Here is a 51841-nt window from a genome sequence, read left to right on the forward strand (position 1 = left end):
ATCAGGTTTTCTTCCAGAATGGTCCTGTATTTGGCTCCATCCATCTTCCCATCAATTTTAACCATCTTCCCTGTCCATGTTGAAGAAAAGCAGGCCCAAACCATGATTCCACCAATGGTGGAACACACTCCCTCACGACGCCAGGACAGCGGAGTCAATCACCACCTTCTGGAGACACCTGAAACCCCACCTCTTTAAGGAATACCTAGGATAGGATAAAGTAATCCTTCTCACCCCCCCCCCCTTAAAAGATTTAGATGCACTATTGTAAAGTGGCTGTTCCACTGGATGTCATAAGGTGAATGCACCAATTTGTAAGTCGCTCTGGATAAGAGCGTCTGCTAAATGACTTAAATGTAATGTAAATGTAAATGCTGCCACCACCATGTTTGACAGTGGGGATGGTGTGTTCAGGGTGATGAGCTGTGTTGCTTTTACGCCAAACATAACGTTTTGCATTGTTGCCAAAAAGTTCAATTTTGGTTTCATCTGACCAGAGCACCTTCTTCCACATGTTTGGTGTGTCTCCCAGGTGGCTTGTGGCAAACTTTAAATGACACTTTTTATGGATATCTTTAAGAAATGGCTTTCTTCTTGCCACTCTTCCATAAAGGCCAGATTTGTGCAATATACGACTGATTGTTGTCCTATGGACAGAGTGTCCCACCTCAGCTGTAGATCTCTGCAGTTCATCCAGAGTGATCATGGGCCTCTTGGCTGCATCTCTGATCAGTCTTCTCCTTGTATGAGCTGAAAGTTTAGAGGGACGGCCAGGTCTTGGTAGATTTGCAGTGGTCTGCTATTCGTTCCATTTCAATATTATCGCTTGCACAGTGCTCCTTGGGATGTTTAACGCTTGGGAAATCTTTTTGTATCCAAATCCGGCTTTAAACTTCGTCACAACAGTATCTCGGACCTGCCTGGTGTGTTCCTTGTTCTTCATGATGCTCTCTGCGCTTTTAACGGACCTCTGAGACTATCACAGTGCAGGTGCATTTATACGGAGACTTGATTACACACAGGTGGATTGTATTTATCATCATTAGTCATTTAGGTCAACATTGGATCATTCAGAGATCCTCACTGAATTTCTGGAGAGAGTTTGCTGCACTGAAAGTAAAGGGGTTGAATAATTTTGCACGCCTAATTTTTCAGTTTTTGATTTGTTAAAAAACTTTGAAATATCCAATAAATGTCGTTCCACTTCATGATTGTGTCCCACTTGTTGTTGATTCTTCACAAACAAATACAGTTTTATATCTTTATATTTGAAGCCTGAAATGTGGCAAAAGGTCGCAAAGTTCAAGGGGGCCGAATACTTTCACAAGGCACTGTACATGAAATGAGTCATGCAAGACATGTAAACATTCTTAAAGTGGAATTATTAAAGTGACTAGTGTTCCATTTATTAAAGTGGCCAATGCTGTTTCCTGAAGTCCATGATCATCTCTTTTTTGTTTTGCTGACATTGAGTGAGAGGCTATTTACCTGACACCACACTCCAAGGGCCCTCCCTCACCTCCTCCCTGTAGGCTGTCTCATTGTTGATAATCATGCCTACTAAGCTGTATGGAATTGTATTTAGGTCATACCAATGATACTATTGCTGTTTTAATTCTAAGACAGCTTGAAGTATCCCCCAACAATATTTAATAAGTATTTGATGAACATTGTATTTGGACATACTGCTATTAGCCCATACAAACACATTGAATAACATATTCACTACATGGAACAGATAAAGTTTTTCTGAAGTGTATGTCCTATATCTGGGCGATATAAGAAAGATCAGAACGTTATTTGTTTTATGTATTTAACCCTTTATTTTTGGCACTATAAATAATTGGTGTTCACATTATTCTTACAGAATTTTACGAGAGGGCAAGTATATTGAAAATATAATCAAATGCCTATGACAACTTGTTTTTAACCAAGACAGAATAATTTATAACTGACTTTTTCCTACATAACATATAGTGCCAGTCAAGTTTGGACACACCTACTCATTCAAGGTTTTTATTTATTTAAATTTGTTACTATTTTCTACATTTTAGAATAATAGTGAAGACATCAAAACTATGAAATAACACATATGGAAGGAATCATGTAGTAACCAAAAAAGTGCTAAACAAAAATATATTTTATATTCTTCAAAGTAGCCACCCTTTGCCTTGGCAGCTTTGCACACTCTTGGCCTACTCTCAACCAGCATCAAGAAGGCATTTCATTTAACAGGTGTGCCTAGTTAAAAGTTACTTTATTTCCTTCTTCATGCATTTCAGCCGATCAGTTGTGTTACAAGGTAGGGGTGGTATACAGAAGATAGCCCTATTTGGTCAAATATAAAGTCCATATTATGGCAAGAACAGCTCAAATAAGCAAAGAGAAACAATGGTCCATCATTACCTAAAGACATGAAGGTCAGTCTATACGGGAACTTTGAAAGTTTCTTCAAGTGCAGTCGCAAAAAACATCAAGCGCTATGATGAAACTGGCTCTCCTGAGGACCGCCACAGGAAAGGAAGACCCAGAGTTACCTCTTCTGCAGAAGAGTTAACTGCACCCAAATAAATGCTTCAGACTTCAAGTAACAGACACATCTCAACGTGACAATGATCCCTAACACACCGCCCGGGCAACAGAGGAGTGGCTTCGTAAGAAGCATTTCAATGTCCTGGAGTGGCCTAGCCAGTCTCTAGATCTCAACCCCATAGAAAATCTTTGGACGGGGTTGAAAGTCCGTGTTGCCCAGCAACAGCCCCAAAACATCACTGCTCTAGAGGAGATCTGCATGGAGGAATGGGCCAAAATACCAGCAAGAGTGTGTGAAAACCTTGTGAAGACTTACAGAAAACGTTTGACGTCTGTCATTGCCAACAAAGGGTATATAACAAAGTATTGAGATAAACTTTTGTTATTGACCAAATACTTATTTTCCACCATAATTTGCAAAAAAATTCATTAAAAATCCTACAATGTGATTTTCTGGATTTTTTTTCTCATTTTTATCTGTCATATTTGAAGCGTACCTATGATGAAAATTACTGGCCTCTCTCATCTTTTTATGTGGGAGAACTTGCACAATTGGTGGCTGACTAAATACTTTTTTGCCGCACTGTATGTGACGCTGGTTGAGTGAATGCCAAGAGTGTGTACAGCTGTCAAGGTAAAGGGTGGCTACTTTGAAGAATTTCAAATATATTTTGATTTGTTTAACATTTTTTTTCCGGTTATTACATGATTCCATATGTGTTATTTCGTAGTTTTGATCTCTTCACTATTCTACAATGTAGAAAATATGAAAAACCCTTGAATGAGTAGGTGTCCCAACTTTTGACTGGTACTGCTGTTTTTACAGATTGTAAATTAAAGCTAAAACATTTAGCATAGTCTCCTCTGAACAGTTGATGTGTCTGTTACTTGAACTTTGAAGCATTTATCTGTGCTGCAATTTCTGAGGCTGGTAACTCTAATGAACTGAGTTGTTGACAAGCTGAAGGTATACCCATGCATACCCCACAAGACATGGGGGGTCTCTTCACAGTCCAAGTCCAGAACAGACTATGGGAGGTGCACAGACTATGGGAGGTACTACATAGTCATGACTACATGGAACTCTATTCCATATCAGGTAACTGATGCAAGCAGTAGAATCAGATTTAAAAAGCAGCTAAAAATACATCTTATGGAACAGCGAGGACTGTGAAGTAACACAAACAGGCACAAAACATGCATACGCACTATACACACACATACACATTTTGTGTTGTTGATATGTGGTAGTGGAGTATGGGCCTGAGAGCACACACTTAGTGTGTTGTGAATTCTGTAATGAATGTATTGTAATGTTTTTAAAATTGTATAACTGCCTAAATTTTGCTGGACCCCAGGAAGAGTAGTTGCTGCCTTGGCTCCATAATAAATACAAAACTTTTCCTCTGCAGCAGAGGTAACTCTGGGTCTTGATGGTTTTTGCAACTGCACTTGAAGAAACTGACCAATCAACATTATAGTTACTCCACAATACTATTCTAAATGAAAGGAAGCCTGCACAGAATGAAACACATTCCAAAACATACATCCTGTTTTCAATAAGGCACTAAAGTGATGTGGCAAAGAAATATAAACTCAGCAAAAAATAAATGTTCCTTTTTCAGGACCCTGTCTTTCAAAGATGATTCGTAAAAATCCAAATATCTTCATTGTAAAAGGGTTTAAGCACTGTTTCCCATGCTTGTTTAATGAACCATAAACGATTAATGAACATACACCTGTGGAACGGTCGTTAAGACACTAACAGCTAACAGATGGCAGGCAGTTAAGGTAATAATATAATATATGCCATTTAGCAGACGCTTTTATCCAAAGCGACTTACAGTCATGTGTGCATACATTCTACGTATGGGTGGTCCCGGGGATCGAAACCACTACCCTGGCGTTACAAGCGCCATGCTCTACCAACTGAGCTACAGAAGGTCACAGTGATAAACTTAGGACACTAAAGAGGCCTTTACTGACACCGGAAAACACCAAAAGAAAAATGACCAGGGTCCCTGCTCATCTCTGCGTGAACGTGCTTTAGGCATGTTGCAAGGAGGCATGAGGACTGCAGACGTGGCCAGGGCAAGAAATTGCAATGTCCGTTAGGGCTGGGCAATAAATCAATATCAATAATTATTGAGGTAATTATTCCCTCTAACGATATAAAAATGTTGAGATTCATTTTTGATAATGTCGATATAGAATAATTAGGTACAGCAGTCCATTTCACCTCTGACGCAGCAAGAAGTGACGATATGCACGTGGAGAGGTATACGCCCACTTAGCACCTCGAGTGATGGAGTAGCCACTATTTAACCACGAAAAATTAGTGATATAGGCGAAAACAGTGGCAGTGATAGCCATGGAGAAGGAGCAGCTTCCAACAAATATATTATTGATAAAGGGTTAAACTGTTTCAGTGGTTTGGCTTTTGAAGTCCGACAAAGAGCAGACCAATGTTCGGTGCAAATTGTGCCGTAGAAAGGTGGCTACGAAGTCTGGTAATACGACAAATCTCTTTCAACATCTGAAGCAAAATCCCTCTTTGGAACATGCAGGAAGTGTGAGTTTGCTCCACGGTATTGATAAACGCCCCTCAAGCACCAGCCAACCTAGGGATGTTTGCCCGAAGCAGTCAACACTGACAGTGTTTATGTCCTACAAGCAAACATCAAAGACAGACATCACAAATGCTATTATGCATTGCATTGCTAAGGACATGCTACCAATTAGCACAGTGGAAAAGGAAGGTTTCAAGAGGCTCATCAATTTAATTGACCCCAGGTACGTGTTCCATGTTCGCTGCCAGGGAGCAATTTTCCTTAAAGTATAATTTTATGTGTAGCTCAAAAAATAAAAAATGTAACCTTTCTTTAACTAGGCACGTCAGTTAAGAACAACTTCTTATTTACAATGATGGCTTATCGGGGAACAGTGGGTTAACTGCCTCGTTCAGGGGTAGAACGACAGATTTTTACATTGAATCCCCGAGCTGACAATCTTGCAACCTTTCGGTTACTGGCCCAACGCTGTAACCACTAGGCTACTTGCCTAGTGGTTTGTTCAGGCATGAGGCATTCTTGAGGCTGAAGCAGATACGCACCTTTTTAAATATTATTCGATTCATATCGTGATAAATATCGTTATCGAATGAAAAAAAAAATACATATATCGTGATAATTGATTTGCCATATCGCCTAGCCCTAATGTCAGTAATGTGAGACGTCTAAGACAGCGCAACGGGGAGACAGGACGGACAGCTGATCATCCTCGCAGTGGCAGGCCACGTGTATCAACACCTGCACAGGATCAGTACATCCAAACATCACACCTGCGGAACAGGTACAGGATGGCAACAACAACTGCACGAGTTACACAAGGAACACACAATCCCTCCATCAGTGCTCCGACTGTCCGCAATAGCCTGAGAGAGGCTGGACTGAGGGCTTGCAGGTCCTCACCAGACATCACCGGCAACAATGTCGCCTATAGGCACAAACCCACTGTCACTGGACCAGACAGGACTGGCAAAAAGTACTCTTCACTGGCAAGTCTCGGTTTTGTCTCACCAAGGGGGATGGTCGGATTCACGTTTATCGTCAAAGGAATGAGCGTTACTCCGATGTCTGTACTCTGGAGGGGGATCGATTTGGAGGTGGAAGGTCCGTCATGGTCTGGGGCGGTGTCACAGCATCATCGGATTGAGCTTGTTGTCATTGCCGGCAAACTCAACGCTGTGCTTTACAGGGAAGACATCCTCCTCCCTCATGTGGTACCCTTCCTGCAGGCTCATCTTGACAAGACCCTCCAGCATGACAATGCCACCAGCATACTGCTTGTTCTGTGCATGATTTCCTGCAAGACAGGAATGTCAGTGTTCTGCCATGGCCAGCGAAGAGCCCGGATCTCAATCTCATTGATCACGTCTGGGACCCGTTGGATCAGAGGGTGAGGGCTATGGCCATTCCCCACAGAAATGTCCAGTAACATGCAGGTGCCTTGGCAAATATGGTGCAGTCCATGAGGAGGAGATGCACAGCAGTACTTCATGCAGCTGGTGGCCACACCAGATACTGACTGTTACTTTTGATTTTGAACCCCCCCTTTGTTCAGGGACACATTATTCCATTTCTGTTAGTCACATGTCTGTGGAACTTGTTCAGTTTTTCTGTTGAATCTTGTTATGTTCATATAAATATTTACACACGTTAAGTTTGCTGAAAATAAACGCAGTTGATAGTGAGAGGACTTTTCTTTTTTTTACTGAGTTTACTTTGTCCTGAGTACAAAACGTTTGGGGCAAAGTGCCTGGATTAGGACATGCTCCATTTCCTGTGTGAGGTAGGGTCATACTCTACATATGTTGTAGAGCATGAACCTGCAGGAGCGAGTCACTGCTTTGATGTTTGCAGAGAACGATGTTGTTGTCCAGGGTCATGCCAAGGTTCTTTGCACACAGAGAGGGTGACACTGTTGATGTCAACTGTGATGGAGAGGTTTTTGAGAGGGCAGGCCTTCCCTGGGAGGATGAGAAGCTCCGTCTTGGTTGAGATGGTGGGCCGACATCCAAGCAGAGTTATCTGCCAGGCATACAGAGAAATCCCACAAAGTCAATGGCCGGGACAGAGAATAAACACTTTTCTCCATTGAGAGTGACATAGTGTTTTGGCAGTGCAGTCAACACGCTGTGTAGGTGCTCATCATGGACCATGGTGGTGGGCCAATGAACAATTCCTGGGATTCCCTCTCATGCATTTGGATTAAGCTCTGCCCCCAGTTGCTGCCAAAAGAACATGACACCTGTAGCGGAAAACCCCTAAGTTGGTTGCAGCTGCTGGGGTGTAGCGGCACCTGTAGGTTTCACTGATGTAGTCCAGCTTGGTGAACACAGTGAAGCCGTAGAACAGGTCAGTGGGCTCTTTTGCAGGGGGTATTTGTCTGGGATGATGGCCTTGTTTGTCTACACAGGTACGCAGGCCCACTGATGATACATTTTTCTTTACCACATCCAGGTTTGAGATCCAGGGGGATGCATCGATATGCTCGATGATGTCTTCCTCTATATGGCGCCAGAGCTCGGCATCAACGTCTGCGCGAAGGGCCAGTGGGATGTGGCGTACAGGTTGTATGACGGGGGTCTAGTGTGCAAAGGAGGTGAGGCAGTCCAAGCCATCGAACAGTTTAGGGTGCTGCCGTGGGGTGGTGATAGTGAGGATCTCTGAACCACTGGTGTCCAAGAGGGAGAAGCCTAGGCTGCTTAACAGGTTGAGGCCCAGGAGGTTGGCACCATGGCAAGACATGTGGAACTGAACAGCATGCAAAGCTTTATTACTGTATTTAACAGGAAGCTGGAGGGACCCCACAATGTCAATGTTGGAGTTGCCCTAACCACATAGGGAAGTTGAGCGGGTGCCCAGTGGTTGATGGGAGAATAAGTTTGAGGAGGAGGGGCAGGATGACCTCATCAATCATCAGAGTGCATGTTTTAAATGCATCTTGTCCAGAGCTGACATTGTGAATGATGGTGGTTGGAACATACCGTTGTTGAGTGTCAGCTGGTGTAGACCTGCAGACTTTAGCAAAGTGGTTGAATTTGCCACAATTCCAGCATGATTGGCCGCGTGTGGGACAGTTTTGATCTCTGGAATTGTGGGCAGAGGAGCTGCAGTTTCCACGGGGATGACGTGGTTTTGAAGCGAGTAACACGTTCTCATAGCTTTTGAATCACTTTCTCTCTCGTTGGGGTGAAGCGCTTGTGTGTATTAGTGTCTGAGCTGAGCTGTCCGTGTCAGTGAAAGCAAGTGACTGGAGAGAGGGCATTCTATTGCTGACTCCACTTGAAAAGCCAGCTGGAGTGCCTTTGCCAATGACAAATAATCAGGTTTAAGTAACGGTCTTTCATGCACATGCCAGTGGTCAGGGATGAGTTGAGGGAAGTGAGGAATTTAAATGTTTAAAAAAAATATATTTTTAAATTTTACCTTTATTTTACTAGGCAAGTCAGTTAAGAACAAATTCTTATTTTCAATGACAGCCTAGGAACAGCGGGTTAACTGCCTGTTCAGGGGCAGAACGACAGATTTGTACCTTGTCAGCTCCGGGATTTGAACTTGCAACCTTCCGGTTACTAGTCCAACGCTCTAACCACTAGGCTACCCTGCTACCCCAGGAATGGGAGACGGTAGGAGGGGATGGGGTTGAGTGGGCAGATTGTCGGGTGCCCAGACATCACTCGTCACAGGATTCTGTCTGGAGAGAGAGGTGAGAAAGAGGTCAGGGAGTAAGGTAGTTCCGTATGAGTGGGACCAGTGGACTTAATAGGCTGACTGAATGAGGAGAAAATGTCATCAACCTTCTTTTCAAAGTGGTTGACAAAGTTGTCGGCGGAGTGGGAGTGAGTGGAGGATTAAGGAGGGAGAAGGTGGAGGAAAATAATTTCCTAGGGTGAGAGGCAGAAGCTTGACATTTAGAGTGATAGAAAGTGGCTTAAGCATCAGATGCAGTGAAAAGGTAGAGAGGACGTAGTGAAAGGATGATAGGTCCCCTGGAAGTTTATATTTTCAAAAAAATTCTCGGCTGCCCGCAGCCCTGTTGTGGAAATTTGCAATGAGTCCCTCAGCCACGGAGCAGGAGGGGAGGCCCGACGGGGACGAAAGGGGACCATGTGAGTCATAGGATGAGGAAAGAGAGGAGAGTAGGGTCAAATAAGCAGAATCAGGAGACCGGAGGGAGAAGAATTTAGCAGAAGAGAAAGATGATAGAAGAGGATAGAGTAGTAGAAGCGAGAAGGTTAAGATTGCGATGGCACATGACTATCTGGGTAGGGCATGAGTGGATAGGGTTGGAGGAAAGGGAGACAGAAAAGGAAACAAAGTAGTGATCAGAGACCTGGAGGGGGGATGCTATTAGAATAGTAGGCGAACAGCCTCTAGTAAAGATGAGGTCAATGTATTGCCTTCCTTGTGAGTGGGAGGGGATTGAGAAAAGGTGAGGTCAAAAGAGCCAAGGAGGGGAAAGAGAGAGTTGGAAAGTAATTAACTGAAGGCAGACGTCAAGAGGTTGAAGTTGCCAAGTATGAAGAGCGGTGAGCCATCGTCAGGAAATAAGCTTATTAAGGTGTCAAGCTCATTGAGGAACTCTCCAAGGGTGCATGGTGGGCAATAGATGACGACAATGTTAAGCTTGAGTGGACATCTGACAGAATGGAATTCAAATGAGCAGATGGACAGGTGAGAGAGGTAGAAAAGAGAGCATCTCCAGTTAGGAGAAATGAGTAGCCCTGTGTCACAACCGCAACGACCAGATGCTCTTGGACTATGAGAGAAAACATAGTCAGATGAAGAGAGAAGCTTGAGTAGAAGTTCTCTGAGGTGATCTGCTCCAGTTTCAACTGTTCTGTCTTACTATTATTCGACCATGCTGGTCATTTATGAACATTTGAACATCTTGGCCATGTTCTGTTATAATCTCCACCCGGCACAGCCAGAAGAAGACGGGCCACCCCACATATGCTCTCTCTAATTCTCTCTTTCTTTCTTTCTTTCTTTCTTTCTTTCTTTCTTTCTTTCTTTCTTTCTCTCTCTCGGAGGAGCTGAGCCCTAGGACCGTGCCCCAGGACTACCTGACATGATGACTCCTTGCTGTCCCCGGTCCACTTGACTGTGCTGCTGCTCCAGTTTCAACTGTTCTGCCTTGTTATTATTCGACCATGCTGGTCATTTATGAACATTTGAACATCTTGGCCATGTTCTGTTATAATCTCCACCCGGCACAGCCAGAAGAGGACTGGCCACCCCACATAGCCTGGTTCCTCTCTAGGTTTCTTCCTAGGTTTTGGCCTTTCTAGGGAGTTTTTCCTAGCCACCGTGCTTCTACACCTGCATTGCTTGCTGTTTGGGGTTTTAGGCTGGGTTTCTGTACAGCACTTTGAGATATCAGCTGATGTACGAAGGGCTATATAAATAAATTTGATTTGATTTGATTTGATCAATGTATCCATCAGGGCTAAAAAGTCAAGGGCAGCATGGGCTGAGATGAACTTACCGTTCTTGACCGAGGATCGGCAATTCCAAACACTGCCAGAGACCCGGCATTCCACATGGGTTGAACACGCAGGGTACACTAAATTGGAAGTGGAGAGTGTCTGTAAAGCCTTCAAGGAGAGGAGTGAACAGGTATGCATGGTGAAGCCTCAAAATTGCCCTCGCTAGAAGCCTATGTTTCAGACACAAGGAAGCGGATGGCTGCAAACTTTCTACTTTTAAACAAGGAACAAAACAGAGGTGCTTGTTCTAGGTCCCAAGAAACAAAGAGATCTTCTTTTGAATCTGACAATTAATCTTGATGGTTGTACAGTCGTCTCAAATAAAACTGTGAAGGAGCTCGGCGTTACTCTGGACCCTGATCTCTCTTTTGACAAACATATCAAGACTGTTTCAAGGACAGTTTTTTTCCATCTACGTAACATTGCAAAAATCATAAACTTTATGTCCAAAAATGATGCAGAAAAATGTATCCATGCTTTTGTTACTTCTAGGTTAGACTACTGCAATGCTCTACTTTCCGGCTACCCGGATAAAGCACTAAATAAACTTCAGTTAGTGCTAAATACGGCTGCTAGAATCCTGACTAGAACCCAAAAATGTGATCATATTACTCCAGTGCTAGCCTCCCTACATTGGCTTCCTGTTAAGGCAAGGGCTGATTTCAAGGTTTTACTGCTAACCTACAAAGCATTACATGGGCTTGCTCTTACCTATCTTTCCGATTTGGTCCTGCCGTACATACCTACACGTACGCTACGGTCACAAGACGCAGGCCTCCTAATTGTCCCTAGAATTTCTAAGCAAATAGCTGGAGGCAGGGCTTTCTCCTATAGAGCTCAATTTTTATGGAATGGTCTGCCTACCCATGTGAAAGACGCAGACTCGGTCTCAACCTTTAAGTATTTACTGAAGACTCATCTCTTCAGTAGGTCATATGATTGAGTGTAGTCTGGCCCAGGAGTGTGAAGGTGAACGGAAAGGCTCTGGAGCAATGAACCGCTCTTGCTGTCTCTGCCTGACCGGTTCCCCTCTCTCCACTGGGATTCTCTGCCTCTAACCCTATTACAGGGGCAGAGTCACTGGCTTAATGACTCAGGGGTGTGAATACCTATGTAAATAGGATCTGTATTTAATTTGGAATACATTCTATAAATACCTGTTTTCACTTTGTCATCATGGGATATTGTGTGTAGATTGGTGAGAAAAAAAATTGAATTCAATATTTGGAATTCAGGCTGTAACACAACATTTGGAATAGGTCAAGGGGTATGAATACTTTGAAGGCACAGTGAGTAAACAACAGCATATAAACAGAATATGAGGTGACCAGCGTTCATGGGACAGTAGTCTCAAGGTTTGGGGCTGATGGCCAGGCGATAGAAGCTGTTTCTCAGTCTCTCGGTCTCGGCTCTGATGCTTCATAGCTAGAGGAGTCCAGGAGTGATAAGTACAGTATAATTTCTGTCTATATCTGTTGTTGTCTGGTACTGTCTTTTTGCTAGAGTCAATACTTTGTAGAAGCACCTTTGGCGGTGATTACAGCTGTGAGTCTTTCTGGGTAAGTCCAAGTGCTTTCCACGCCTCAATTGTGCAACATTTCCCCATTATTCTTTTTAAATTCTTCAAGTTCTGTCAAATTGGTTGTTGATCATTGCTTGAAAACCATTTTCAGGTCTTGCCATAGATTTTCAAGTAGATTTACTTCAAAACTATAACTCGGCCACTCAGGAACATTCACTGTATTATTGGTAAGCAACTCCAGTATAGATTTGGCCTTGTGTTTTAGGTTATTGTCCTGCTGAAAGGTGAATGACTCTCCCAGTGTCTTATGGAATGCAGACTGAACCAGGTTTTCATCTAGGATTTTGCCTGTGCTTAGCTCCATTCTGTTTATTTTTTATCCTGAAAAACTCCCCAGTCCTTAATGATTACAAGCATACCCATAAAACCTCTTAAGGATCGGCCCCTTTTTTAAATTTGGCTAATTACAAATGTAATTAGAATATTACAAATAAATGTTGTCATACCCGGGGTATATGTTCTCATATACTACGGCTTTCAGCGCATCAGCATTCAGAGCTCGAATAACCCAGTTTAGAGTGTTAAAGTCTTGAATCCTGTCATATACACTACATTCCAACATCACACTCTAAAGCCTAGTTCACACTACAGACCTTAATGCTCAGTTTTGTTTTTCACATCCGTTTTGGAATACTGACTGTCCAAACAGCAAGTTACAAGTGACCAAATTGGATTTGTGTGTGTTCAGACAGCAGTCATTTGCTGACATGGCTAGTTTTCATAGTAACGACAGGTGTGTTCACAGTGGTGTAGGCTGATTGATGGTGCTCGTGCTTCCAATCACACAGAAGTTATGTAGCAAGCTAAGGTGACAACAAGATGGCAGACGTTTTATGTGCCCCCAACCGATTGTGTTTTTTGTATGTTTTTCTGCGTTTTTAACTTATTTTTGAAAACGTATTTTGTACATATTTTTGCCGATACCGTCACTTATGACCGAAAATAACTTCTAGACATCAGGACTGCGATTACTCACCACAGACTAGCAGAATCATTTTTCTTCTTTCACGACTTTGACGAGCCTGAGGCGAAGGATATACGTCTCCCTCGGGAACAGGACCCGACCCCCGTAATCTGCGTGAAGAGGAGGCGGAGAAACAGGGGCCAAAGAGCGGGCTGCCTTCTGTGAATTCTAAGGCGATCGAATAACCCACTTCCTTTAATTACGCTGGTGCACTATATCTAAGGAAGTCTCGAGCTATTGCTCGCCTGAGGTAATATCATGATAAGCTGTGGACCACACTACCTACCGAGAGAGTTCTCATCTGTGTTCTTCATAGCTGTTTACATACCACCTCAGTCAGAGGTTGGCAGTAAGATTGCATTGAATGTGTTATATTCTGCCATAAGCAAACAAGAAAATGCTCACCAAGAGACAGCGCTCCTTGTAGCCGGGGACTTTAATGCAGGGAAACTTAAAAATGTCTTGCCAAATTTCCATCAGGATTTTAAATCTGCAACCAGAGGAAAAATAACTCTGGACCACCTATACTCAACACACTGAGATGCATACAAAGCTCTCCCTCGCCAGCCATTTGGCAAATCTGACCATAATTCTATCCTCCTGATTCCTGCTTAAAAGCAAAAATTAAAGCAGGTAGGACCAGTGACTAGATCAATAAAAAAGTGGTCAGATGAAGTAGATGCTAAGCTACAGGACTGTTTTTGCTAGCACAGACTGGAATAAGTTCCGGGATTCCTCCGATGGCATTGAGGAGTACACCACATCAGTCATTGGCCTCATCAATGAGTGCATCGATGACGTCGTCCCCATAGTGACCATACGTACAGTACATACTCCAACCAGAAGCCATGGGTTACAGGCAGCATCTGCACTGAGCTAAAGGCTAGAGCTGCAGCTTTTAAGGGGCGGGACTCTAACCCGGAAGCTTATAAGAAATCCTGCTATGCCGTCCGACGAACCATCAAACAGTCAAAGCGTCAATACGAAAATTGAGTTGACCTACACTGGCTCTGACGCTCGTTGGATGTGGCAGGGCTTGTCAACCATTACAGACTACAAAGGGAAGCACAGCCGAGAGCTGCCCAGTGACACAAGCCTACCAGATGAGCTAAACTACTTCTATGCTCGATTCGAGGTAAATAACACTGAAACATGCATTAGAGCACCAGCTGTACCGGTAGATTGTGATCACGCTCTCCACAGCCGATGTGAGTAAGACCTTTAGACAAGTTAGCATTCACAAGGCCGCAGGGCCAGACGGATTACCAGGACGTGTACTGCAAGCATGCGCTGACCAACTAGCAAGTGTCTTCACTGACATTTTCAACCTCTCCCTGTCCGAGTCTAATACCAACATGTTTTAAGCAGACCACCATAGTGCCTGTGCCGAAGAACACTAAGGTAACCTGCCTAAATGACTGCCGACCCGTAGCACTCACGTCTGTAGCCATGAAGTGCTTTGAAAGGCTGGTCATGGCTCACATCAGCACCATCATCCCAGAAACCCTAGCCCCACTCCAATTTGCATACTGCCACAACAAATCCACAGATGATGCAATCTCTATTGCACTCCACACTGCCCTTTCCCACCTGGACTAAAGGAACACCTATGTGAGAATGCTATTCATTGACTACAGCTCAGTGTTCAACACCATAGTGCCCTCAAAGTTCATCAATAAGCTAAGGAACCTGGGACTAAACACCTCCCTTTGCAACTGGATCATGGACTTCCTGACAGGCCACACCTAGGTGGTAACGATAGGTAACAACCCATCCACCACGCTGATCCTCAATACAGGGTCCCCTCGGGGGTGCGTGCTCAGCCGCCACCTGTACTTCCTGTTCACTCATGACTGCACGGCCAGGCACGACTCCACAATCGAGAGCATCCTGACTGGCTGCATCACTGCCTGGTATGGCAAATGCTCGTCCTCCGACCGGAAGGCACTACAGACTGTAATGCAAACGGCCCAGTACATCACTGGGGCCAAGCTTCCTGCCATCCAGGACCTCTATACCAGGCGGTGTCAGAGGAAGGCCCTAAAACACCCTAGTCATAGAGTGTTCTCTCTGCTACCGCACGGCAAGCGGTACCAGAGAGCCAAGTCTGGGTCCAAGGGGCTTCTAAACCGCTTCTACCCCCAAGAAATGAACATCAATTCAAATGACTACCCAGAATATTTGCGTTGCTCCCCCCTCCTCCACACCACTGCCACTCTCTGTCATCTATGCATAGTCACTTTAATAACTGTACCTACATGTACATACTACCTCAACTAACTGGTGCCCCCACACATTGACTCTGTACAGGCACCCCCCCTGTGTATGTTATCTTTTTATGTTGCTCTTTAATTACTTGCTACTTATCTCTAATTCTTATCTGTATTTTTTAAAACTGCGCTGTTGGTTAGGGGCTCATAAGTAAGCATTTCACTAAGGTCTACTACACCTGTTGTATTCGGCGCATGTGACTAATACAATTTGATTTGATTTGTCTGCCATGGACGTTTCCCAGTTGCTTTGAATGTTCAAAATCACATTGCAAGAACACTTTTAAGGCCTCAAGGGATAAGATGAACCAACTTTCAAAACAAGACCTTTTTGACTAGCCAATGCATTCAACTAGCTAGCTGGGTTGTTTCACTAATTTGACACATTTGTTTAACAAGCCAATTAGAAATATCATTTTCTTGTCAAACTTTTAACAGAATAGCTAGCAAGCAACAAGATAACAAGTAAAATAAAAAATGTAAAAATGTAACAGTCTAAAATTCCCTTGAGGGTAGATTTGTCCATTCAGACACAAATCACATGGCTAGGAATCAGATTTGTAGCTGACTTCAAACCAAATACGAAGGTGGTTTAAAATGTAGCTTGAAATATCCGATTCCATGTAGTTTTTGGTTGTTCAGACCGCAGGAAAAAGAAGATTCAAATCAGAAATGCAAAAAAATAGGATTTGACTCTTCAAACTGCCAGTGTGAACACGGCTTAACACAGTGTTTCCCAACTCCAGTCTTCAAGTACCGCCAACAGTACAATTTGTTGCCCTGGACACCTGATTCAACTTGTCAACTATTCATCAAGCGCTAAATGAGCTGAATCAGGTGAGTACAACAATAATGTGGACTGTTGGGGGTACTCAAGGACTGGAGTCTGGAAACAGTATGTTAGAATGTTATGTTGGAATGCAGTGTACAGTTGAAGTCGGAAGTAACTTAATGACTTATGTTAGTCATTAATACTCGTTTTTCAACCATTTCACAAATTCCTTGTTAACAAACTATAGTTTTGGCAAGTCAGTTAGGACATCTACTTTGTGCATGACACAAGTACTTTTTCCAAAAATTGTTTACAGACAGATTATTTCACTTATATTTCACTGTATCAAAATTCCAGTGGGTCAGAAGTTTACATACACTAAGTTGACGGTGCCTTTAAACAGCTTGGTAAATTTGAGTCAATTGGAGGTGTACATGTGGATGTATTTCAAGGCCTACCTTCAAACTCAGTTCCTCATTGCTTGACATCATGGGAAAATCAAAAGAAATCAGCCAAGATGCAAGTGGGTCAGAAGTTTACATTCACTCAATTGGTATTTGGTAGCATTACCTATAAATTGTTTAACTTGGATCAAACGAGCTGGTGTAACTGAGTCAGGTTTGTAGGCCTCCTTGCAAGCACACACCTTTTCAGTTCTGCCCACAAATGTTCTATAGGATCGAGGTCAGGGCTTTGTGATGGCCACTCCAATACCTTGACTTTGGAAGTATGCTTGGGGTTATTGTCCATTTGGAAGACCCATTTGCGACCAAGCTTTAACTTCCTGACTGATGTCTTGATGTTGCTTCAATCTATCCATGTAATTTTCTCCTCATGATGCCATCTATTTTGTGAAGTGCAAAGCACCCCCACAACATGATGCTGACACTCCAGTGCTTCACAGTCGGGATGGTATTCTTCGGCTTGCAAGCCTCCCCCTTTTTCCTCCGAACATAATGGTTGTTATTATGGCCAAACAGTTCTGTTTTTGTTTCATCAAACCAGAGGACATTTCTCCAAAAAGTACGATCTTTGTCCCCGTTTGCATTTGCAAACTGTAGTCTGGCTTTTTTGTGGCGGTTTTAGAGCAGTGTTTTCCTTGCTGAGCGGCCTTTAAGGTTATGTTGATCTAGGACTTGTTTTACTGTGGATATAGATACGTTTGTACCTGTTTCTTCCAGCATCTTCACAAGGTCCTTTGCTGTTGTTCTAGGATTGATTTGCCATTTTCACACCAAAGTACGTTCATCTCTAGGAGACCGAACGCATCTCCTTCCTGAGCGGTATGACAGCTGCGTGGTCCCATGGTATTTATGCTTGTGTATTATTGTTTGTACAGGTGAACGTGGAACCTTTAGGTATTTGGAAATTGCTCCCAAGGATGAAACAGACTTGAAACAATTTTTTCTGAGGTCTTGGCTGATTTCGTTAGATTTTCCCATGATGTCAAGCAAAGGGGCACTGGGTTTGAATGTAGGCCTTGAAATGCATCCACAGGTACACCACCAATTAACTCAAATGATGTCAATTAGCCTATCAGAAGCTTCTAAAGCCATGACATTTTCTGGAATTTTCAAAGTTGTTTAAAGGCACACTAAATTGACTGTATGTAAACTTCTGACCCACTGGAATTGTGATACAGTGAATTATAAGTGAAATAATCTGTCTGTAAAGCAATTGTTGGAAAAATGACTTGTGTCATGCACAAAGCATATGTCCTAACAGACTTGCCAAAACTATAGTTTGTTAACAAGAAATGTGTGGAGTGGTTGAAAAACGAGTTTTAATGACTCCAACCTAAGTGTATGTAAACTTCCGACTTCAACTGTATATTTTATATTCATCAATATAATGTATATCACTTGACGCCACTACTTCACAGCCTTTATAGATGGTGTCTAGTTACACTGTTAATGTAAAATATGTATTGGTTAGTGGCTGCTGAGGGTTGTCGAGGGCATCAGCAATGGCCCAATTGCTAAGAGGCTGGATTTTTTCCTAATAACCAATTGCATAGATTCTATAAAATGTGTCAACCAGCCACTTAACGAATGTCTATGAAATTATTAGTGAACATATTTCATTAAATAACTTGTAAGGTTAGAGAGAATAACTTTCATCTTGATGGTCAGGGATCGAATAGATTAAAATCACCAATCTTCCTTTTAGAGATCATTTGACCCGTTTGTCACAGCAAGAAAATAATCCTGCAACAGAAAATGTCAATTATTGTGTGGATTATCATTAATTGATATTTTTGTTGGAGTTGATGCATTTTTAGTAAGGCCAAATCTTTTTAAACCTTGAATACACTACAAGTTTGCATTTACTGCTGTGCAGAAAACTTCCTTCAACAATAAGGTATTCAAATTAATATCCTTCATCTGTATGTCTTTGTGTTAACTTGCTCAACAAATAACAGCGCACACCTTTCATTTTAGCATGCTGAGCACCGCTATACAACAGACTATTACAGGTGGCAAATAAATCAATATGCTACCAGATTTGGATCTCTTGGACTTGTATTATTTCCCAGTATGACCAATTTCCGCAAAAAAAATATGTAGTTATGTTATTTGTAACATTAACTAAAACCCATCCAATAGAATGTTCCATTGTTGTTTGATACAGTCATTTTCAATGAGCATGTGAACATTCCAACTTGTCTCAACATTCCTTTATCAGCCTGTAAACATTATATTGCATAGACTTCCATACAAGATATTTCACTAAAGGTGTGACAAACAGCCTCACCAAATATACATTTGGTCAGGGGCTTTTGGGGAACAATTTAATTCCATTAAATCAACCCCAAAGTGGACCAATTTATCCACTGGCCTGCAAAGTGCTGGTATTCAGTCAACCAATATTCTCGTGGGTGGGCTTGCTTGAGTCAGGATCAGTTCGCCACTGGAAACCAAAGTAGACTCGCTTCTGGTGGTCTTCTGAACTGCATTGGCAATGTCTCTCCCTGGAAAGGAAATTGTATGTGTTCAGTTGCAGAGAGGGACGAGACTTAAAATGTCGGGAAGGGTAGAGGGGAAGGAAACCATTTTCTGTAATGGAATGCAGCCTAACCGAGAAAACGTAACTCACTCGTTCTGAAGCATCTTGGTACACAGTACCAGTTTTCCTGGTATGGCTGGCACAAATCTGTATTACAATGGATGAACATCTGCAAGAGATATTACATTAAAATGTTTTTTTAAAGAGGTAATACTTATGTATTTAGATTATTATTACCCAAGAACAATGTATAATAGTTTTATATTTATACAAACTATACTGCTAGAAAGTACCAATTGTGACCAAGAAGCAAGCCAAAATAATTTTGTTAAATCATTGAGTAATTACCAGAAAGTAGCAATAATTTCACAAATACCAAATGTAATAGGACAGCTAAAAAAATAAATAAATATGTTTGCATAAATTACTTTTTCTATTTTGTGCATTTTAATTGAATGCATTTAATAAACAGTGTTAGCATGGTAATCAAGAACATCAATGGAGTTGTTCCAACTATCTTATTCAGCAGAATTAAAGTTAGTCAATTAAAACAGTCATACACACAGAATCAACCATTTACACTTGTGGAAATTAGCCTAAGAAATATTAGAAGAATATGCATAACAATGGTGGCAATTGAAGTGGATCACTTATGGGGATTAGGGGGAAATGGTCCAACAAAGTTGAGGACACGACAGTTCACCTGACACAAGACAAGCCTCAATCCAAACATTACACTGTTGATCTCATTTGCATTTTACATTAACTGTACTTTTCGCAGCATATGTTGATAACGAAATCTGGAAATACTCTGTATACATTCAATAACATAGCCCAATTCATTTCCAGGAAAATGTTTCAGTGCAACATAAGACAAAAAAATGGAAGCGTTTTAGTGACGGGTCTAACTGGGTCCAGTCATTTCAATGCACTTTTATGAAGTAAAGAGCTTTTAACTATTTGGAGCTTTTTTTGCTCTCCAAGCGCTGCCATTGAGGAACTGAAGCAAGCACAGTTGTAGTTCTGTTTGGAAAACCGCCCTGCATCCCAACCATAAAACAACTACTCTTTGTTGTCTACGCAATTAAAAAATGGTCCATTATAAATCTCATTCAGGGTCGGGAGTACATAATTTAAAAGCTGATTCTGTTGTCAAAATAACTAGCTAAGTAATAAAATATGATTTTACAGTGTTAGTTTTTCACAAAGAACTTCAAAGAAACAGAAAGTCATTTTGGGGCGGTGGCCAGGCGTGTCCTCCCCCGGAAATGTTTTTGACATTTTAAAACGTATTACCTGCAATTCTACACAGTTTGACATTATTATGCCTCTGTTGTGGGTTATAGGGAGAGATCATTTGAAAACACGGCTTAAGTGGAAGGATAAATGGAAGTCCCCCCACAAACATGTTTTCTTTTGGAAAACAGCTAGACACATTTTGCAATGGGGCGGAGAGAAAATGTTGAGTTTATAATGCTATTCTAGACTTTGTCATGAGTCTGAGAGAAAATTATGCAGTTTAAAGCTAATTTCCTACAATTCTACACATTTTGCCATGGGGCAGAGAGAAGAAATGTGCTGTTTTATAGCTCCTCTCATGCAGGGTATTCTTCAAAATTTTGCCATTAGGATGAGAGGAAAGGGCTCGACTTCGAGTTGGACCCAAATGTCCCTAAATATAAATAGAAATGAGCGGATGAATCAACCTGTTCATGTCCCCCTTTCCCCCGTGGCTATTTTTCTGATGGATTAAAGCAGGATTTATTATAATTCCCAATATCTCATCTTTCAGAACACATCGAGTAATTTTGATTTACAGCATCCCCGCCACTTAAACAACACAAAATGTGCCAAAGAAGCCCAATTAGTGGGGGGAATGGGGGCATCATCTTCTGCGTGTGGTGGTCACATTTAGAGTGTCTGTCAGGTGAATCCCATATCGAATAATGTATTCACCCCAAAAATGTTAAACAAATCCAAATATATTTAAGATTCTTCATAGTAGACACCCTTTGCCTTGACAGCTTTGCACACACTTTGCTGGTGACACTGTCAGTGATTTATTTAGAATTTAAGGCACACTTAACCAGCATGGTTACCACAGCATTCTGCAGCGATAAGCCATCCTATCTGGTTTGAGCTTAGTCAGACTACCATTTGTTTTTCAACACACCTCCAGGCTGTGTAAGGGAAATTTGACCAAGAAGGAGAGTGATGGAGTGCTGCATCAGATGACCTGGCCTCCACAATCACCCAACCTCAACCCAATTGAGATGGTTTGGGATTAGTTGGACCGCGGAGTGAAGGAAAAGCAGCCAACAGGTGCTCAACATATGTGGGAACTCATTCAAGACTGTTGGAAAAGCATTCCAGGTGAAGCTGGTTAAGAGAATGCCAAGAGTGTGCAAAGCTGTCATCAAGGCAAAGGGTGGCTACTTTGAAGAATCTCAACACTTTTTTTGGTTACTACATGATTCCATATGTGTTATTCCATAGTTTTGATGTCTTCACTATTCTACAATGTAGAAAATAGTAAAGAATTAAGAAAAACCCTTGAATGAGTAGGTGTGTCCAAACTTTTGACTGGTACTATATATGTATTTCTATGGTCATACCCTCTCCCTCAGGGGAGACATAGATGTCGAATCCACAAATGTGAACATCTTGAGGACGAAGCGCCTGTAGTGGGTTGGGAAGGACAGACCAGAGGAGGCTTCCACAGGGATGGGCATGGTCAGGTAACGGTCATCCTTGTACGGACATCTAAAGATACAAACGAAGAAAGAGAGACAGACACAGAGAGAGCGAGAGAGAGAGACATACAGTAGACGGACAGACATCGACATGGTCATTCAAGTGTTTGTCTGCGTTGAAGTGAAGTTCTCCTAGAGCTGCTGAACATTTTCCTCATCTTTACAAGAAATGGTATAAAAGAAATTGGACATACAGTTAAAACATTTTTACAACTTCTACTTATTCAGATATTTACCCAGAAATGATAAGGTTCCACTGGGGTTGGCTGAGAGGGTCGGGGTTTGTGGTGGCCCAGCAGCGACCCAGGGTCAGCACAATGTTGGGATCTGTCCTCTCCAGGATGCGAACCTCAGCGTACACGGGATCCCTGAGGAACTTGGTGACAGGGTAGTCTGCCACCGTGTAGTAAGAGGTGTAGGCCGCCTCTTCTGTTTTAAAAGAGGAAAGATTAATTAATTTGCCCATTTATTAATCTAACAAACTAATCAATGAATATAGTGCCACTTGCCTTCCTTACATCCCTTGGTGAGGCATATTCCATTGGCCAGTCTGAGCTCAACTCTGAGGGGTCCAGGAGCTGGAAGAAGAATTGGGGGAGGCACCTGCTTCACCTCAATCACAAGAGCCTCAATCCCGGTGCCCCTATATCTGCACTGGAATATTAGACTGGGAAGAAAGGGAGTGTGGTCAGACATCTTGACATCTCGACTTCAAATCCGGCCATATAAGGAAACTAGCTCTCACAGTCTCACGTCAGAAATAGACATTAATCCATGTTTCTCAAACATCACATTTCAAAGTTGTTGCAAACATCAAATTTTGAAGTGTTTAATGTAAAGTTTAGGCATTAACATCAAAATCTTAAGGCTAGGCATTAACTCCAAATGGTTAAGGATTAAGGTTTGGTATAGGCTAAAAAAACAAAAATCTAAAAAGCGAAACAGAGGCAGATGCTTATGCCTATTCACCATCCCCGTCCATAACACCCTAACAAAACTGAAATCTAGTTGAAGGTAACAGCTCTAACTGTAGCCCCTTGTGGACGGTTTCCACGTCATCTCCCGATGTCCTCAGACATGGATGGACATGAATGCTGACTTGTATCACAGGTGACCTGGCTGTTTAAGGTTTAGGAGGCTTTCTGGCTTGCCTATATGTAATTTAATGGAATGGTGCTGGAGGGAATGGCAGCCGTATTCCAGGCTCCTGACAAATTGTGCTATTTTGTGCATGTGTATTTTTTTGCACTGATCTTAACCTTTTTGGTATAGCATGTTTGGACCATAGTTTCCAATGACTGAAAAAAAAACATCTGGACATCAGAACATCTATCACTAAATTTGATTTGGACGTCAGAGGCAAAAGACATATTGATTATCCCGGACCAGGCCCTACTCCCCGACACTCGAAGGAGGCAAAGATGGCACTGTAGACGCCAGCATATGGGCACCCTGGTGAGACTACGGCTGTGAATGGTAAATCGCCTCTACACTCTGTTCTATTGGCGAATGTGCAATCGCTGGAGAATAAGCTGGACGAGCTCCGTTCGAGACTATCCTATGAACGGAACATTTAAGAACTGTAATATACAATGTTTCTCAGATTCAAGGGTGAAGAAGGACATGGATAATATACAATACATCTTTCTATGCATCGGCAGGACTGAACCTAGTAAGTTTGAGGAGGGGTAGCTGGGGTGATGTTTGTCTCTTCATTGAAAGCAGCTGGTGCGTGATCTCTAACATTAAGGAAGTCGCGAGGTTCTGCTCACCTGAGTTAGAATACCTCATGATAAGCATGAGACCATACTATTTAATAAGAGAGTTTTCATCTGTATTTTTCGTTGCTGTCTATTTACCACAACAAACCGATGATGGCACTAAGACGGCACTCAACAAGCTGTATAAGGCCATAAGTAAACAAGAAAATGCTAATCTAGAGGCGGTGCTCTTAGTGGCCGGTGATTGTAGTCCTTTCCTGCAGTCAAATGATCTAGTGGCCTCATGGGTGGAATGTTATAAATACTTTTCATAATTTCATATTGGATAAACATTTAAAAAACATGCAAAAAATCTGGTGTTTCTATGTCAAACAGTTTTATTATATTTCAGTCTTCTGTGATGTATAGAAAGTGTAATATTGGGATGCAAACTCAATTGAATACATTTCAACTCTACATTTGACATGGTACAGGTGTCTTCTTTTTTTAAAGCCCCTAACCATGTGTGTGAGAGGTATACTTTAGTTTTAAAAACAATTTGTTTAAAACTACCAAGAAACGCTCTGTGTGACCCTGTCACGACTTCTACCGAAGGTAACTCCCTTTTTCCTTTTTCTGGTTGTTTTGTCTGTGTTCCTTTTCACACCTGGTTCCATTTGCGTTTATTTCTGTGTGTATATAGGGCACCTGTTGCCTGCCTTAGTTCGTGCAGGATCAAGCTTGTGTGTATTTGCACTTGATTATCTTTTATGAGTTTGTTCCTCCATGCGTTTTGCACGAGTTTCTGTATTGTTTTCACTATTTAGGCACCTGTATGTAACTATTTAGGCACGTGTATGTAACTATTTAGGCACGTGTATGTAACTATTTAGGCACGTGTATGTAACTATTTAGGCACGTGTATGTAAGAACTGTGGTTGTTCCTCTGTGTGTTGGCACGAAGGATGAGTTTCTGATCCTTCAAGAGCTAGTTTGGGATTTTTGTCTGTGCCATTTTTGTATTGGTGGACTATATATATATATATTAAACATGCTTCTCAGAAATCCGTGCTCTCCTGTGCCTGACTCCTACACCTCTCACCGGGAGGCACCTTATCACAGACCCTGATGTAGCCCTGTCACGTTCTGACCTTTATTTCCTTTGTTTTGTCATTATTTAGTATGGTCAGGGCGTGAGTTGGGTGGGCAGTCTATGTTTGTTTTTCTATGTTTTGGGGTATTTCTATGTTTCGGCCTAGTATGGTTCTCAATCAGAGGCAGGTGTCATTAGTTGTCTCTGATTGAGAATCATACTTAGGTAGCCTGGGTTTCACTGTGTGATTGTTCCTGTCTCTGTGTTTTGCACCAGATAGGGCTGTTTTTGGTTTTCCACGTTTATTGTTTTGTAGTGTTCATGTTTATCTGTTTTTATTAAACATGAATCAATATAACCACCTGCGTTTTGGTCTGCCTCTACATCACCACAGGAAAACCCTGACAAGCCCACTGCAGGAAAAGGTTAATAAAGGAAAACTTAAATTTGTTTTTACCTAATTTATACCAGCATGTCACCTGTGCAACTAGAGGGATAAATCAGCTTTACTCCACACACAGAGATGCATACAAAGCTCTCCCCCGCCCTCCATTTAGCAAATCGGACCATATCGATATCCTCCTGATTCCTGCTTACAAGCAAAAACTCAAACATGAAGTACAAGGTAGCCTACGGCTGGGTGGTAGACCGTACACCGGTATTTATGCACAGACCAGTTTGGGTTTTTACTTTACCTTCTATAACAGTATTTTAATGTTTGGTTTGTTAAATGTGATACGCCATGTCTACCATCCATTTTAGACAGACAAGAGACACTCACTCACTCACCAACCTTGAATCAGGGGTAGACGTAACATAATAAACAAATATCCGGGACACTCAAATTAGTATATGTTTTGTGTTTGGTATTAGTTTCTGGATGTCCATCATCCATTTCGTAAGATATGGTCTGATAATTTGTATGATTTGCTACAAATTCCAAGATGGCGCCGATAGACATGGCAGCTCTGCTTCTAGTTCTAGCAACTTTGCAGTATTTCGTTTTTGTGTGTGTTATTTCTTACATTATCAGCCGAGAATGTTTTTTTTTGTGTTATTACATATAGCTGGAAGTAACTTTTGGATTTCAGAGCAGCCAGGAATACGACTTTCCCCAATTGGATCCTTTGTTCATACCCCCCAAGGCAATTGAACTTATCCCAGAGGCTGCTCCAAGACGCCGCCAGCGGAGAAGAGCTATTCGGAGTGGACTTCTAGTCCGACTCAGGAGGCGTGAACACCATCCACCGCTTACGAGTATATTACTCGCTAATGTTCAGTCTCTGGACAGTAAAGCTCAAGGCGAGGATCTCCGTCCAGAGAGACATCAGGGACTGTAACATACTCTGTTTCACATAATCATTGCTCTCTTGGCATATACAGTGGGGCAAAAAAGTATTTAGTCAGCCACCAATTGTGCAAATTCTCCAACTGAAAAAGATGAGGCCTGTAATTTTCATCATAGGTACACTTCAACTATGACAGACAAAATGAGAAAAAAAAACGGAAAATCACATTGTAGGATTTTTAATGAATTTATTTTCAAATTATGGTGGAAAATAAGTATTTGGTCAATAACAAAAGTTTCACAATACTTTGTTATATGCCCTTTGTTGGCAATGACAGAGGTCAAACGTTTTCTGTAAGTCTTCACAAGGTTTTCACACACTGTTGCTGGTATTTTGGCCCATTTCTCCATGCAGATCTCCTCTAGAGCAGTGATATTTTGGGTCTGTTGCTGGGCAACACGGACATTCAACTCCCTCCAAAGATGTTCTATGGGGTTGAGATCTGGAGACTGGCTAGGCCACTCCAGGACCTTGAAATGCTTCTTACGAAGCCAGTCCTTCGTTGCCCGGGTGGTGTGTTTGGGATCATTGTCATGCTGAAAGACCCAGCCACGTTTCATCTTCAATGCCCTTGCTGATGGAAGGAGGTTTTCACTCAAAATCTCACGATACATGGCCCCATTCATTCTTTCCTTTACACGGATCAGTCGTCCTGGTCCCTTTGCAGAAAAACAGCCCCAAAGCATGATGTTTCCACCCCCATGCTTCACAGTAGGTATGGTGTTCTTTGGATGCAACTCAGCATTCTTTGTCCTCCAAACACGACGAGTTGAGTTTTTACCAAAAAGTTATATTTTGGTTTCATCTGACCATATGACATTCTCCCAATCTTCTTCTGGATCATCCAAATGCTCTCTAGCAAACTTCAGACGGGCCTGGACATGTACTGGCTTAAGCAGGGGGACACATCTGGCACTGCAGGATTTGAGTCCCTGGCGGCGTAGTGTGTTACTGATGGTAGGCTTTGTTACGTTAGTCCCAGCTCTCTGCAGGCCATTCACTAGGTCCCCTGTTTGGTTCTGGGATTTTTGCTCATCGTTCTTGTGATCATTTTGTCCCCACGGGGTGAGATCTTGCGTGGAGCCCCAGATCGAGGGAGATTATCAGTGGTCTTGTATGTCTTCCATTTCCTAATAATTGTTCCCACAGTTGATTTCTTCAAACCAAGCTGCTTACCTATTGCAGATTCAGTCTTCCCAGCCTGGTGCAGGTCTACAATTTTGTTTCTGGTGTCCTTTGACAGCTCTTTGCTCTTGGCCATAGTGGAGTTTGGAGTGTGACTGTTTGAGGTTGTGGACAGGTGTCTTTTATACTGATAACAAGTTCAAACAGGTGCCATTAATACAGGTAACGAGTGGGGACAGAGGAGCCTCTTACAGAAGAAATTACAGGTCTGTGAGAGCCAGAAATCTTGCTTGTTTGTAGGTGACCAAATACTTATTTTCCACCATAATTTGCAAATAAATTCATTAAAATCCCGTCCAGGGAAAACCAACCACATCTCGGATACCGAAGTCTTGCTCCAGACAAGCTAAACACTTTCATCAGCCACTTTGAGGATAACACAGTGCCACCGCCCCTGCCTGCTCCCAGGGACAGTGGGCTCTTGGTCTCCGTGGTCGATATGAGTAAGACATTTAAGCGTGTTAACCCTCGCAAGGCTGCCGGCCCAGACGGCATCCCGAGGCGCATCCTCAGAGCATGCGCAAACCAGCTGGCTGGAATCATTTATGGGCATATTCAATCTCTCCCTATCCCAGTCTGCTGTCCCCACTTGCAACAAGATGTCCACCATTGTTCCTGTACCCAAGAAAACAAAGGTAACTGAACTAAATTGCTATCGCCCTGTAGCACACACTTCTGTCATCATGCAGTGCCTTGAGAGGCGAGTTAAGGATCATATCACCTCTACTTTACCTGACACCCTAGACCCACTTTAGTTTGCTTACCACCGCAATAGATCCATAGACGATGCAATCATTACCGCACTGCACACTGCCCTATCCCACCTGGACAATTGGAATACCTACGTCAGAATGGTGTTCATTGACTATAGCTCAGCCTTCAACACCATAGTAACCTCCAAGCTCATAATTAAGCTCAGTGCCCTAGATCTGAACCCTGCCCTGTGCAACTCGGTCCTTGACTTCCTGACGGGCCGCCACCAGGTGGTGAAGGTAGGAAACAACACCTCCACTTTGCTGATCCTCAACACAAGGGTGCGTGCCTATTATTGTGGGAAGCTACTATAGACCACCAAGTGTTAACAGTCATTATCTGGATAATGTGTGAAATGCTCTCTTGGTGATTTCAATATTGACTAGCTATCATCAAGCTGGACACTCAGGACAAACGTCAAACTGTAACCAGTGCCTGCAACCTGGATCAGGTTGTCAGTCAACCTACCAGGGTAGTTACAAACAGCACAGGAATGAAATCATCAACATGTGTTGATCACATCTTTAATAATGCTGCAGATATTTGTTTTAAAGCAGTATCCAAATCCATAGGATGTCGTGATCACAATATAATAGCCATATCCAGGAAAACCAAAGTTCCAAAGGCTGGGCCTAATATAGTGTGCAAGATGTCATACAATAACTTTTGTAGTGATTCATATGTTGATGATTTAAAGAATATTTGCTGGTCTGTGGTGTGTAATGAGGAGCAACCAGATGCTGCACTTGACACATTTATGAAACTACTTATTCCAGTTACTAATAAGCACACAACCATTAAGAAAATGACTAAAACTGTTCATTTGAATTTTAAAATGTGAATTTTAAAATTGTATGGTTGAGAGGGATGAGGCAAAAGGTATGGCGTGGCAGCCACACAATTAAGTGTGGCAGCCCAACTAATTGGCAAACATACTGCAAATTAAGAAATCATGTGACTAAAATAAATAAAAAAGAAACTACACTATGAAGCAAATATCAATTATATAAAGAATGATAGCAAAAATCTTTGGGGCACCTTAACTTTTGGGGAAAAAAGCGAACTCAGCTCCTTCATTCATTGAATCAGATGGCTCATTCATCACAGAACTGATGTTGCCAACTACTTTAATGACTTTCATTGGCAAGATAAGCAAACTTAAGGATGACATGCCAGCAACAAACGCGGACACTACACATCCAAGTACTGTATATCGGACCATATTATGAAAGACAATAATTTAATTCCGTAAAGTCCGTGTGGAAGAGGTGAAAAGATTATTGTTGTCTATCAACAACGACAAGCCACTGGGGTCTGACAGTCTGGATGGAAAATGAATAAGGATAATAGCAGATGATATTGCCACTCCTATTTGCCACATCTTCAATTTAAGCCTACTAGAGAGCATGTGCCCTCGGGCCTGGAGGGAAGCTAAAGTCATTCCGCTAACCAAGAATAGTAAAGCCCCTTTTACTGGCTCAAATAGCCGACCAATCAACCTGTTACCAACCCTTGGTAAACTTCTGGAAAAAATAATGTTTGACCAGGTACAATGCTATTTCACAGTAAACAAACTGACAACAGAATTTCAGCATGCTTATAGGGAAGGACACTGATTGGCTGAGAGAAATTGATTGATTAAATGATTGTGGGAGCTGTCTTATTAGACAGCTTTTGACTTTAGCGATCATAGTCTGCTGCTGGAAAAACTTGTGTTATGGCTTTACACCCCCTGCTATAACGTGGATAAAGAGTTACTTGTCTAACAGAACACAGAGGGTGTTCTTTAATTGAAGCCTCTCAGATATAATCCAGTTAGAATCAGGAATTCCCCAGGGCAGCTGTTTAGGCTCCATGCACTAACTTTGAGTAAAGCCAGAGTATCTATTTATGTGGATGACTCAACACTATACACGTCAGCTACTACAGCGACTGAAATGACTGCAACACTCAACAAAGAGCTGCAGTTAGTTTCAGAGTGGGCGGCAAGGAATAAGTTTGCCCTAAATATTTCTAAAACCAGAAGCATTGTATTTGGAACAAAACACTCACTAAACCCTAAACCTCAACTAAATATTGTAATAAATCATGTGTAAATTGAACAAGTTGAGATGACTAAACTGCTTGGAGTAACCCTAGATTGTAAACTGTCATGGTCAAAACATATTTATGCAGTAGTAGCTAAAATGGGGAGAAGTCTGTCTATAATAAAGCGATGCTCCGCCTTATTAACAACACTATCAACAAGGCAGGTCCTACAGGCCCTAGTTTTGTTGCACCTTGACTACTGTCCAGTCTGCCCAACACATCACCGGGGGCACACTGCCTGCCCTCCAAGACTCCAAAGCACCCGACGTCACAGGAACGCCAAAATTATCATCAAGGGCATCAACCACCCGAGTCACAGCCTGTTCACTCCACTATCACCCAGAAGGCGAGGTTAGTACAGGTGCATCAAAGCTGGGACCGAGAGACTGAAAACAGCTTTTATCTCAAGGCCATCAGACTGTTAAATAGCCATCACTAGCCGGCTACCATCCGGTTACGTAGCACTGCACCTTAGAGGCTTCTGCCCTGTACACATAGACATGGAATCACTGGCCACTTTAATAATGGAACACTAGTCATTTTAATAATGTTTACATACTGCGTTACTCATCTCATATGTATATACTGTATTCTATTCTACTGTATTTTAGTCAATGCCACTCCGACATTGCTCATCCTAATATTTATTTTTCTTTTACTTTTAGATGTGTATTGTTGTGAATTGTTAGATACTACTACACTGTTGGAGCTAAGAGCATTTTGCCACACCCGCAATAGCATCTGTATGTGACCAATAAAATTTGATTTAATTAGGCTAGTGGTTAGGTGTTGGGGTTAAGAAGGTTAGGGGTTAGGTTAAAGAGTTCAGGTAATGGTTAGGAAAAGAGTTAGCTAACATATTAAGTAGTTGCAAAGTAGCTAAAAAGTAGTAAGTAGTTGCTAATTTGCTAAAATGCTAAATTTGGCCACTGATTATATTTGAACACACAACCTTTTGGTTGCTAGACGTTACTGGTATTTTCCCACCCATCCACTCCGACCATTTGACTTTATTATTGATATTTATTATTGTACTGCAATGTTGAGGGAGCTAGCACACCTACTGTAATCTCTGTACATGACAAATACAATTGTATTTTATTTTGACTAAAGATCCCATTACACATTTAAGAAGATAAATGGTGTTAACTCCAGTGTCTTGTCAAAATTCCCAACCTGGCCCAATATACAGAAGAAAACATGACCGTTTTTAGCTTATTTTAGACTTCCCTAGGATATTGTTGTTATTATTATTATTGTTATTATTTTAAATCACCTACTTAAATTGGCTATCCCTGGTGATGGTGCCGAGGGGTCCCATCTCCACTATATATGAGGAGGACATCCTGTTCTCATAGAAAATAGTACCAGGTTCCTCCTGCAATAAACACAACTCTTATACAGCTCATCTTCAAGAGGCAAAATCATCATAGGTTAGACCAAGCGCTTTTGCCACAATGCGGCAACATCTTTAAACCTGAATAAACAATCAATGATATGATCATTATTGCAACTAATATGGATGATGTGATCCAATTCTTTGAAGGAGAGAGGAACTACCTCCCTGTACTTAGACTGAAGCCAAATACAGCTGATACGTACCGTCATGGCAGTTCCACATTCAGTGACTTTGAATTGGTAGATGGCAAAAGCAGAAGTGATGCCGACAGGGGTGCAGTGGGCTTCGTTCCCCCCCAGCAGGCTGATAGAATCTAGCTCCAGGTTGGGCAGAGTGGCTTCCCTGGCAACCACCACCACAAACTGTCCATCCCTGGTACACTGGACAGTCACTAGTTACAGAGCATAGGAAGAATATTAAGTTAATGATAAAAACCATTAAGCTCACTGAAAAGACTAAGAATTTCCATGACTATTTGCGACATTTCAGATGTGATTTTATAATGCATCAAAATTGCGACTAACTTAACCATGTTAATGGCTCTTTAGTATCACGTGCACTTATGTCAATATATAACAAGACTGCAGAACTGCAAGTGTACAAGCTTAACCTTTATTACAGCTTTGGTGCAATTTTCACAAGTATGTGGTACATTTTCAAAACTCTAACAACATTTTGAATTGACTGGGTACAACAAACAAATTCAAAAGTGCACTTGTTCACTGCACCAAATCATCAATTTGGATACATATCTGCTTTTAAAAATGCAATATCCACTTTACTTGTAATTTGTTAATACAGTTAACTATCACTTAATCAAACTGCTCAAACCTGATAACTACTCCACCAAAATTATGTAGTGCCTAGTAAATGTATATAGTTTGATAACTGCTGAACACTGTAAATGTATATATTTTTTCCTAATATATGTATACATTTATGTTGAAAGGTAAAACCAAATCATATACAGATGTAGAATCTTATTTTGAGGAAGTTTGCTTACAACAGGAAAATAATCCTGCAGCAATAGGAAATGTGAACTATTATGTGAATTTTTATTCATGGACATTTCTTGTAGGGGTTGATACAGTTCTCTTCAGGGCTAATCATGTCTGACATTTTAAAGAGTAAATTACAAACTTTCGTAGCCTTTTTAAATCTTGAATACACTACTAGTTTGCATTTCCTGCAATGAAGGAAAATACCTGCAACAACAGAATGTTCAAATTAAGATTCCGTATGGGAGTGGCTGTAAATATTATGTCATCATTCTCCATCAGCCAGTGTGCTTCAATAGGAGAGAGCGGACGAGACGAGTCACTATATGTGCTACCATTTGTAATTATAGTGTCGGGTACATATATAACAATACATTCCACTCATTATCTGAATTTCATTGACACACTAAGCTGATGAATTGCAGTACGGTATCAGTTGACAAGTCATGTAGAAAAGGTGATCTAGTACAATGCTGCATGGGGCAGAAATGGCATACAACACCTTGCTATGTTTTTACAATAGCCAACTCTTTACAATAACCCTATTTCTTATGATTTGTCCTGTGTATGTTAGTCTTTCTATAAGTAAAGGGGCCAATGTGTGACACAAGGGTCAACATTTGAAAATATTTTGAAATACATTCAAATATGATTTTCTTGCAGCTTCACATTTGTAGATGCAGGAATAAGAGGCAAGATTTTCACACTGAGACCATAACTCCGAGCAACAATAAAATATCTACATGTCATTCAAAATATCACATGAAATATGGACACTGCATGTTTCTTTGTCATGGCTAGTAGCGAGGTCTGTTTGTGCTTTAGTCAACTTCTCTATCATTTATAGCCATGCTAAAGCTAAAAAACTGCATTTCAATATATATTTTTAAATAGTTTAATAAATAATTTAATACAATAATATAATACAATGGGTTCTGTCAACAAAATCATTGACAATATTAATAAGAATTAAATAATTATAATCAGTCAACTATTCAAGCAATGTGTTCTTGCGTGCCTGCCTGTCTATCTGTCTGTCTGTCTGCCTGTCTGTCTATCTGTCTGTCTGTCTGTCTGTCTGTCTGTCTGTCTGTCTGTCTGTCTGTCTGTCTGTCTGTCTGTCTGTCTGTCTGTCTGTCTGTCTGTCTGTCTGTCTGCCTGAACACCAGACATAATAATAATATAATAATAATCACATTCTTGCTTCCTCTGTCCTTGTTTCCTCCACTCCTTGCCTCTCCTTGAAAGTGCATTGGAGCCTGAGGGGAGCAACATTCCCTCCTCTCCCCCTATGTGCTTTGAGAGGGAGGTGAGGAATGGAGGAAACAAGGGGAGAATCTCAATTCCATTTCCTTCATTCCTCACATCCTCATCTCCTTCTCAAAACCCATTGGATAAGAAGGTGAGAGGGACCTTCTCATCCAATCGTTTTTGTTACAGGCATTGGTTTTTCCATTTATAGTTTGAGGTTGGATTTTAGTGCAAATAGATTATGAGCATGTCGAGCACACCAATTGGTGTGACCTCTTTAGTTAGTATATGTTACACCTGTGCTGGTTGCCATTTCGTTAATGCTGGCACAGGTGCTTTTGAAGAGTAGTTGGCCCAGTGCTCCAGTTGTCTTGATAGATGCGGAGGGTAAACCCCTTTAGTTTGCACTCCCTATTTTGATTTCTAGAAAAAAAATATTCCTTTGTCTGATTTAATTTTGCTCCACTTTTTTGGTTAGCATCCTGTCTAAGTGTTTCTTTTGCTTGCCTCTTATTAGGTCAATTTAGTGGGTGCTCATGGTGGGTGTCTTTTAGGTTCCAGTTGTTGCCTGTCAACTTTCAGTGGACACCCCCATGAGTGTCTTTCAGAACCCCTCCTAAAACCCCACCGGTTTAGTTCTGGTTGTTGGTCAGCGACTCTTTGTTAGTTCTCCGTCCTGTTTGAGTGACACTATTTGGGTAACATAAAATGGGGGCTCGTCCGGGATATTGTTTCCCATGAGTATGGTAGTCGCTCTCGTCCCCTACTCTGAAGCTCTGCTGTGCTCAGATATTGGAATGTTCAAAATACAATTTTGTGGTAGAGTTTGTCACTGACATCCACCTTGAGGGGTTATTAGATTGGTGGAATCATTTGGAAATTTGCATAAACACAGGCTAATAACAAAAAAATACATGGACTAAGTTGGAAGAATTTGTGGAAAACCCTACATGGGAGATGCTAGATAAATGTACAAAGGCGAATCTGCTTATCATTTCAAAGCATTATAACATCAAGGTGGCATCTGGCAATCCAAAAACAGAAGTCAAAGAGTTGATCGGTACTGTTTTAGTGGAGGAGGAAATCCTTCCAGAGAGTGAGGATGATAAAGGGTCCTACAGCTGGTAGAGTACACCCCATATATGTGCAACTGCGAGAGTTAGAACTAAAGGCAAAATGGGAACAACAGAAATTAGAGTTAGAGCACAGGGAAAGACAAGAACATACAACACAATAGAACAAGTAGAACATGCACATGCCATTCGATTGAAAGAGATGGAAGTGCGACAAAGGGAGATCTGGAAGTACTCCAAATCCAGTCAGGCCATCCTACACCCTCAGTGTAACGGATGTCATCTGGAGCTAGAGAGGAGGACCAAGGTGCAGCGTGGTAAGTGTTCATGATGATGTTTAATTAAAACTCAGAACACTAAACAATAAATGACAACGTGAATTTACCGAAACAGTACCGTGTGGCCCAAACACTCACACGGAAACAAACCCCCACAAACCAAAAGTGAAACCCAGGCTACCTAAGTATGATTCTCAATCAGGGACAACAATTAACAGCTGCCTTTGATTGAGAACCATACTAGGCCGAACTCAAAAACCCACATAGAAAAACAAACAGACTGCCCACCCCAACTCACACCCCCCTGACCATACTAAAACAAAGACAAAAACAAAAGGAACGAAGGTTAGAACGTGACACTCAGAGTTTGATCTTGGTGTTCTTGTGGGAAAGGCTCAGAAAGTGTACTCCGCTTTATCTCTTGACCAGAGTTCAGATTATGTACACTGTTAACGCGCTATCCTTCAGGCTTACGAGTTGATCCCAGAGGCACAGAGACAACAGTTCTGTAAATGACAAAAGAATCACAAAGCCATGTTGAATTCGCAAGGCAACAAGCATGTATTTTTGATCAGTGGTGTGGTTCTCAAGAGGCCAAGGACCATGAGGATTTAATAAAGACTCATACTTCTAGAACAGTTCAAGAATTGCCTTCACAAAAAGTTTGCAACCTACATTTAGGAGCACAAGGATCTCACTCTTGAGAAAGCTGTAGTTCTTGCAGATGAGTTTGTTTTGACACATAAAGTTACCTTAACAAATAGTTATCCCTACACAAAAAGCAATCCAGAGAAGTCACCTCCTACTGTGAGGTTAGAGCATTTTTCTACAGTTCCCAAAGATAAATCCAGTTTTCTGCAGATCTTTTCATATCTGCCAGTTTGTGTCTGTGTCCCAAGTTGAAACAGAAAAATTAAGTTTCTTCTTGTGGTAGCACTCCAGCCCATTAAGTCTCTGGTTGCGATTGGTGTATCTCCTAAACAAGATTTTGGATCCGATGTGTATGAATCCTTTGTTTTTAAGCATCTGGTGAAGATACCAGTAGACACTGGGGCGGCCCAATCCATCATTTTGGAGGGTATTTTGCTTTTGTCTGACACTTCAGCAACTGGTTACAAAGTTTTTGTACAAGGCGTGAAAATGGGTTGCATGGAAGTTCCTTTGTATAATGTGGAACTCGAGTCTGATCTTATTTCTGATTCCATTGTCGGAGTGAGGCCTAGCCTAACGGTGAAGGGAGTCTCATTCATTTTGGGAAACAATTTGGCTGGAGGGAAGGTTGTGCCAAATCTTGTGGTTTGTAAGGAACCCTGAGTAGAGGAACCTGATGGGTTATCAGAGGAAGATATTGGGGCGGCAGCGTAGCCTAGTGGTTAGAGCGTTGGACTAGTAACCGGAAGGTTGTGAGTTCAAACCCCCGAGCTGACAAGGTACAAATCTGTCGTTCTGCCCCTGAACAGGCAGTTAACCCACTGTTCCCAGGCCGTCATTGAAAATAAGAATGTGTTCTTAACTGACTTGCCTGGTTAAATAAAGGTAAAATAAAAAAATAAAAAATAAAAATATTGGGGAGGATGTCTTCAATCCCACCATGGTCGATCTGTCCAAGATGTTTATGGGTGATCCTGATTTTGCTAAACATCCTGAGTTGACCTATCCATTGAAAACTCTAAAGGTGAGTTAGTTTGTAGGACCTCTGAAGGAAGAGAGGGTCCCTACAGTTGACACATTGATGTCTAGGAAGCAGCTGATTTCGGAACAGAGTAAAGATGTTTCTTTAGGCGTTTGAGGAAGTTTGTGTGGGTTTCTTTGACAGAGATGGTGTTCTAATGAGGCAATGACATTCTTGCTCCACTTCTGGGCAAGACGATTGGACCAGTGTATCTCAAATTGTTGTTCCAGTTACGCTTTGACAATAGATACTGAGGTTGGCTCACAATTGTAGGCCATCTTGTGGTCGACAAGACCACAAGTTAGGTAACTTCTTCAGGCCTGGTCTGAAACCGGATGTTGTGTCTTACTGTAAATCCTGTTATGTTTGGCAGTGGATGGGTAAACCGAACAACGTTGTACCGAGTATTCCTGTTTTTGATAAACCTGTCAGCAGGGTTCTGGTGGACTGTGTTGGTTCTTTGCCCAAAGCCAAGAGTAGTAACGAGTTTCTGTTAACCATAATGTGTGCTGCCACTCGTTTCCCTGAGGCTATTCCACTGAAGAAAATCATGGCTCCCAGTATTGTTAAGGCCCCTATGAAATCAGGGGCCTTAACAATGCAATTTGTGCAATTTGAATTTCATGTGAAACTGTCTCAAGGTGCTCTTGAGAGATTATCAGACTTTGAAGTCTATGTTGAGAGCCTACTGCTTTGAGTTTGGAAAAGACTGGTATGAAGTGGTCCCTCTTGTGCTCTTTGCAGCATGGGAAGTTGTTCAGGAATCTCTTGGTTTTAGTCCAAATAAACTCATGTTTGGACATCATGTCGAAGGTCCCTTGGATTTGCTGAGAGACAGGTTGTTGCAGGGCGACACTTTAAAAACTAAAATAATCTGTTGGCGGACGTAAGCGCTTTTCCATAGAGATTGCACCGCGCATGTGAGTTTGCCAGTGAGAATCTTGAGAGGGCGCAAACTAAAATGAAATGCCTGAAACCACACTTTCGAAGTGGGTGACCAAGTCCTGGCTTTGTTGCCGATTCTGGTGTCACTGCTGCAGGCTTCCTTTTCAGGACCTTACCCCATAGTAAAAAAAAATGGTGATCTGCATTACATCATTGCCACACTGGAGCACAGGAAAATAAACAGGCTGTGTCATGTCAACATGATGAAACCATACTTCACCCACTACAATTGGCGGTGAAGTCAGTGGAAACCGTTAGTGATGTTCTGCCTATAGCCACTGCTGTCACTGTTGACTATAGTCTTCCAAGGGTATGAGGAAAGCCCAATACACACTGTGCCGGTTGGACGGTTGAGTAATTCAGAGATTCTGTAAAACCCTTGTCTTTGTGGCACACTTGTCTCCAGAGGAAAAAGGCAACATTGGTTGCACTGCTTTTAGAATATCAGAGTTTATTCTCAGATGTTTCAACCCAGACAATGTACTAGAGCATGACATTGACATTGGGGACTCTCCCCCAATCTAACAAATTCTACTAAGGCAAATCACGAAAAGAAAGTAACTACGGATATTGCAAGAGTTTCACTTGGAAATGAAACATGTCCGTGGTAAGGACAACTTGGTTGCTGATTGTCTCAGGGGGGGTGCAGTCAATAAGTTTTGCATTTAGTCAGGTGTTGCCCTGCTGCTCACAATTTATTTTGACTGTACATTTTGGAGATGAGTTTTGTTTTGGTTGGACTCGATCCAATGGGATGAGTGTTATAGAAGCATATAAGTTTTTCAAAAACATGTGAGTTTTAGGCAACTATAGAAATCATTTTTAAAAAGGTAAAAAATTATAATAAAAAGATAGTATTTTTGTTTTAAAGGTTGATGTTTTGTCTTCTATTTAATTGCTGACAGCCAGTAGTCGCCATGTTTATATTGGAGAAGGCGACACATTTAAGTTGATTATGTTGTGAGATGGAAGTTGTTTTCTGTTGGTGGTGAGCAACCTTAGGATAGGATATATAGGTTATATTTGTTGTCTTAAGAGGCAAGGTGTTACAGGCTTTGGTTTTTACATTTATGTTTTGAGGTTGGACTTCAGCACATATAGCTTGATAGCACGTAGGGCACACTGGTTGGCATCACCTCGTTAGACTATGCTGGGGTTAGTTTCCTTGTTCCTTGCCAAACTTTGGCTCATTGGTGAAATTTGCATTATGACAATATATTTCATTAAATCATTCGAAAACCTTTATTAATGAAATTGCAGACAGAAGTTGACAACAGGAACATAACGCATGTTTCCGAGTAAGTTCTGCAAAATATAAAAGGTCCCAAGTTATTTTATTAAACCCAAAGTCCAACCCTTGTGATGTCACTGCATACATCATTACCTTCTACTCATCAGACCAAGGCCATGCATACACTGCTATATAAACTTGCAAGAGAGATACAATAGTTCCAGTGTTTTCTAAGGCCTAGGCAATAAATGTCCACTCCCCAAGTTGATTTATTGTGGAATGTCTGACTAGTCTCTTATCTCATACACTACAGAGTTCTGTCTCAGTCACACATTTCTCAGACCATTTCTTCATAAGAGGCAGAGAGACTAGAAAACAACTGTGGGAAAATATTAAACCTCTATAATGAATATATATTGTTAATCTGTATACAGACCCTATACATGTAAGGAGGGTGGGGTCTTATAACCCCTCCCATTCTATTAATACAACATAGGCATAATCAATTATTATAATACATCAAACATTTGATACAGCCCATATCATGACCCCTCGGTGAACCCCTGACAGCAGTATGTGTTACACCTGTGCTGGTTGCCGTCTCATTAGTGGGAAGGTATTTCAGCTATGCTGGCCCAGGTGCTATTTAAGAGTGGCTGGCCCAGTGCGCCTGTTGCCTTGATTGATGTGGAGAGTTTTGCTCCCTGTCTTTACGATTGGTGTGAGTTTTCTTTTGTTTAGTGGGAGCTCATGATGGGTATCTTTTAGTTTCCAGTTGTTGTTGCTAATCAACTTCCAGTGAACACCCCCATTAGTGTCTTTCAGAATCCCTACTAAAACCCCATCTGTTGTTGTTTTGGTTGTTGGTCAGTGACCCTGTTAGTCCTGTTTGAGCGACACTTTGGTTTTCTTGCTGGGGAATGTACGTTTTGAGAAGGAGATGAAAGGATGCAACGAATCGAGGAATGAAATTGAGATTCTCCCAAAGACAGAGGACGCAAGTATTTGACAGCTATTAATATTTTGACAGTGCCTGGCTGACTGAGGTACCATGATAACCATGGCCTGTCCAGAAACAACCCCTACTGGCCAGAGTCTAGACATTTGTGGAAATCTAAAAGGGATTGATGAGTCGTGACATGAGAGCTCCACCTTACCCTCTGATATGCTTGGTGGAATTTTGGCACTATTGCTTACGCTGTCCAATTCTCTCAGATCTTCACAAGTGTCTAGAGGTAGGGCTAGGGGTTATTTCTGGACACGACCCCACAACCCCTTGGGTGTGTGGTGGACCTACAGCTTGACGCTTGAGGTATTGGTTGGATATTTAATTCCATTGCTATACACAGATTTGCACAGGTGTAAGCTGGACAACCATGGCACCCTATCAAGCTGATCAGACAGGTCTGGGTAGCTGGAGACCTGTTGTAAACTGTGAAAGGATATATTTACATGTCTTCATACCCATGCTTCATTCCAGCTAGTTAGATGTGCAACCCCTGATTATCTATAGCTAAGTCATATCTCTAGTCTAGCAATAGATACTGTTGTTTTGGATGTATAGCATCATTTAATAAGATTACCAATGGTTAGCTAGGATATACATGACATGGGCATTAAAATGGAGTTGGTCCTATTACAGCCTCCACTCTTCTGGAAAGGCTTTCCACTAGATGTTGGAACATTGCTGCGGGGACTTGCTTCCATTCAGGCACGAGAATTAGTGAGGTTGAGCACTGATGTTGGGCGATTAGGCCTGGCTCGCAGTAGCCATTCCAATTCATCTCAAAGGTGTTCAACGGTTTGAGGGCAGGGCTCTGTGCAGGCCAATCAAGTTCTTACAGCGTTCTCGCAAGCCATTTCTGTATGGACCTTGCTTTGTGCACTGGGGCATTGTCATGCTGAAACAGGAAAGGGCCTTCCCCAAACTTTTGCCACAAAGTTGGAATTACAGAATTGTCTAGAATGCCACTGTATGCTGTAGCGTTACGATTTCCCATCACTGGAACTAAGGGTCCTAGCCCGAACTATGAAAAACAGACATTATTCCTCCTCCACCAAACTTTACAATTGGCACTGTATTGTGGCAGGTAGTGCTCTCCTGGCATCCGTCAAAACCCAGATTCGTCCATCAGACTGAAAAGTGGTGAAGTGTAATTAATCACTCCAGAGAATGTGTTTCACCTGCTCCAGAGTCCAATGGCGATGAGCTTTACACCACTTCAGCCGATGCTTGGTATTGTGCATGGTGATCTTAGGCTTGTGAGTGCCTGCTCGGCCATAGAAACCCATTTTATTTAGCTCCCGACAAACAGTTATTGTGCTGGTTTTCCTTCCGGAGGCAGTTTGGAACTCTGTAGTGAGTATTGCAACTGAGGACAGATGATTTTTTTACATGAATCTGCACTTGGCGGTCCCATTCTGTGAGCTTATGTGGCCTACCACTTTACGGCTGAGCCGTTGTTGCTCCTAGACGTTTCCACTTTAAAATCACAGCACCTACAATTTTTAATCAAATGTATTTATAAAGCCCTTTTTACATCAGCAGATGTCAAAGTGCTATAAAGAAACCCAGCCTAAAACCAAAAACAGCAAGCAATGTAGATGTAAAAGCATGGTAGATAGGAAAAACTCCCTAGAAAGGCCAGAACCTAGGAAGAAACCAGGCTCTGAGGGTTGGCCAGTCCTCTTCTGGCTGTGCCGGGTGGAGATAAGAGTACATGGCCATTTAAGGCCAGATTATTCTTCAAGATGATCACAGTGGTTGTAAAGGGTAAGCATGGTCAGTACCTCAGGAGTAAATGTCAGTTGGCTTTTCATAGCCGAGCATTCAGCGGTCGAGACAGCAGGTGCGGTAGAGAGCGAGTCGAAAACAGCAGGTAGGGGACAAGGTAGCACATCTGGTGAACAGGTCAGGGTTTCCTAGCCGCAGGCAGAACAGTTGAAACTGGAGCAGCAGCACGACCAGGTGGACTGGGGACAGTCAGGAGTCATCATGCCAGATAGTCAGTCCTGAGGCATCATCCTAGGGCTCAGGTCCTCCAGGAGGAGAGGGAGAGAGAGAGAGAATTAGAGGGAGCATTCTTAAATTCACACAGGACACCACCAGCGGTGGGTTGGGGGACATAGTGGGAGAAAGGGTTGGGGACACTGGCCCCTGGACAGGGCCAACCAGGCAGGATATAACCCCACCCACTTTGCCAAAGCACAGCCCCCACACCACTAGAGGTATAGCAACAGACCATCAACTTACTATCCTGAGACAAGCTTGAGTATAGCCAAAGAAGATCTCCTCCAATGCACGAGCCCGAGGGGTTGCAAAACCAGACAGAAAGATCACATCTGACTCAAGTTGACGCACGCCTCCTAGAACCGACATGGAAGAGCACCAATAAGCCAGTGACTCAGCCCCCATAATAGGGTCAGAGGCAGAGAATCCCAGTGGATTGGGGAGCCGGCCAGGCAGAGACAACAAATGGCAGTTCATTGCTCCAGTGCCTTGACGTTCACTCCTTCTGAGTTTTATTTGAAATAACTGTACAACCATGATTCATTTTCAGATCCAACAGCAGATCTTTGTTTCTTGAACTAGCATCCATTTTGTCAGAGTTTAAAAGTAAAACATATGCAGGCATCCACTTCCTTATGTCTGAAACACAGGCTTCCTTGGAAGGCAATTTTGGGGCTTCACCATGTTTCATCGAAATGTACAGCTGTGTATCGTCCGCATAGCAGTGAAAGTTAACATTATGTTTCTGAATGGAATCACCAAGAGGTAAAATATATAGTGAAAACAATAGTGGTCCTAAAACGCAACCTTGAGAAACACTGACATTTACAGTTGATTTGTCAGAAGACAAACCATCCACAGAGACAAAATTACATCTTTCCGACAGATAAGATATAAACCAGGCCAGAACTTGTCGGTGTAGACCAATTTGGGTTTCCAATCTCTCCAAAAGAATGTGGTGATCGATGGTATCAAAACCAGCACTAAGGTTTAGGAGCACAAGTACAGATGCAGAGCCATTTAAAAATGTAATTTTCCTTCTTCGCAAGCTCATTCTCAGTGCTATGATGGGGTTTAAAACCAGACTAAAGCATTTCCTATACATGATGTATTCAGGGAGGCAGTGAGTTGCTGCCGAACAGCCTTTTCAAAATGAGAGGAATGGGAGAGTTGATACAGGCCGATAGTTTTTGCGTTTTCGGGTCATGGTTTGGCTTTATTACTGCCACTTCTTATGTTCAACATATGAGGACCAAGCACAGGAAGTAGCTCTTTCAGTATGTTTAGTTGGAATAGGGGTCCAGTATGCAGCTTGACGGTTTAGAGGCCGTGACGATTTTCATGAATGTGTCCAAATGGTTTTTGTTTTTAGGGGTGCGACTGTATCTAGGGTAGAGGTCGGCCGATTATGGTTTTTCAACTCCGATACCGATTATTGGAGGACCAATAATGACAACTACAACAATACTGAATTAACACTAATTTTAACTTAATATAATACATCAATAAAATCAATTTAGCCTCAAGTAAATAATGAAACATGTTAAATTTGGTTTAAATAATGCAAAAACAAAGTGTTGGAGAAGAAAGTAAAAGTGCAATATGTGCTATGTAAGAAAGCTAACGTTTCAGTTCCTTGCTCAGAACATGAGAACATATTAAAGCTGGTGGTTCCTTTTAACATGAGTCTTCAATATTCCCAGTTAAGAAGTTTTCGGTTGTAGTTATTATAGGACTATTTCCCTCTATACCATTTGTATTTCATTAACCTTTGACTATTGGATGGTCTTATAGGCACTTTAGTATTGCCAGTGTCCCTCTCCTCGCTCCTCCCTGGGCTCAAACCAGCAACACAATGACAACAGCCACCATCGAAGCAGTGTTACCCATGCAGAGCAAGGGGAACAACTACTTGAAGGCTAAGAGCGAGTGGCGTTTAAAACACTGTTAGCGCGCGCTAACTACCTAGCCATTTGACTTCGGTTACACCAGCCTCATCTCGGGAGTTGATAGTCATTGAAAATAAGAATGTGTTCTTAACTGACTTGCCTAGTTAAATAAAGGTATACAAATCTTTTTTAAATCGGCGCCCAAAAATACTGATTTCCGATTGTTATGAAAATTGAAATCGGCCCGAATTAATCGGCCATTCTGATTAATCGGTCAACTTCTAATCCAGTGAATTACTCAAAGTTAAATTAAGATCCTCCGTTAGGTGGTTAACCGATTTTTGTACTTCAACGTCCTTGGGTAGGGGGTGGGAGTCTGGAAGGGCATCTAGGAATCTTTGGGTTGTCTGAAAATGTATACAGTAGCACAGGTCTCGATTATCCTTGGTTGTGGTCTGAGCAGATTATGTTGTGATTGCAAACGTAATAAAATTGTTGTCCGATAGTCCAGTGTGAGGAAAAACATGTAGATCCACAATATGTATGCTGTATAGATTTCATGACTAGAAGCTGAAAAGACAAACGCAGTAATTTGTTTGTAAATTAAAATTTGCTGTCATCAACACACCTCCGCCTTTGCGGGATGCGCAGGGAATATGGTCACTAGTGTAACCAGGAGGAGAGCACTCCATTTAAGACAGTAAATTCACCAGGCTTGAGCCATGTTTCAGTCTGGCCAATCACATCAATGGAGGTGGATGAAGGTCTTTATTCCAGTGAGAATGCTAAGGCGAACACTGCCATGTTTTCTTTTGCTCAACCTAGATCAAGGCACAGACAAGGTTACAGGATCAGGGGCGTCAGGTAGCCTAGTGATTAAAGCGTTGGGCCAGGAACCGAAAGGTAGCTGGATCAAATCCCTGAGCTGACAAGGTAAAGAAAATGTTGTTCTGCCCCTGATCAAGGCAGTTAACCCACTGTTCCCCAGTAGGCCATCGTTGTAAGTAAGAATTTGTTCTAAACTGACTTGCCTAGTTAAATAAAGGTTACATTTAAAAAAATAAAATTAAAAAAAAATAAATAAATGGGGCTGACTACACTAACTGTGCTAGTGGCAGTGCACTAAGCTGGCAGGCTGGCTAACAGCCTGCTGCCTGGCCTGCACCAGTGGTGGAAAAAGTATCCAACGGTCATACTTGAGTAGTAAGTAGATTAAAAAAAAGTAGATACCTAAATAGAAAATGACTCAAGTGAAAGTCACCCAGTAAAATACTACTTGAGTAAAAGTTTAAAAGAAATACACATATGTATCAAAACTAAATGTAATTGCTAAAATATACTTTACCAAAAGTAAAGTATAAATCGTTTCAGGCAAGAAAATAGCCTTGCCAAAAATCCCTCTCACTTATAATTTCCTTAATTTTGTTTCTAGAGTCATACTTTCTGTGGAACACATCAGTCAAATACTTTCTATAGAACAAACTTCACATCAGAATAGGCAACTGAAATCAATAACCAATCCATGTGTGTTATATTAGACATAGAGGAGGGAGTAAAATGTAGGCAAGCAATAAACATTTCAGAACAACTACTAGTCGAATAAGACATGGGAGAGATGAGAAATTTTGGCAAAGAGATTTATTTAGACTAATACACTTGAAACAAATAGCCAAACTGAAAACTGAAGACATTACTAGTTCCTCCACGCGATCAAACCAACATAAAAAATCAAATGAAACGGAGCCTAACGTGAAATCTCAAGTAGCAAGCAAGTTGCAGCAATGAAGAATTGAGTGTGTGTGCATTTACGCGAAGGGGGGTAATTCTGTCAGGGGGAGCTTTTCGGCACATGTTTCTCACTCATGTTTCACATTCTGAATCAATGTTGCGCTTGGTGACCTGGCGGTTTCATCCTAACATCGTTGGTCCCGACGTGGATAACAATATCCCTATACTCACCAGTTTTAGCCTTCACCAGTACCATCTTCAGATTAGCCTTAATGTCGGTAGACCTGCCCCTTGGTAAACAGTGTATGATCGCTGGATGATTATTTTAATATCTAATACTATGGGTAATGGACTCATTACCCAGAGCTAATGGTAGGAGGTTTCAGCGGCTCAGACCCCGTAACCGGTGGAGGCAAGACCTGTGTAGGCTGGACACATGGAATTTAAAGCTTTTTTTCTGATAACCAGTTCTTTCCATCCGCTGTGTGGAGCCCAGTGTCACAATATGGCTATATTTCTCAGCTGCTTGCAGCTGTTTAAGTATTCACAAAAAAACAGGCCTTATTTTAGGGCGTTTTTCATCCTGCCAGCTCCTATTAATTCTATTGAGCTCCGTGGCAACAACTCGCCTTCCGAAAGTTATACTCCCAGCGTATTGTTTTACGTCACAATGCCTGCTTTGCTATAGTTAACATGTAAACAAAATTACTCATGGAACACGTCCCATTGATTCCAATAAGGGAAATATAGGCATGTCTGTCTATTTTGCCTAATATCTCACAATGTGTATATTGATTTTTTTTTCATGAGAATCTCCTCTTTCTAATTATGTAAGTCTGGGCAGCGAGCTCGTTGGTCATCGATCACTAGACCAGAAATAGTCGGAAGTTTTCATTTTTCCCAACTTTCTCATTACGCAGACATAAGCACAGTTGACACCATCGAGGTGCGGGTGTTGACTTTCTACACAACTAATTTCTTTGTGCAGTTGAGATGAAATTCAATTCTAAGCATCGCTCCAGTCAAAACAGGCTCTGCGAACAATCGATTCCATTCATTTACTATGGGCTCGCGCTAGTGTTCCAGCTTAGCCAACGTTCTTTTGCTGTTTTTCAGCCTTGGGTGAATTTTGACTCATTCTATAGTCCAGCCTAACCTGAGAAGGCTCCGCCTCTGACTCCGACTCATCGCTTAATGGGAAGAAAAGGTTCAAAGTTTGTCAGTTGAATGAGCGACACCGGTTGACCTTGCAATAGCATTTCATTTCAGAAGTCTTGAGAAAATTGTCCGGCTGCGGGGACTGTAGGTGGGATTTATACTGCTATCTGTACTTACTGGTGGCACAGATGCTGTTTAATCCTTTCCTACGCTTAAATTGCACTTGCCTAATGATTGCATCTGAAGCTGTGCTTGCAACACGGCTACCTCACCATAAGACGATACTACTCCTGTATATTATGAGTACAGCGACTGCAATTAGATGGCAGTGTTAATGTTACTACTTAACTTTTTCGGATGGTGGAGGTCCTGTAGAACCATGTCCATATAACCATGTCCGGGGGTGAAAAGGTTGAATGAAAAATGTTGAGCAGGAAAAAACTAAGGCGTAAAAAACGAAAAGTTTGCCAAATAGCAACAAGCAGCTTGGCGCACGGAGACAAGTCTGGTTGTGGGGCTTCACATTGAGGGCAGGGCTTGATGAACTGACTTTTTTGGAAGGTGGCTTCCTATGACGTTGTCACGTTGAAAGTCACTGAGCTCTTCAGTACAGGCTATTTGAGTTTTGTAACGCTTCTGCTTTGCTGGTTACTGTTTGTAATAATTTGTCAACTGGGCTATGTTCTCAAATAATCGTAAGGTATGCTTTCGCCGTAAAGCATTTTTTAAATCTGACACTGTGTTTGGATTCACAAGACGTTAATCTTTAAACCTATGTAAAATATGTTTTGTTTTCAGAATTTTTATGAGTATTTCTGTATTTGAATTTGGTGCTCTGCAATCTCACTGGATGTTGGCCAGATGGGACCCTAGTGTCCCACATACCCTAGAGAGGTTTTAATGATGGTATCAATTTTTGTTTTATTAATCATATTAAAGTTACACCTTCTGTTTGAAGCTTTGGATTTGTCAATCACATATATTATTTTAGATGTGTGTCCACACGTAACATAGGGAGATACTAAATGTTATGAGGTTACAGTACACTTCTGAGATCTCCATACAAAAGAATCTGACAGTAATATCCAGGATTCACAGGATCTAGGTCAATGTGAAAATAAATAATTAAATGCTTAGTGTTACGATCACCAGTTTATGTGTTGTTGTTTGTATGTTTAAATGAGTTTATTTCATGGAAATGGCTTTGTGAAATCCCTCAAGCAGCTGATTGGTCGACTTCATGGCTAATTGGAGAGCTGACCCCACCCCCTCGTCAAGACACAGCTGTCTCCAATGACCCATTCCTTCAGAAGCTATATAAAAGCCAGTGTTCTGTTCAGGAGGGAGAATTTTGCTAAAGAGATTTGCTGGGAGGTCGTTGCAGAGAGGTCGTTGCAGAGATTTTGCTGGAGAGATTTTGCTGGGAGGTCATTGCAGAGATTTTGCTAGAGATTTTGCTGGGAGTTCATTGCAGAGAGTTGGTATGTTTTGTGAGTTTGTTGCTCAGATAGAGCTTACTTGATGTCCTTTGTTTCTTAATTTGTTTGTGAAAATGGTTTATTCTGTTTAATTTGTTCCCAGGGGAGAAGGGGAAGGCACCTAGGGAGTGCTTAGGCAAGAGGCCCGCGGGCATACATATACCTGTAGCATATTCGCTGTCTAGGCACACTAGGTAAGACCTGGGTGGACCACCCCCTGTATTTTGGTTAGGGCACCAGGTGGTGCTAAATTAGGTAAGTAGTGGGTAGGCAGGTAAGATAGGAGAGGGGGGGGGGCTTTGAGATTTACTTTCTTTGCTTTGGTTCCGTCCAGCCCCTTTTCCCCATATTACCGTGTAAAGGAATAAAGTCCTTGTAAACGGTACCACATTCTGCCTGTTGTCATTCTTACTTGCACCTACAGTCCATACCTTTTTAACTTCACGGAGAGTTTAGTTGTAGCAGGGTGTTGCGTTCCCTCTTCATAGAGGCGTGCGTAACACTTAGTATATGGTATAACAAAAAATTGTGTCATAAAGGTAATGTTTTGTCACACAATCTTGGCCAATTCTGGGAGGAATCCAAGCCTGAGAAAGTGTTTACAAATACAGTGCCTTTTAAAAGTTTTCATCCCTCTTGATGTTTTTCCTATTTTGTTGCATTACAACCTGTAATTTAAATGGATTTTCATTTCGATTTCATGTAATGGACATACACAAAATAGTCCAAATTGGTGAAGTGAAAAAAAAATTAAAAAACACGGAAAAGTGGTGCGTGCATAGTGTATATATTCACCCCTTTGCTATGAAGCCCCTAAATAAGATCTGGTGCAACCAATTACCTTCAGAAGTCACATTAGTTAGGTTGCACACAGGTGGACTTTTATTTAAGTGTCACATGATCTCAGTATATATACACCTATTCTGTAAGAACTCAGAGTCTGGAAATCCACTAAGCAAGGGGCGGCACCATGAAAATCAAGGAGCTCTCCAAACTGGTCAGGGCCGAAGTTGTGAAGTACAGATCCGGGGTGGGTTATAAAAAAAATAGAAAAAACTTAACATCCCATGGAGCACCAATAAATCCATTATTATAAAATTGAAAGAATATGGCACAATAAACCTGCCAAGAGAGGGCCGTCCACCAAAACTCACAGACCAGGCAAGGAGGGCATTAATCAGAGTCAACAAAGAGACCAAAGACAACCCTGACAGAGCTGCAAACTTCACAGTGGAGATTGGAGAATCTGTCCATAGGACCAGTAAGCTGTACACTACAAAGAGCTGGGCTTTACGGAAGAGTGGCAGAAAAGCCTTTGCTTAAAGAAAAAAGAAGCAAACACATTGGTTGTTCACCAAAAGGCATGTTGGAGACTCCCCAAACATATGGAAGAAGGTACTCTGGTCAGATAAGACAATGTAGCTTTTTGGCCATCAAGGAAAATGTTATGTCTGGCGCAAACCCAACACCTCTCATCAACCATAGAATACCATCCCCACAGTGAAGCATGGTGGTGGTAGCATCATGCTGTGGGGATGTCTTTCATTGGCAGGGACTGGGAAACTGGTCAGAATTGAAGGAACGATGGACGGTGCTAAATACAGTGAAATTCTTGAGGGGAAACCTGTTTGTCTTCCAGAGATTTGAGACTGGGACAGAGGTTCACCTTCCAGCAGGACAATTACCCTAAGCATACCACTGAAGCAACACTCGGGTGGTTTAAGGGGAAACATTTAAATGTCTTGGAAGGGCCAAGTCAAATCCCAGACCTCAATCCAATTGGGAATCTGTAGTATGACTTAAATATTGCTGCACACCAGTGGAACCCATTCAACTTGACGGAGCTGGAGCAGTTTTGCCGTGAAGAATGGGCAAAAGTCCCAGTGTTTAGATGTGCCAAGCTTATAGAGACATACCCCAAGAGACTTGCAGCTGTAATTGCTACAAAAGGTCGCTCTACAAAGTATTGGCTTTGGGGGGTGAATAGTTATGCACGCTCAAGTTTTCAGTTTTTTTGTCTTATTTCTTGTTTGTTTCACAATAGAAAATGTGAATAAATATTTTAAAAAATATATAAAAAAATATTTAAAAAATAAAAGATTGTCAACATGCTCACAATATGCCATTGGATAAAACAAATAAAGGTTTTGCGTGTCAAGACAAATGTTTGGAAAATTATATTTACCATCTGCTATTCTTTCTATTCAGAAATGTTTATTCTATGTTTTGCTATTGGATTTAATGTTAGTTAAAATGACTAAATTACTAGCGTATCATTATGTGATGTATTGGTGACTAAACAAAATGTGCTCATGGTATTTCATGAAAAACTAATTTGCATGGATGACTCGGGTGAAAGATGTGTGAAACCCCAATAAGGTTCTGAATGTAAAATGGGGGGGAGGCGTCGCGCCAAATAGTGTCTCCCCCTACATCATAATGGGATTAGATTAGTTCTAGCTTCTGTTGCTAGGACTGTTGCTAGAACTTGCAACATTCTGATCAGATTATGTAATGAACCAAAGCGTCCGTTGCTGTGCTGTTTGCTTGGCTCAATTATATCAGGCAGTTCTAGTTCTGTTTCACCGCATAAATGCTCGCTAAGTCCGCACAAAATTATTACTTCAGGATTGTTCACCAATGACAGTGTTTTTAGAAGTAGTGGAAAGAGAGCACTTTCTCTACCATGCAAACTCAGCAAAAAAAAGAAACGTCCTCTCACTGTCAACTGCGTTTATTTTCAGAAAACTTAACGTGTAAATGTGTGTATGAATATAACAAGATTCAACAACTGAGACAAAAACTGAAGTTCCACAGACATCTGACTAACAGCAATGTAATAATGTGTCCCTGAGCAAAGGGGGGTCAAAATCAAAAGTAACAGTATCTGGTGTGGCCACCAGTTGCATTAAGTACTGCAGTGCATCTCCTCCTCATGGACTGGACCAGATGTGCCAGTTCTCGCTGTGATATGTTACCCCACTCTTCCACCATGGAATGTGCAAGTTCCTGGACATTTCTGGGGGGAATGGCCCTAGCCCTCACCCTCCAATCCAACAGGTCCCAGATGTGCTCAATGGGATTGGGATCCAGGACCTTTGCTGGCCATGGCAGAACACTGACATTCCTGTCTTGCAGGAAATCACGCACAGAATGAGCAGTATGGCTGGTGGCATTGTCATGCTGGATGGTCTTGTCAAGATGCACCTGCAGGAAGGGTACCACATGAGGGAGGAGGATGTCTTCCCTGTAATGCAGAGCGTTGAGATTGCCTGCAATGACAACAAGCTCAGTCCGATGCTGTGACACACCGCCCCAGACCATGACGGACCCTCCACCTCCAAATCGATCCCCCTCCAGAGTACAGGCCTCGGTGTAACGCTCATTCCTTTGATGATAAACGTGAATCTGATCATCACCACTGGTGAGACAAAACCGCGATTCGTCAGTGAAGAGCACTTTTTGCCAGTCCTGTCTGGTCCAGCAACGGTGGGTTTGTGCCCATAGGCGACTTTGTTGTGATGTCTGGTGAGGACCTGCCTTTACAACAGGTCTACAAGCCCTCTGTCCAGCCTCTCTCAGCCTATTGCGGACAGTCTGAGCACTGATGGAGGGATTGTGCATTCCTGGT

The 51841-nt window shown here is 41.9% G+C and overlaps 1 protein-coding gene across 1 annotated transcript; it reads right to left on the minus strand.

Annotated features, from left to right (window-relative positions):
- Positions 1-19002: 19002 nt before the first annotated feature.
- On the minus strand, positions 19003-41239 carry LOC118396161 (zona pellucida sperm-binding protein 4-like). Its single transcript, XM_052465889.1, has 8 exons — positions 41218-41239; positions 31703-31890; positions 31381-31478; positions 22442-22599; positions 22169-22361; positions 21795-21942; positions 19270-19348; positions 19003-19144 (listed from the first exon to the last, which is right to left on the minus strand). The coding sequence occupies exons 1-8, from the start codon at positions 41237-41239 to the stop codon at positions 19029-19031; spliced, it is 1002 nt and encodes a 333-aa protein (XP_052321849.1). The 3' UTR covers positions 19003-19028.
- Positions 41240-51841: the final 10602 nt, after the last annotated feature.

The sequence above is a fragment of the Oncorhynchus keta genome, chromosome 17 (assembly GCF_023373465.1).
Source record: "Oncorhynchus keta strain PuntledgeMale-10-30-2019 chromosome 17, Oket_V2, whole genome shotgun sequence".
Lineage (NCBI taxonomy): Eukaryota > Metazoa > Chordata > Actinopteri > Salmoniformes > Salmonidae > Oncorhynchus > Oncorhynchus keta.

Excerpts from the sequence above, each read along its gene's own strand:
- LOC118396161 (XM_052465889.1), bottom strand. The coding sequence starts at position 41,239 with ATGGGTTTCTATGGCCGAGCAG. Across the intron at positions 31,891-41,217 it reads GGGTTTCTATGGCCGAGCAG|TGACTGTCCAGTGTACCAGG; the intron begins GCACTCACAAGC and ends CTCTGTAACTAG. Across the intron at positions 22,362-22,441 it reads CACCAAGGGATGTAAGGAAG|AAGAGGCGGCCTACACCTCT; the intron begins GCAAGTGGCACT and ends CTTTTAAAACAG.